Genomic DNA, 72,089 nt, shown 5'->3' on the forward strand with positions numbered 1-72,089 from the left:
TGATTTGGTCCAATTTTGCAACAATTATTTGCGAGGTCCTTCACAAAAAAACCTCCTTTTGGGCACTCGAAAAATGAAAAATGGTTTTTTCGTACAAAGAAAATGAAAACTTCCTTAGGCAACATTGTTTGCCATTCCAATATGCACCCTTGTGCACAATATGAGATCATTTGAACAAACTATGCCATGAATGTGGCCATAAGATTGATCATTTGGCTTGAAAGCCATTGATCTCCATACATGATAGCTCGTTTCTGAGAACACTTTTTTTAAATAATTGCCGTATTACAAGTTTGTTATTTTTCCTGGGAACTTGGCCACATATAATGACACAATGCGAAGTTTTCCCAATTTTTTGATTTTTTTTAAATTTATGCCCGTTTCAAAATGCGGTCAAAACGGCGGGAATGACTGTTCCTAGCTAGTGGTTGAATCTTGGAATTTTTTTGGTGTTTCTCTGATTAAATAGATACTTATGTACCTAGAAATGATTTTTGGAAAAAATAAAGAGCAAACTACAAGGCAGCTACAGTTCAAATTTGACCCACTTCCGACTGAATCAACGGAAATTTGTCTTTTTCACGAGAGGTGGATCAAATCTTTTTACACCCAACCATTTGGTCAATTGTGAATTAAATATGTACTAGTATTTTATAAAATTGATTTGGTACAATTTTGCAACAAATATATGGTAGGTCCTTCACAAAAAATCTCATTTTGGGCACTCAAAAAATGGAAATTTTGTTTTCATGAGAGGTGGATCAAAAGCTTTTGTCATGCAACTATTTGGTCAATTTTATATAAAATGTGGTCTAGTATTTTAGAAAAAAAATGGAGTGGTGCTATTTTGGAACAAACATTTGGTAGGTTCTTCACAAAAAAATCATTTATGCACTCGAAAAATAGAAAATTTTTGTGCAATAAAAATTAAAGCTCTATTTGGCAACATTGTTTGCCATTTCAAGATGCACACTAATGCAAATACGAGATCATTTTGACAAACTATGCCATTGTTATGTTTAAAAAAATCACAGATTTGAGTCCAATTTTTTGAGATTCAAAAGCGAGACAACCGGCCAATGAGACGCGAGGAACCACCTTCACGCGGATCATCAAATTGGACGCAATATGAGCCGTCTATCGTGCATCCATCCAACGGTGGAGCCTCTCCCGAGTAACAAAAACCCTAACCCACCCACCCACCCTCCTCGATCCCCGCCGCCGCCACCCACCCACCCACCCACCCACTCCCGACCCACCCTCTCGGCCTCTCCCCCTCCCCTCGATCCCCTAGATCCGATCGAGGCATGCCCCGCCGCCACCCCCACCCACCCGCCGCCGATCCACCCTCGCGCTCGGTAGCGCCGCCCTCCTCCTTCTCTCTACAGTCCATGGCCGGCACCGCAGCCTCGTCTCCATGGCTGCTCTGCAGCGCCTCCGACGACCGTGCCCGGAGCGCGACGGCAGATCCGTTCCGAGCACTTGACGCCACGCTCCGCCGCGGCTCCTTCACCGTCCGACGCTCCTCCGGGCTCTGCATCTCGCCGACTTCGCCCTTCGTCACGGCCTCTCGTCCACGCTAGAGACAGCCACATCCTCGATGGTTGCTGCTGGACTCTACCCCTCCAAGTTGCCCGGACGCCTCCCCAACTCTCCCTCGTCCCCGACAAGGCCGCGATGGCGGACCAGCACGGGTAGGTGCCCCTCGTCCCCGCTTGTTTTTCCCCACGGGTAGGATGTAGCTGACCCCCTCTCTCACCTCGCCTTGTGGATGCAGATCCGTCGAGGGATACACCATCGCCGGCCGCCGGTCCTTCGTGCCTTCCTATTTCTGAATTTCCTCCGTGCGCTGTGAAGATGGCGGTGCCTTTGCTGAAGAAGGCGATCGTGAAGAAGGGTGTGAAGCACAACAAGAGGGTGTGCAGCGACCGCTACATCGGCCTCAAGGTGAGACCCCTAGCTTGCTCACTCTCGCTCTCATCGTCGCTCACCGGGCTTTGTTCATGTGGGGTTCTGGCAGCTGTCCCGACCTCCTCTGCTAGCTCTCGATGCGTGGATCTGGTTTACATGTCGTGTTAGTTTAGCAGTGCGTCTATGTAATCACCGCTACAAAGTGGGGCCTGGGTGCTGGTATTTAGTGAGCACAGTAGGGGTTGGTTTAGTTTTTGGATGAACCTGTATATATTTTGTGTACACACCACTGATTCGTATGGTGCACTGTGAGGCTGGAAATTTCCTTTTAAGCTGTGGTGTGTTTGTTCTTGAGAGCTAGTTGTGGAAAATCCCCCTTGCTATATGGAATCCACTTAAAAAAATTCGAAATGGTTCGATATCCCACCACACACTAGTTGGGTCTAGTGATATTGATGAACTATAGTGTTTCATTGTTGATTCGTATGGTGCACTGTGATGCTTGAAATTTTGTTTTTAAAGCTGTGGTGTGTTTGTTCATGAGAGTTCACTGTGTATGTTGCGTGCAGCCTTGTGAATCAAGTTATGCATGCCTACTGCATTTAGCATGACATAAAATAAAATTCCTTGAAACCTTATTACTACATCAGTTGCTTGCTCCCAGTGTTTCCGTCTTGCAATTTATCCTGGTGTGCACTACACTCATGTGATATTTCTGGATAACAAAGTCAGATACCCTGGAATATTTGTATGATCGGATCTTGTTGGTTTCATCCATCTAATGATAATCTATGTATTTGGACAACCCATTTAGCTATAATTAGTTGCTGCACCACATGTGATCTTGCAGTTGGTGCTAATTCTAGTTACGTTGTTACAAAGGTTTATTCTTTTAGTCCTTCTTTATGTTTGTTTGCTTAACTAGTACTCGCCAAACTCACCATAAAAGATTCAGTATGTCGATCATCTTACGACCACATATGCTTTTCTGTTTGTTATGAAAGTTTCCTCATTCTGATAATACACTGGATGCTTGGAGAACGGATGTGCCCTGTTTTTTTTCCTTTCTGTAGTTGCTGAAGTTGCAATGTATAGTGTTAACTAATTCTCATGTTCTGCTACCTGATGAGTGCTTTCTTTGTAATATTTCACCTTCGTATGCATATTTGTTTTATATTTTTAATAAATGATGATAGTTTGTGCAAGATGTTCACATGTTATTTTATTTTTTGAATAAATTCTCTTATGCCCTTGACTTAGATTGACCCAAAACAGCAGCATCCTTGATGCGTACTGACCTTCACCTTGTTCTTTCTCTCGCAGACTCGAAGGAGACTATACGCAAGGCACATCCTCTTCGGTTGTGAGAGTGTCCAGGGGTCGTGGGTGCAGCTAATGCCTATGTCTGTGGCCGCACTTGACACTGCCCTCTCTTTAAGGGCACATATCATTTTTTATAACTCTGCTATCTTTTCCCAAGTCTTTATTATCTTGCCTAGCCTTGTACTGATATGTATTGTTTGATGCTAATTACCCAAGTTAATGCATGATGTTAAGGATAACCTGAGAACACTTGCCTAAGTTTATAAGATATGCATGTGACAGTTTAAACCTGCTTTGCTGCTCTTTCAATGCTTTTGCTGTTGTACTGTGCTTCTCTAGTTGTCTGAATGCTTCTGCTGCTAGCCTGCTAGACTGCTACTAGCTTGAATAGGTGTGCACTTGTGCTGGTGGTGGTGCTTCTTGTGTTGTTGCTGCTAATTAAATGCTTATACTCGCGCTGCTGTTGATTAAATTCTTATGTTGTTGTTGCATGCTTATGCTACTGACTCAATGCTTTAGAAATTGATTGAATTGAACCTCTTGTAATCCTTCATGTTATACTCGTATTAATTTTTTTGGTTTCTATTTGATTTTTTAGTCTGTTATATACGGTTCATCTTCAATTTCTTCTGCAACCTGCTTGGAGCTTAGAATACAGAGCCCAACTAGTCTCATATACAACTAAGACCAATGATTCATGCTCAATTCTGTATATGTATGTATGACCAGTAAAGTTGGAAGGCCCAAATCTTAACCTTAATATGCTCAATTTTGTACCATATTCATGCTCATGCATCACCAGTTACTGCTTTTTTTGCTTGATCTATTTTGGCTCATAACCTAAGTATACCAAAACTGATTAAACGATTTCTCCAACTTGCCAAAATTGTCATAATTGTCTCCTGCCTTGTGATGTTAGTCTCTGTGCACTTACTAGTATTGTTAGTTGAATGGATGGTCGTGGTAGTAGAATAGGAATTTTTTTAGGTTAGTGTTATAGTGATGTTCATTTCATTACCTAAACTTTGTACCAATGTACCATGCAGGTATGTATAGATTACTATTGTAGAACAACATCAGGTTAATCTGTTGCATTCAAGTTGTTGGAAGTTTTGTTATGCCATGCTTAGTGTTTACTGAATTGGGGCATTTGGGCATGTATGTATAAATTTTAGCCTCTTGAAAGAATATTATTTACTTCCAGTGTATTTCACTAATAGCTTACCTGGATCAGGATCTAATGTCGTCGAGGCTGCTGCTGCTGTGATAGAAGATCAGAAGAAGCTTGGAGATGCGTGCCATAGTTTTAGTTGATGTTGCCACCAAGTTTTGGTGCTTGTGTATCTATTTTTGATTGTATGTGCACTTGTTGGACGTGCAAACATGTATGTGCTCTTGTGAGTATTTGACTGGATGATTTCTGGATTTAATCAGTTAATTGAGAGATTTATTATTTTGTTGTTCAAATGTGTAAATTGAAATCTGTGAATGAAAAAGACCAAATGTTCTACTTGACAAAATAATATTTGGGCTCTAAAAAGGCTATGGCCCAAACTATAGTGGATCAGAACATTGTGTGTTTTCGAAAAACCAGAGAAATAGGCTTAATGAAATGGTTTGCAAAAGGCCATGGCCCAGAAAATAAAAATGCTAAATTGTTGGGCTAGGCCCATGTAGCTAGAGAAAATTAACAAAAAAAATAAATATTAAAAAGGCCGAATTGTTGGGCTAGGCCCATGTAGAAAACCGAATTGGACCAGGCTGAATCTTGTGCCACGTCAGATTGCCACGCTGGATGCCTACATGGCCTGGGGAGGTTGCTAGTGACCAAAATGCCACAGTAGACGTATTTTGGTCATAAACGTCAACGACCATTCCAGAAGAAAGGTCGCTATAGTCAGTTTATGACGGCCAGCTTTTGACCTTATGTTTTTGGTCACAAAAAGGTCACAAATGGAAATTTGTGACCATTCAGTAACCAATATGTTGGAAATATGCCCTAGAGGCAATAATAAAAGCATTATTATTATATTTCCTTGTTCATGATAATTGTCTTTATTCATGCTATAATTGTGTTATCCGGAAATCGTAATACATGTGTGAATAACAGACACCAACATGTCCCTAGTAAGCCTCTAGTTGACTAGCTCGTTGATCAACAGATAGTCATGGTTTCCTGACTATGGACATTGGATGTCATTGATAACGAGATCACATCATTAGGAGAATGATGTGATGGACTAGACCCAATCCTAAACATAGCACAAGATCGTATAGTTCGTTTGCTAGAGTTTTCCAATGTCAAAGTATCTTTTCCTTAGACATGAGATCGTGTAACTCCCGGATACCGTAGGAGTGCTTTGGGTGTGCCAAACGTCACAACGTAACTGGGTGACTATAAAGGTATACTACGGGTATCTCCGAAAGTGTCTGTTGGGTTGACATGGATCAAGACTGGGATTTGTCACTCCGTATGACGGAGAGGTATCACTGGGCCCACTCGGTAATGCATCATCATTATGAGCTCAAAGTGACCAAGTGTCTGGTCATAGGATCATGCATTACGGTACGAGTAAAGTGTCTTGCCGGCAACGAGATTGAACGAGGTATTGGGATACCGATGATCGAATCTTGGGCAAGTAACATACCGATTGACGAAGGGAATTGTATATGGGGTTGCTTGAATCCTCAACATCGTGGTTCATCCGATGAGATCATCGAGGAGCATGTGGGAGCCAACATGGGTATCCAGATCCCGCTGTTGGTTATTGACCGGAGAGCATCTCGGTCATGTCTACATGTCTCCCGAACCCGTAGGGTCTACACACTTAAGGTTCGGTGACGCTAGGGTTGTAGGGATATGTATATGCAGTAACCCGAATGTTGTTCGAAGTCCCGGAATAGATCCCGGACGTCACGAGGAGTTCCGGAATGGTCCGGAGGTAAAGATTTATATATGGGAAATCCTGTTTCGGCCATCGGGACAAGTTTCGGGGTCATCGGTATTGTACCGGGACCACCGGAAGGGTCCTGGGGGTCCACCGGGTGGGGCCACCTGTCCTGGGGGGCCACATGGGCTGTAGGGGGTGCGCCTTGGCCTACATGGGCCAAGGGCACCAGCCCCAAGAGGCCCATGCGCCTAGGGTTTCAAGGAGGAAGAGTCCTAGGAGGGGAAGGCACCTCCTAGGTGCCTTGGGGAGGAAGGATTCCTCCCCCTTGGCCGCACCCCCCTAGGAGATTGGATCTCCTAGGGCCGGCGCCCCCCCTGGCCCTCCTATATATAGTGGGGGAAGGAGGGCTTTTCATCCACGCCTTTGGTTGCCTCCTTCTCCCTCTCCAACACCTCCTCCTCCTCCATAGCGCTTGGCGAAGCCCTGACGGAGTACTGCAGCTCCATCATCACCACGCCGTCGTGCTGCTGCTGGAGCCATCTTCCTCAACCTCTCCTTTCCCCTTGCTGGATCAAGAAGAAGGAGACGTTACGCTGACCGTACGTGTGTTGAACGCGGAGGTGCCGTCCGTTCGGTGCTAGGATCTCCGGTGATTTGGATCACGTCGTGTTCGACTACCTCATCCCCGTTCTTTGAACGCTTCCACTCGCGATCTACAAAGGTATGTAGATGCATCCGATCAGTCGTTGCTAGATGAACTCATAGATGGATCTTGGTGAAACCGTAGGAAAATTTTTGTTTTCTGCAACATTCCCCAACAGTGGCATCATGAGCTAGGTCTATGCGTAGTTCTTCTTGCGCGAGTAGAACACAATTTGTTGTGGGCGTAGATGTTGTCAACTTTCTTGCCGCTACTAGTCTTATCTTGCTTCAACGGTATTGTGGGATGAAGCGGCCCGGACCAACCTTACACGTACGCTTACGTGAGACCGGTTCCACCGACTAACATGCACAAGTTGCATAAGGTGGCTGGCGGGTGTCTGTCTCTCCTACTTTAGTGGGAGCGGATTCGATGAAAAGGGTCCTTATGAAGGGTAAATAGAAGTTGACAAATCACGTTGTGGCTTTCACGTAGGTAAGAAAACGTTCTTGCTAGAACCCTACTTCAGCCACGTAAAACTTGCAACAACAATTAGAGGACGTCTAACTTGTTTTTGCAGCAAGTGCTTTGTGATATGATATGGCCAAAGTTGTGATGAATGATGAATGATCTATATGTGATTTATGAGATGTTCATGCTATTTTAATAAGAATCACAACTTGCATGTCGATGAGTATGACAACCGGCAGGAGCCATAGGAGTTGTCTTTATTTTTTATATGACCTGCGTGTCATTGAGAAACGCCATGTAAATTACTTTACTTTATTGCTAAACGCGTTAGCCATAGTAGTAGAAGTAATAGTTGGCGAGCAACTTCATGGAGACACGATGATGGGGATCATGATGATGGAGATCATGGTGTCAAGCCAGTGACAAGATGATCATGGAGCCCCAAGATGGAGACCAAAGGAGCTATGTGATATTGGCCATATCATGTCACTATTATTATTTTATTGCATTTGATGTTTATCATGTTTTGCATCTTCTTTACTTAGAACGACGGTAGTAAATAAGATGATCCCTCATAATAATTTCAAGAAAGTGTTCCCCTAACTGTGCACCGTTGCGACAGTTTGTTGTTTCAATGCACCACGTGATGATCGGGTGTTTGATTCAAAACGTTCACATACAATGGGTGTAAGACAGATTTACACATGCAAACACTTAGGTTGACTTGACGAGCCTAGCATGTGTATAGACATGGCCTCGAAACACAGAAGACCGAAAGGTCGAGCATGAGTCGTATAGAAGATACGATCAACATGAAGATGTTCACCGACGTTGACTAGTCCGTCTCACGTGATGATCGGACACGGCCTAGTTGACTCGGATCATGTTATACTTAGATGACTAGAAGAGGGATGTCTATCTAAGTGGGAGTTCATTGAATAATTTGATTAGATGAACTTAATTATCATGAACTTAGTCTAAAATCTTTACAATATGTCTTGTAGATCAAATGGCCAACGTAGTCCTCAACTTCAACGCATTCCTAGAGAAAACCAAGCTGAAAGACGATGGCAGCAACTATACGGACTGGGTCCGGAAAGAAAGATTATGTCCTACTAGCACCGCTGGGTGACGCACCTGTTCTCCCTGCAGAACAAGACGTTATGAACGCTTGGCAGGCACGTACCGATGACTACTCCCTCGTTCAGTGCGGCATGCTTTACAGCCTAGAGCCGGGGCTCCAAAAGCGTTTTGAGAGACATGGAGCATATGAGATGTTCGAAGAGCTGAAAATGGTTTTCCAAGCTCATGCCCGGGTCGAGAGATATGAAGTCTCCGACAAATTCTTCAGCTGTAAGATGGAGGAAAATAGTTCTGTCAGTGAGCACATACTCACTATGTCTGGGTTACATAACCGCTTGACTCAGCTGGGAGTTAATCTCCTGGATGATGCGGTCATTGACAGAATACTCCAGTCGCTTCCACCGAGCTACAAGAGCTTTGTGATGAACTTCAATATGCCGGGGATGGAAAAGACCATTCCTGAAGTATTTGCTATGCTGAAATCAGTAGAGGTAGAAGTCAAGAAGGAACATCAAGTGTTGATGGTCAATAAAACCACTAAGTTCAAGAAGGGCAAAGGTAAAAAGAACTTCAAGAAGGACGGCAAGGGAGTTGCCGCGCCCAGCAAGCAAGCTGCCGGGAAGAAGCCAAAGAATGGACCCAAGCCCGAGACTGAGTGCTTTTATTGCAAGGGAAGTGGTCACTGGAAGCGGAATTGCCCCAAATACTTAGCGGACAAGAAGGCCGGCAAAACAAAAGGTATATATGATATACATGTAATTGATGTGTACCTTACTAGTACCTGTAGTAGCTCCTGGGTATTTGATACCGGTGCAGTTGCTCACATTTGTAACTCAAAGCAGGGGCTGCGGAATAAGCGGAGACTGGCAAAGGACGAGGTGACGATGCGCGTCGGGAATGGTTCCAAGGTCAATGTGATCGCCGTCGGCACGCTACCTCTATATTTACCTTCGGGATTAGTTTTAAACCTTAATAATTGTTATTTAGTGCCAGCTTTGAGCATGAACATTGTATCGGGATCTCGTTTAATTCGAGATGGCTACTCATTTAAATCCGAGAATAATGGTTGTTCTATTTATATGAGAGATATGTTTTATGGTCATGCTCCTATGGTGAATGGTTTATTCTTAATGAATCTCGAGCGTAATGCTACACATATTCATAGTGTGAGTACCAAAAGATGTAAAGTTGATAATGATAGTCCCACATACTTGTGGCACTGCCGCCTTGGTCACATAGGTGTCAAACGCATGAAGAAGCTCCATGCAGATGGACTTTTAGAGTCTCTTGATTATGAATCATTTGACACGTGCGAACCATGCCTCATGGGTAAAATGACCAAGACTCCGTTCTCAGAAACAATGGAGCGAGCAACCAACTTATTGGAAATCATACATACTGATGTGTGCGGTCCAATGAGTGTTGAGGCTCGCGGTGGCTATCGTTATGTTCTCACCCTCACTGATGATTTGAGTAGATATGGGTATATCTACTTAATGAAACACAAGTCTGAAACCTTTGAAAAGTTCAAGGAATTTCAGAGTGAGGTTGAGAATCAACGTGACAGGAAAATCAAGTTTCTATGATCAGATCGTGGAGGAGAATACTTGAGTCACGAATTTGGCACACACTTAAGAAAATGTGGAAAAGTTTCACAACTCACGCCGCCTGGAACACCTCAGCGTAATGGTGTGTCCAAACGTCGTAATCGCACTCTATTAGATATGGTACGATCTATGACGTCTCTTACCGATTTACCGCTATCTTTTTGGGGCTATGCTTTAGAGACTGCCGCATTCACTTTAAATAGGGCTTCGTCGAAATCCGTTGAGACGACACCGTTTGAATTATGGTTTGGGAAGAAACCTAAGCTATCGTTTCTAAAAGTTTGGGGATGCGATGCTTATGTCAAGAAACTTCAACCTGAAAATCTCGAACCCAAGTCAGAAAAATGCGTCTTCATAGGATACCCTAAAGAAACTGTTGGGTATACATTCTACCTCAGATCCGAAGGCAAGATCTTTGTTGCCAAGAATGGATTCTTTCTAGAGAAAGAGTTTCTCTCGAAAGAAGTAAGTGGGAGGAAAGTAGAACTTGATGAAGTGTTACCTCTTGAACCGGAAAATGGCACAACTCAAGAAAACGTTCCTGAGGTGCCTGCACCAACTAGAGAGGAAGTTATTAATGATGATCAAGATACTTCTAATCAAGCTCCTACTGAAATTCGAAGGTCCACAAGGACACGTTCCGCACCAGAGTGGTACGGCAACCCTGTCTTGGAAATCATGTTGTTAGACAACGGTGAATCTTCGAACTATGAAGAAGCGATTGCGGGCCCGGATTGCGACAAATGGCTAGAAGCCATGAAATCCGAGATAGGATCCATGTATGAAAACGAAGTATGGACTTTGACTGACTTTCCCGTTGAGCGGCGAGCCATAGAAAATAAATGGATCTTTAAGAAGAAGACAGACGCGGATGGTAATGTGACCATCTATAAAGCTCGGCTTGTCGCTAAGGGTTATCGACAAGTTCAAGGGGTTGACTACGATGAGACTTTCTCACCGGTAGCGAAGCTGAAGTCCGTTCGAATCATGTTAGCAATTTCCACATTTTATGATTATGAAATATGGCAGATGGACGTCAAAACTGCATTCCTTAATGGTTTCCTTAAGGAAGAATTGTATATGATGCAGCCGGAAGGTTTTGTCGATCCTAAGAATGCTGACAAGGTGTCCAAGCTCCAACGCTCGATTTATGGGCTGGTGCAAGCATCTCGGAGTTGGAACATTCACTTTGATGAGATGATCAAAGCGTTTGGGTTTACGCAGACTTATGGAGAAGCCTGCGTTTACAAGAAAGTGAGTGGGAGCTCTGTATCATTTCTCATATTATATGTAGATGACATACTTTTGATGGGAAATGATATAGAACTCTTGGACAGCATTAAGGCCTACTTGAATAAAAGTTTTTCAATGAAGGACCTTGGAGAAGCTGCTTATATATTAGGCATCAAGATCTACAGAGATAGATCAAGATGCCTCATAGGTCTTTCACAAAGCACATACCTTGATAAGATATTGAAGAAGTTCAATATGGATCAGTCTAAGAAGGGGTTCTTGCCTGTGTTGCAAGGTGTGAAATTGAGCTCAGCTCAATGTCCGACCACGGCATAAGATATAAAAGAGATGAGTGTCATCCCCTATGCCTCAGCCATAGGTCCTATTATGTATGCCATGCTGTGTACCAGACCTGATGTAAACCTTGCCGTAAGTTTGGTAGGAAGGTACCAAAGTAATCCTGGCAAGGAACACTGGACAGCGGTCAAGAATATCCTGAAGTACCTGAAAAGGACTAAGGAAATGTTTCTCGTTTATGGAGGTGACGAAGAGCTCGTCGTAAAGGGTTACGTCAACGCTAGCTTCGATACAGATCTGGATGACTCTAAGTCACAAACCAGATACGTGTATATTTTGAATGGTGGGGCAGTAAGCTGGTGCAGTTGCAAGTAGAGCGTCGTGGCGGGATCTACATGTGAAGCGGAGTACATGGCAGCCTCGGAGGCAGCACATGAAGCAATTTGGGTGAAGGAGTTCATCACCGACCTAGGAGTCATACCCAATGCGTCGGGGCCGATCAAGCTCTTCTGTGAAAACACTGGAGCTATTGCACTTGCCAAGGAGCCCAGGTTTCACAAGAATACAAGGCACATCAAGCGTCGCTTCAACTCCATTCGTGAAAATGTTCAAGATGGAGACATAGAGATTTGTAAAGTTCATACGGACCTGAATGTAGCAGATCCGTTGACTAAACCTCTCCCTAGAGCAAAACACGATCAACACCAGAATTCCATGGGTGTTTGATTCATCACAATGTAACTAGATTATTGACTCTAGTGCAAGTGGGAGACTGTTGGAAATATGCCCTAGAGGCAATAATAAAAGCATTATTATTATATTTCCTTGTTCATGATAATTGTCTTTATTCATGCTATAATTGTGTTATCCGGAAATCGTAATACATGTGTGAATAATAGACACCAACATGTCCCTAGTAAGCCTCTAGTTGACTAGCTCGTTGATCAACAGATAGTCATGATTTCCTGACTATGGACATTGGATGTCATTGATAACGAGATCACATCATTAGGAGAATGATGTGATGGACAAGACCCAATCCTAAACATAGCACAAGATCGTATAGTTCGTTTGCTACAGTTTTCCAATGTCAAAGTATCTTTTCCTTAGACATGAGATCGTGTAACTCCCGGATACCGTAGGAGTGCTTTGGGTGTGCCAAACGTCACAACGTAACTGGGTGACTATAAAGGTATACTACGGGTATCTCCGAAAGTGTCTGTTGGGTTGACATGGATCAAGACTGGGATTTGTCACTCCGTATGACGGAGAGGTATCACTGGGCCCACTCGGTAATGCATCATCATTATGAGCTCAAAGTGACCAAGTGTCTGGTCACAGGATCATGCATTACGGTACGAGTAAAGTGACTTGCCGGCAACGAGATTGAACAAGGTATTGGGATACCGACAATCGAATCTCGGGCAAGTAACATACCGATTGACGAAGGGAATTGTATACGGGGTTGCTTGAATCCTCGACATCGTGGTTCATCCGATGAGATCATCGAGGAGCATGTGGGAGCCAACATGGGTATCCAGATCCCGCTGTTGGTTATTGACCGGAGAGCATCTCGGTCATGTCTACATGTCTCCCGAACCCGTAGGGTCTACACACTTAAGGTTCGGTGACGCTAGGGTTGTAGGGATATGTATATGCAGTAACCCGAATGTTGTTCGGAGTCCCGGATGAGATCCCGGACGTCACGACGAGTTCCGGAATGGTCCGGAGGTAAAGATTTATATATGGGAAATCCTGTTTCGGCCATCGGGACAAGTTTTGGGGTCATCGGTATTGTACCGGGACCACCAGAAGGGTCCCGGGGGTCCACCGGGTGGGGCCACCTGTCCCGGGGGGGGGGCACATGGGCTGTAGGGGGTGCGCCTTGGCCTACATGGGCCAAGGGCACCAGCCCCAAGAGGCCCATGCGCCTAGAGTTTCAAGGAGGAAGAGTCCTAGGAGGGGAAGGCACCTCCTAGGTGCCTTGGGAGGAAGGATTCCTCCCCCTTGGCCGCACCCCCCTAGGAGATTGGATCTTCTAGGGCCGGCGCCCCCCCCCCCTTGGCCCTCCTATATATAGTGGGGGCAGGAGGGCTTTTCATCCACGCCTTTGGTTGCCTCCTTCTCCCTCTCCAACACCTCCTCCTCCTCCATAGCGCTTGGCGAAGCCCTGACGGAGTACTGCAGCCCCATCATCACCACGCCGTCGTGCTGCTGCTGGAGCCATCTTCCTCAACCTCTCCTTTCCCCTTGCTGGATCAAGAAGAAGGAGACGTTACGCTGACCGTACGTGTGTTGAATGCGGAGGTGCCGTCCGTTCGGTGCTAGGATCTCCGGTGATTTGGATCACGTCGTGTTCGACTACCTCATCCCCGTTCTTTGAACGCTTCTGCTCGCGATCTACAAAGGTATGTAGATGCATCCGATCACTCGTTGCTAGATGAACTCATAGATGGATCTTGGTGAAACCATAGGAAAATTTTTGTTTTCTGCAACGTTCCCCAACACAATAGTGGTGGTCACAAGTTGACATATTTCTTGTAGTGACGCTCCAAGCAAAACACATATCATGTTGGTGAATAAAAATATAGCTCCAAGTAAATTACCGATGGAAGTGGACGAAAGAGGGGATGCCTTCCGGGGCATCCCCAAGCTTTGAATTTTTGGTGTCCTTGGATTATCTTGGGGGTGCCATGGGCATCCCCAAGCTTAGGCTCTTGCCACTCCTTGTTCCATAATCCATCACAAGAATTCACCCAAAACTTGAAAACTTAACAACACAAAACTCAATAGAAATCTCGTGAGCTCCGTTAGAGAAAGAAAACAAAAGACCACTTCAAGGTACTGTAATGAACTCATTCTTTATTTATATTGGTGTTAAACCTACTATATTCCAACTTCTCTATGGATTATAAACTATTTTACTAACCATAGATTCATCAAAATAAGAAAACAACACACGAAAAAACAGAATCTGTCAAAAACAGAACAGTCTGTAGTAATCTGTAACTAACGCAAGATATGGAACCCCAAAAATTCTAAAATAAATTTCTGGACGTGAGGAATTTATCTATTAATCATCTTCAGAAAGAATTAACTAAATAGCACTCTCCAAATAAAAATGACAGAAGTTCTCATGAGCGCTAAATTTTATGTTTTCTACAGCAAGTTCAACAAGACTTTCCCCAAGTCTTCCCAATGGTTCTACTTGGCACAAACACTAATTAAAACACAAAACCACATCCAAACAGAAGTTAGATGGGTTATTTATTCCCTAACAGAAGAAAAAACACAAAAAACTAAAAATAAAATTGGGTTGCCTCCCAACAAGCGCTATCGTTTAACGCCCCTAGCTAGGCATAAAAGTGAGGATAGATGTAGGTATTGCCATCTTTGGTAGGCAATCCATAAGTGTCTAAAATGATAGTTTCATATGGCAATTTTATTTCCTTTCTTGGAAAGTGTTCCATGCCCTTTTTTAATGGAAATTGAAATCTAATATTCCCTTCCTTCATATCAATAATCGCACCAACCGTTCTAAGGAAAGGTCTACCAAGAATAATAGGGCAAGCAGGATTGCAATCTATATCAAGAACAATGAAATCTACGGGCACATAATTCCTATTTGCAACAATAAGAACATCATTATGGCCTGTTTGCAATTTTTTAGAATCCTCAAATTCCAAAAGGAAAAAAAGATATGGTCAAATTTAAGTTTTCTTTAAAAAAATTTGTTAAATCTGGTCAAACTACTTATTCAAGAAGTATTAATGTTACTACATAATTATTCAAGAATATTAGTGTTACTAAATAATTATTTCAATTTTTTGAATTTTGGTCAAATCTGGTCAAACTATGGTCAAACTGTGGTCAAACTTATTCAAGAAATATTAGTGTTACTAAATAATTACTGTTGTTTAGACTAATAGTTTCAAACTCAAACAGTGAATTGTGTGACTTCATGCTCAAGCTAAACTCCCGAGGGATAATAGGATTGGCATCTTACTATTGTCAGGAAAACAACAAGTGCAGACTTGGAAACGAAGCAGAATAGAACCCGAAAGTTAAGCGTGCTTGGGCTGGAGTAGTGAGAGGGATGGGTGATCGGTCGGGAAGTTAGATGATTTGGAATGAGTGATCCACACTTGAGCAGTTAAGAGAGGTGATTAGAGACTAAATCACCAAATAATTCAGAAAAATTAAAAATTGAAAAAACAAAAATCAAAAAAAATTTCCAAAATTTTCAAAAAAAAATTCAAAAAAAAACCTTTAGTACCGGTTGGTAACACCAACCGGTACTAAAGGTCCCCCATACCAGGGCACGAGCTCACGCCACGTGGTGGCACTTTAGCGCCGGTTCGTGCCAAACCAGTACTAAAGGGGGGGGCTTTAGTGCCCACCAATTAGTGTCGGTTATGGAACCGGCACTAAAGGCCCTTACGAACCGGTTTTAAATCTTTGTTTTCTACTAGTGTAGCATGACTTTGATGTTACTACCTCCATATCTCAAAACAATTATCAAGCATCCAACTTTTCTTAGTATTCAACACACTCAAAAGAAAGTTTCACAAATCTTGAATACCAAGCTTGTTATTATTCAGCAAATTACCATGCTATTAAGACTCTAAAAATAATTTAAGTGAAGCTTGAGAGATCAATAGTTTCTTTAAAACAAATCCACCACCATGCTCTAAAAGATCTAAGTGAAGCACATAGAGCAAAATTACTTAGCTCAAAAAGATATAAGTGAAGCACATAGAGTATTCTATCAAATTCTAATTCATGTATGGCTCTCTCAAAATGTGTGTACAGCAAGGATGATTGTGGCACACTAACAACCAAAGACACAAATAATACAAGACGCTCCAAGCAAAACACATATCATGTTGGTGAATAAAAATATAGCTCCAAGTAAATTACCGATGGAAGTGGACGAAAGAGGGGATGCCTTCCGGGGCATCCCCAAGCTTTGAATTTTTGGTGTCCTTGGATTATCTTGGGGGTGCCATGGGCATCCCCAAGCTTAGGCTCTTGCCACTCCTTGTTCCATAATCCATCACAAGAATTCACCCAAAACTTGAAAACTTAACAACACAAAACTCAATAGAAATCTCGTGAGCTCCGTTAGAGAAAGAAAACAAAAGACCACTTCAAGGTACTGTAATGAACTCATTCTTTATTTATATTGGTGTTAAACCTACTTTATTCCAACTTCTCTATGGATTATAAACTATTTTACTAACCATAGATTCATCAAAATAAGCAAACAACACACGAAAAACAGAATCTGTCAAAAACAAAACAGTCTGTAGTAATCTGTAACTAACGCAAGATATGGAACCCCAAAAATTCTAAAATAAATTTCTGGACGTGAGGAATTTATCTACTAATCATCTTAAATAAGAATTAACTAAATAGCACTCTCCAAATAAAAATGACAGAAGTTCTCGTGAGCGCTAAAGTTTATGTTTTCTACAGCAAGTTCAGCAAGACATTCCCCAAGTCTTTCCAATGGTTTTACTTGGCACAAACACTAAATTAAACATAAAACCACATCCAAACAGAAGTTAGATGGGTTATTTATTCCCTAACAGAAGAAAAACACAAAAAACTAAAAATAAAATTGGGTTGCCTCCCAACAAGCGCTATCGTTTAACGCCCCTAGCTAGGCATAAAAGTGAGGATAGATGTAGGTATTGCCATCTTTGGTAGGCAATCCATAAGGGTGTGTTTGTTTGATGTCACGGACTGGAATGGCATGGGTCCGACCCATTCCTAGGCCTCGTTTTCGCGTTCAGTTGGACTTATGGATCAGAACCCACTCGTTCCCGCGGACCGAATATTCGGCCCAGATGCGGAACGTGGTGAGACCTCGAAAATGGCCGGACCACGCGGAACCGCTCACCCCTCGCTCTCTCACAGCCCTCACAGCCCTATCGCCTCGCTCTCCCTCCAGGTGCGCCGCCTCTCCCTCCTCTCTCCCCGTCCATGGATCTAGGCGCGCTGGCCGATTCCTTCCTTCCCCGCCGGCCGACTCCCTCCTTTCCTCGGTGCCCACTAACTCCTCTCATTCCTCTCATGATTTGCTGCAGAACAGAGGGAGCTCGATCTGGATCTGCAGTTGCGGCGGCTTGCAGAGGAATAGCAGCGGGGCGGCAGCTTCTGGCAGGCTGACAGCGGCAGCAGAGGCCCAGCACACCATCCCAATCTCTAGGTACAAACATCAATCCCTTCCCCTTGTATATTCTACTGTTGGTCTTGGATATGCCCAAACGAGAGTGATACAGAGATATGGAGTGGTTCTTGTGATGATTCATGGTTGTATTTGTTTCACTTTCGTTAATTTATGTTGGTAAAATTAGTACTCTGTTTTCCTAATTTGTACGAAAATACATGCTGTCCAGTATATTTTTGCAATATATATTGTTGATGTATGCGTCATTCGTAACTATATTTTTGATACTATGCATCACTTGTAGATGGCCAAGAAGATGAACAAAAGAAAAAAGATGGTTAGGGGAGCTGCTGTTTTTGTTGCACTAGCTGCAATGGCAGTCATTATTCGGGCTATAATAAGGAAAAGAAGACCACGCATTACCTATGGGCCAATGCATGAAAGAGATCGAATCAGATTTGATTATCTAAACCAAAAAATATGGCAAAGTGATGTGTTGTGCAAAAACATGTTAAGGTTTGAAAGAGCTGCATTTTTTAATTTGTGTAGCATAATAAGGGATCGCAAGTTGCTAGAAGACAGTCCACATCTTAGTGTGGAGCAACAATTGGCGATGTTTTTGCATACAATTGGGCATAACCTTCGGAATAGGGTTGTGTCAGCCAATTTTTGTAGATCATACGGCACAACCAGCATCTATTTTAGAAAGGTTCTTCATGCCATAGGCGAGCTTCGTAATGATTATATACGGCCACCATCATTGGAGACCCCCACAAAAATTGCAGGAAATCATCGGTTTGACCCATATTTTAAGGTAATTTCTAAAACTATTCGTTAGGTATGTAGGCTATATGATATGGTATTTACTACTTGTCACTATATAGGATTGTATTGGAGCTATCGATGGTACACATGTGCGAGGAGGTGTTACCAAAGATGTGGAGCATTCTTTTCGTGGTAGGAAGGCCTTTACAACCCAAAATGTGATGGCAGCGGTAGATTTTGATCTCCGCTTCACGTATGTATTGGCTGGTTGGGAAGGGTCAGCACACGATGCAACCGTTTTAGCTGATGCGTTAACACGTGAGAGAGGATTACAAGTACCACCAGGTAAGAAGTTGGCTTAGATAGAAATTGTCATATGTTCTTTGCCGCAAGAAACCATTGTCACAATTATTTGTTTCACCTTTTTAGGGAAGTTCTACCTAGTTGATGCCGGTTATGGAGCCAAGCCCGGGTTCTTACCACCTTTTCGTGGTGTGAGGTACCATTTGAATGAGTGGGGCAACAATCCAGTCCAAAATGATAAGGAGCTATTCAACCTTAGGCACTCTTCACTACGGGTGACGGTAGAGAGGGCTTTTGGATCTCTCAAGAGGCGTTTCAAAATTTTAGATGATGCCAAACCATTCTTTACTTTCCCAACACAAGTTGACATTGTTATAGCTTGTTGTGTTCTTCACAATTATGCACTATCACAAGGGATTGATGAATTTATTATACCTGAAGTGACATGGACCACCCAACCAATTAGAACATCAAGGCAACAAGCAAGTGACACTAGGGCCGTGGTAGACCGTAGGCTACAAATGGCAGCCCAAATGTGGGAAGATAGACAACTCATGTATGCTAATCTATGAGTGTGGCACACTCCATGTATTTGTATCATTTACTATATTTGAACCATGTATTTTGTGATGTTTGGACAACTACATTTGAATTTATTTGATGGCTGGACAGATTGTATCATTTACTCTATTTGAACCATGTATTTGTGATGTTTGGACAACTACATTTGAATTTATTTCATGGCGGGACAGATTATATCATTTACTCTATTTGCACCATGTATTTGTGATGTTTCGACAACTACATTTGAATTTATTTCATGGCGGGACAGATTATATCATTTACTCTATTTGCACCATGTATTTGTGATGTTTCGACAACTACATTTGAATTTATTTCATGGCGGGACAGATTATATCATTTACTCTATTTGCACCATGTATTTGTGATGTTTCGACAACTACATTTGAATTTATTTCATGGCGGGACAGATTATATCATTTACTCTATTTGCACCATGTATTTGTGATGTTTCGACAACTACATTTGAATTTATTTCATGGCGGGACAGATTATATCATTTACTCTATTTGCACCATGTATTTGTGATGTTTCGACAACTACATTTGAATTTATTTCATGGCTGGACAGATTATATCATTTACTCTATTTGCACCATGTATTTGAAATGCTATAATCCATGTTTTCTCATTCTCTTGTTGGCTGGACAGAAATGGAGAGTGTTGAAGTCACCGCTGCAAGTGGGAGCTCCGGGAGAGCTGGGATCATCGTATGGACCAATTCGATGACGAAAACCATGCTTGGTTTTTTGGCTGGTCTTGTTGCTGATGGGAAGAGAACTTCAAGTGGATTCAGGGATGTGCATCATAGACAATGTGCTGCTGTTTTGAACGAGCAATTCAAGCTTTTTGTCACCGGAGATCAAGTCAAAAACCATCTCAAGAAGTGGAGGAAGATATGGGGAAGGGTAGCCAACTTGAAGAATTTAAGTGGAGCTCTACGGGATGAAGACACTTGCACAATTAGGCTCAGCGAGGAGCACTATGCAGGGCATTGTATGGTATGCTTCTCACCCCACAAATCTGATGCCATTTATGTTAGCATTATGCTAATCAATTTGCACAATGTTTGTAGACCCACAAAGATGATGCCCCCTTCTTGAATACACCAATTGAACACTATCATGCCATGGCTTCCATTTATGGGACAATGGGGGCCAAGGGGCAGAATGCTAGGTCTGGCAACGATCTTCTTTCTATTGATCTCGAAGACGAGGAGAATGGTGAGGTGAACACGTCACCAAATGTTGGTGAGTCTTGTGACCCCAAAGCACCACCCAAAAAGAAGGCTAAGATAAAGCACGTTGTTGAGGATCCACTAGTTATCACTCTCAAAGATGGGTTCAAACTTGTCGCTGAAGCGCTTGTGAAGTCTAGTGGAGATGATGATGACATACCCGATGACCTTTGGGATGTAATATCAACACTGCCAGATTTTCAAGAAGAGCACCTAGCCCACTAGTATGCTCATCTTGTGGACAACCCCAAGACTGCAAGAGCCTTCATGAAACTTACCCAAATCAACAAGTCTATTTGGGTGAGTAGGTATGTCAAGAAGAACTTCTAAATTCGATATGGTTGTATGGTTGCCAATTATGTGAACTTGACATGTATGGCTGTAGTGCACTTTGATTGCTTTTGGAGATTTGGTATGTGAACATGACATGTGTGGTTGTCAAGTATGTGAACTTGACATGTATGGCTCTATTGCACTCTGATTGCTTTTGGGAAACCTATGTTATATGTGTTGTTGAAACCTGTGCTATATGTGTTGTTATGTTGTCTTTCTTGAATATATATATATTGTTATGTTGTCTTTTTTGAAAATACAAATGAAATGCTGCCGAAATTTTGAATTTATGTCATTACATTTTTCATTCCGTTCTTCCAACCAAACAGCGGAATGGAACCAACCCGTTCCGCTCTTTTGCTCCTACTAAACACAGGAATGGAACGGACCCATTCCTCTGGAATGGAACCATTCCATTCCATGACAGTTGGTTCCCCAACCAAACACACCCTAAGTGTCTCTCATGATAGTTTCATATGGAAATTTTATTTTCTTTCTTGGAAAGTGTTCCATGCCCTTTTTTAATGGAAATTGAAATCTAATATTCCCTTCCTTCATATCAATAATCGCACCAACCGTTCTAAGGAAAGGTCTACCAAGAATAATAGGGCAAGAAGGATTGCAATCTATATCAAGAACAATGAAATCTACGGGCACATAATTCCTATTTGCAACAATAAGAACATCATTAATCCTTCCCATAGGTTTCTTAATAGTAGAATCCGCAAGATGCAAGTTTAGAGAGCAATCATCAAAATCGCGGAAATCTAGCAAATCACACAAAGTTTTGGGGATAGTGGAGACACTAGCACCCAAATCACACAAAGAATAAAACTCATGATCTTTAATTTTAATTTTAATAGTTGGTTCCCACTCATCATAGAGTTTTCTAGGGATATAAACTTTCAACTCAAGTTTTTCTTCATAAGATTGCATCAAGGCATCAACAATATGTTCGGTGAAGGCTTTCTTTTGACTATAAGCATGTGGAGAATTTAGCACGGATTGCAACAAGGAAATACAATCAATTAAATATCAACTTTCATAATTAAATTCCTTGACATCCAATATAGTGGGTTTAGCAACATCTAGATTTTTATTTCTTTCAATCCCACTTTCATCAATTTCATCATAAAGATCTAAATACTCTGAATTTTTAGAACGCCTTCTAGGTAAAGGAAGATCATATTCAGTTTCATCAAGATTCATATTGCAAAACAAAGATTTGATAGGAGACACATCAATAACTTTTAGATCTTCATGTTGATTTTCATAGGAATTGGAAGAACACGCTTTAATAAAGGCATCTTTGGAAGCACGCATCCTAGCAGTTCTTTCCTTGCACTCATCAATGGAAATTCTCATGGCTTTGAGAGACTCATTGATATCATGCTTAGGAGGAATAGATCTAAGCTTTAAAGAATCAACCTCAAGAGAAATTCTATCAACGTTCCTAGCCAAATCATCAACTTTGAGCAATTTCTCTTCAAGCAAAGCATTAAAATTCTTTTGTGAATTCATAAACTCTTTAACACTATTCTCAAATTCAGAGGACATCTTATTATAATTTCCATAAGAGTTGTTGTAGGAATTCCCATAATTATTAGAAGGATTACTAGGATGTGGCCTAGGATTAAAATTCCCTCTATAAGCGTTGTTACCAAAATTATTCCTACCAACAAAATTCACATCCATAGATTCATTGTTATTCTCAATCAAAGTAGACAAAGGCATATCATTAGGACCAGAAAAAACACTCTTAGTAGCAAATAATTTCATAAGTTCATCCATCTTTCCACTCAAAACATTGATTTCTTCTATCGCATGCACTTTTTATTAGAAGATCTTTCAGTATGCCATTGAGAATAATTAACCATAATATTATCTAGGAGTTTAGTAGCATCTCCCAAAGTGATTTCCATAAAAGTGCCTCCCGCGACCGAATATAAAAGATTTCTAGAAGCAAAATTCTATCCGGCATAAAAAATTTGTATAATCATCCACAAATTCAAACCATGAGTAGGGCAATTACGTATCATTAATTTCATTCTCTCCCAAGCTTGTGAAACATGTTCACGATCAAGTTGCTTAAAGTTCATAATATTGTTTCTAAGAGAGATGATCTTAGCGGGAGGGAAATACTTAGAGATAAAAGCATCTTTGCACTTGTTCCAAGAATCAATACTATTTTTAGGCAAAGATGAAAACCAAGCTTTAGCACGATCTCTAAGCGAAAAAAGAAATAGCTTCAATTTAACGACATCATTATCGACATATTTTTTCTTTTGCATATCACATAAATCAATGAAGCTATTCAGATGAGTAGCGGCATCTTCACTAGGAAGGTCGGCGAATTGATCTTTCATAACAAGATTCAACAAAGCAGTATTGATTTCACAAGATTCAGTATTGGCAAGAGGAGCAATCGGAGTGCTAAGGAAATCATTATTATTCATATTGGTGAAGTCACACAATTTGGTAGTATCTTGAGCCATCGCGACAAACAAGCAATCCAACACACGGGCAAACAAAAAGGCAAGCGAGAAAAAGGCAAACGGAAAAGAGAGGCGGAGAAGGAGAAGGAGGAAAGAGAGGGCGAATAAAACGGCAAGGGTGAAGTGGAGGAGAGGAAAACGAGAGGCAAATGGCAACTAATGTAATGCGAGAGATAGGGATTGTGATGGGTACTTGGTATGTTGACTTTTTGCGTAGACTCCCCGGCAACGGCGCCAGAAATTCTTCTTGCTACCTCTTGAGCTTGCGTTGGATTTCCCCGAAGAGGAAAGGATGATGCAGCAGAGTAGCGTAAGTATTTCCCTCAGTTTTTGAGAACCAAGGCATCAATCCAGTAGGAGGCCACGCTCAAGTCCCTCGTACCTGCACAAAACGATAGCTACTCGCAACCAATGCGATTAGGGGTTGTCAATACCTTCACGGTCACTTACGAGAGTGAGATCTGATAGATATAATATTTTTGGTATTTTTGGTATAGAGATGCAAAGTGAAAAGTAAAAGGCAAAGTAAAAAGTAAAGCAAGATTAAAGTGATGGAGATTGATATGATGAGAATAGACCCGGGGGCCATAGGTTTCCCTAGTGGCTTCTCTCAAGAGCATAAGTATTCTACGGTGGGTGAACAAATTACTGTTGAGCAATTGACAGAATTGAGCATAGTTATGAGAATATCTAGGCATGATCATGTATATAGGCATCACGTCCGTGACAAGTAGACCGAAACGATTCTGCATCTACTACTATTACTCCACTCATCGACCACTATCCGGCATGCATCTAGAGTATTAAGTTAAAAACAGAGTAACACTTTAAGCAAGATGACATGATGTAGAGAGATAAATTCATGCAATATGAAATAAACCCCATCTTGTTATCCTCGATGGCAACGATGCAATACGTGCCTTGCTGCCCCTTCTGTCACTGGGAAAGGACACCGCAAGATCGAACCCAAAGCTAAGCACTTCTCCCATGGCAAGAAAAACCAATCTAGTAGGCCAAACCAAACTGATAATTCGAAGAGACTTGCAAAGATAACTAATCATACATAAAAGAATTCAGAGAAGATTCAAAAATTATTCATAGATAGACTTGATCATAAACCCACAATTCATCGTCTCAACAAACACACCGCATAAAAGAAGAAGATTACATCGAATAGATCTCCACAAGAGAGGGGGAGAACTTTGTATTGAGATCCAAAAAGAGAGAAGAAGCCATCTAGCTAATAACTATGGACCCGAAGGTCTGAGGAAAATTACTCACACTTCATCGGAGAGGCTATGATGATGTAGAAGCCCTCCGTGATGACGGCCCTCTCCACCGGAGCTCCGGAACAGGCCCCAAGATGGGATCTCGTGGATACAGAAAGTTGCGGCGGTGGAATTAGGTTTTTGGCTCCCCTCCTCTGTTCGTTTGGGGGTACGTAGGTATATATAGGAGGAAGAACTATGTCGGTGGAGCTTTGGTGGGCCCATGAGGGTGGGGGCGCGCCTGGGGGTATAGGGCGTGCCCCCCTACCTCGTGCCCACCTCGAAGCTTCCTTGGCGTAGGGTCCAAGTCTCCTGGGTCATATTCGGGAAGAAAATCACGTTCCAGAAAGGTTTATTCCGTTTGGACTCCGTTTGATATTCCGTTTCATCGAAACACTGAAATAGGCAAAAAAACAGCAATTCTGGGCTGGGCCTCCGGTTAATAGGGTAGTCCCAAAAATAATATAAAAATGGAAAATAAAGCCCAATATAGTCCAAAACAGTAGATAATATAGCATGGAGCAATCAAAAATTATAGATACGTTGGAGACGTATCACTGATATCAAAAATGGACGCAAAACAACTACCGCCCGAGTTATATTTCTTTTTTGGATCAGAAGAAGTTGCAGGAGAAGAGCTACAAGAAGATCCGTGATGAACAAGCGAAGAACATTGATGAACTCGCAACCCTAATACAGATCTAGATGCGTGAAAAAGAAGGAACTTACGAGATGCAGATCTACTGCGAAGAGTTGCCGCGTCTCTCTGGACAAACTCAGGGTGGTGCAGCGGCCGGCGTTGAGGGCAACGGTGAGTGCTACGGCGGCGGCGGAGCTCGAGAAGCAGGGAGGCGGTGACAGGAAGAAGAAGAGAGAAAGAAGAATGAGGAAGGCCGGGGCAAGCCTATTTATAAGGACAAGATGCGGACAAACGGGCGCGAAAATCAAGGGAGAACCAAATAATGGTTATCCAGCTATATAGACGCCTCGATTCTCAGGAAGCATTAAAGATAAAAGGTCCATTGGAAGATGACGTCATGAAAGTTTTTTGTGTTTTCAAAAGATGACGTCACGGAGGGTTATAGAGTTTTTCAGACAGAAGAAGATGGATTTCATCTAAGTATTGAAGATTGACAAAGAACAAAAGTTCAAAGTCAACCTGGGGCCTAATGTTGGGGATTACTACCAGTATGATAGTTTATTAAACATATAGAAGGCCCAAAGGCCTGGGGCCGGCTTAAGGCCCGATATTGTAAACCGCCGTATGTAAGGAAAGACTTGTAAAGAAAGACATGTAAAGGAAGTCACCGAGCCGGACACGATTATAAGCCGGCCGGGACCCTGTAGGCCACCAGGCGTCAACCCATGTATATAAGGGGATGACCCGGTGGCGGCTTAGGGGAAGAAAACAACCAGATCGATAATCAAGCCGGCGAGTTGATCCCCTTGAAGATCGAAACCTCAGCAATACCAATCCCAAATAGACGTAGGCTTGTACCTTTATCGTAAGGGGCCGAACTAGTATAAAAACTCTCTCGTGTCCTTTGTCCCGATTAACCCCTTTAAGCTTCCTAGTGCGATGGCCCTACGACTAAGTCCTTGCCCTAGGACATCTGCCGTGTCAACTCCACGACAACTTCGATAGTTTTTCATTCGGTTTATTTTTCTTATTTATTGCTAGTAAATTTTCATTCCGAAAAGTAGCATATCAATAAATTTAAAGATTCTTAAATAACATTATTCCATTTTTTCTTAAATCTTTGAGTTCCTTTTCACAGTTTTTCCCAGTTTTCATGAACTTTTTCTTTAGCGTTATTTTATTTTCCTTCTATTCTATTTCTATGTTTCCATAACACTACTAATTCAGATAAATATGAGTTCTATTGCAGAAATGAAGGAGGGTCTGAAAAAGCAGCTACTAGGACGAACATATCTTTTGCGCTGCATAAAAAAGCTGACATATTCGAAGTCGCTCATAACCTCTTCCGGTCTTGAGGTCATACCTGCACAAGAGCTACCACATATATGTGATATATGCAGTCAGCGTGAACAAACCTAAGCTTAGCTGTGTGGCACCCGTCGACACCGTCGTAGCCAAAAAGAAAAAGGCGCGGCTGCGGATGGTCTTGACGGGCTCGAGCAACTTCTGCTTGGCGTGAACCTTGGAAACTTGCATTGCATGGCTCCATGGAGACGACACGATGGTCATCAGTTCTCCAGCGGACTCCAGGAGAAAACAATGATGAATAAAGAGCTTCACGTCGAACATTTCGGCGATCAGTTCGAGCGAGTGAACAATAGAGTCAGAAAAGTAAAAAATATATTCTATCTTGGGCCAACATTTTACATCATGGGCTTTTACACAATCATCATCTCTTTCTCCCGAGCGTCATATGTGCTAGCCCGTCTATAAATAAATTCTTCTCAAACCCGAACACAGCATCTATCGATTAAAAAAAGTCTATAAATAAACTCTTCTCAAACCCCAACACAGCATCTAACAAAAGATGAGCCTATGGGAAAAAAAACACCTGCTAGGTGCAAATATTCACATGTGAACCCGATAGATCCACTAACGAAGCATCAACTGAAGTAGCTGGTTTTGAAAGAGAGGCCTCCATGTGTTGGTGTGATGACTTGGTAAGCGTTTACCAATATAGTGCATGTGTTCTCTTCCATTTTTCTTTATAGATACTCAGCAGGTTAACCATTTAGGAATCACATTCAATCTATTGATGAGCGTACTATGTATGTCAGGGAAAGGATCAAAGTGAGTGAGATACCTGCTAAAGAAACAAAACCTCATCGACCTGTCCCCTTTTGTCATCTGCTGCAAGTGAAACAGCCACACGCTTTGTGATGCAAATGCAACAGGACGAGGGGTATTCGGAATTTACTAGGCATCCAGCTAAGTAGTGACGAGGAGCTGGTTGGAGTCTTCAGTTTGTGTGGTGCGCAATTTGGGCAAAGGAAGCCAAGATGTTCGACTTTGGTGGCTACAGCCATTTTCTGGACTATATGGTCCCGAAAAGCTTTATTCCACCTGTAATGGCTGCCAAAAAATGTGCAGACAACGTTCAAGTTATAAGCGAATAGAACTCATGGGGCAGTTTGTTTTGTTGTTTCTTTCCTCTTTCTTTTTCTTTTGTCTCCTACCTCGCCTCCGTCTTTGTAGTTCTACTCTTCCGATTGTGCATGTAAAAAATGTGTTGGACAAGTTTCTCCATGCATGTCGTCCGTTTCTAATAAAAAGGAATGTGCGTCCCCTCGTGAAGTTGGTGAAAGAATACTATGTATGTTCTAGCAACATAGCTTACCATTATGTGCTCTAGTATGATATAAGTAGAAGATTTGCCCATCACCTCTGCTATACGCCGTTTTTATATCATCAAAACAAAATTCTAGTATTGTAAAACCTTCAGTTATACATATTTTTTATCAATGAAGATTCAGAACATAAATTCAATTAATGCATTGCCAATGAAGGCACATCAAAGAAGTACATGCAGATAAAAAAGCTGTAATTTCTTATTTTGTTCAAAACCTTACACATGACCTTCAATAAAACTATTTATTCCAATTCATTTGCTACTGTGCCAGCAAATTATTCATAACAGCTTTCTCTCAAAAAAAAGGTGCCCGCTGAGGGATCCCCTTTCGGCGGTGACGAATAACCCTTGCTGGAGATGGATTATCCTTGCAATAATCTGCATCGCTGCAACTCCCTTCATTGTTACCAGAATTTCCACTTGTGTTACTGGAATCTGTATCATCATCCTTCCTTGTATAGTCAATAATATCTCCAATCGGAACACTTGTCCTCATATCCTCTTTGATTCCTTTAAGCTGCCAAAAAAATAGTCAAAAATATGATAACCTTAAATGAACTAATAACACGGGGTAAGTTTCAATAGTTACACAATAGTTTAGTAGCTTACGTTGCAACCCAGAGAGCAGAAGCGGAATGGGTCGAGAAGAGCACGATTGCAAATCTCACAATTGTATGATGATGATGATGCCTTGATCGCAGAAACACCACAACCACGATGTTGTGGGCGCTCATTAAGAAATACAACTGTTGCACTATTGATGACATACGTTTGTACATCACTAATATCAAGTATATCTTTTAACTCGGCAACCCTGACCACATCATGGTATGATGACCGCCTTATCTACAAGATTCCATAAGTTAATTCATGTTGGTCATGACACAAAGGTAGATCAATCCACTTTTTCATGAAAGATAATACATGGTTGATATTTTTATATGATGGGTTGTATTAGATTTGGTAATTTTTGACACATGTTCTATAAATACGATGTAGGTGTTAATACCAACCATATTTATATAACAAGATCCCCAAGTTCATAGATAATATAAAATGATGTAAAATTCTCTTGCATAATCTCTATTACCAAATCATAACGTTGTTCACCATACCTGGATTACTCGATGGGTGGAATGATGGCGCGAACGACAATAATAGCAGAAGCCGCCCTTCGATTCCTTGCAGTCTATGCAGAATAGGTTACACTCATTACGTGTAGAGGAGAGATGGTTGGTGCAAATTGTGAAGAACTGTGTTGCAAGCAATAGCTCTAGCCATGTAGGCACCATCCCCCCCTTCATGGCGAAAACAAAGACGCTTTGCACTTGTACTACTATGTGTTGTGTTTAGTAAGGGACGGTATGCGCGGTACCTTTATAGTGTGATCTAGGCAGTAAAACAGCTGGCGCACATAGTTTGTTACGGAATTTGTGGGGCTGAAACTGACATGTAGTCCAGAAAGACAGGCCCGCATACTTTTGTAATTATTAGGTGCTTAGGTTAGGTACAACCAAGCATTTGGCATTTCTCCTTTTCAGTGGATGGTTATCCATTCTTCTTAGTACATCTAGGAATACATTTCACGTGAACAAAATATTTTCTTTAGTGACACAAATGCCAAAAAGGTTGTCACCAAACATAATGGGAAAGGATGAGTACTTACTTAGGCCATGAAAAAACAATAAGAATGTGTGCATTAAGATTAATGGCTTAGCTGGACTGCCAAGCTAACACATAATTAGTTCTGTCACTCAAATATTCTATGATATGATATATAAACACTGGAAATTATATGGCCCACATCAATACTAAGACAATTGTGAAAATAAATTGCAAATCAAACAAAAGATTTGATCTACAAACATATATTTTTATTATGAGAATCGTCTTTAGATGTGCTCCTTTTGTCTTTTCCTGTGTGTACTTTGAAATATCTTCCTTTTTTGCAGGTCAAATAGGTGTTTATTCCATTATAACGGGATTACACAATCCAGAGGCAAGAGATCCCCGATACACCGGGGTCCTCTGTTCATCCACAAAGCAGTGCAACACTCGGAGAGGCTATATCTTGCTAGGATATCTGGGATCCTATTTGAGCTCTATGAATTTTCTGGGGAATAAACGAACTACCAACCAGATTTCCGCTGCCCGCCAAACATTTTTCCATCCAGCCCTAAACATTTTTCCACACCCTATCCTTGAGATAGCTAAAAGCACCATTGATTGATCCTCCGACATCAGAGGGCAAGCCAAGATAACGTTCAGCCAAGGTTTCATTAGGGATGTGAAGAATACCCTTAATCGAAGCTCTAGTTTCCCTAGAACATCTCCTACCAAAGCAAACTGAATATTTTTCTAAATGGACTCTTTGGCCAGAAGCATTGCAATTAGTGTCCAGAATCAGATTCAGCCTTGTGACATTCTGCCCTGTAGCTTTACTGAACAAAATGCAATCATTAGGACAAAATGCAATCATCAGCGAACCATAAGTGGTATACCTTGGGAGCTATCGCTGCTACCTGGACACCCTCGATCTGTTCCTCACTCACCTCATGTTTCAGCAGACAGGAAGGACCTTCACCAGCCAGAAGAAAAAGGTAAGGGGAGATGGGGTCACCCTGCCTAATTCCCCTGGTCGGGGTTGTTAAATATATTGTGTCAGGTTGGTTGGGTGCGCCTGCCTAGTTAGGCTTCTGTAATCTCTTTCTCAACCTCCCTGTAATCTCTCCTGGTTGATCTCCAACAGCCTAAGCTTGTAACCCAAGACATCTATCAATATATATACCGTGGGTGCCTGTGTATGGGCATTGAGGCGCTTCGATACAATATCACATGGTAATCAGAGCCTCCCTCTTCCGCCACGTCTAGGATCCAGCACCCACCTTTCTCCCGTCGCAAAACTCTAGCACCCACCTTCCTCCCATCGCAAAACCCTAGCTCCCACCTTCCTCTCCGCCAAACCGATCCATGTCTACCTCCAACCAAGTTCCATCCATTGGTCTTACCAGCACCACACCCAAGCCCCTCACAAGGACCAACTACATCCTATGGAGAGCCCAAGCTCGCTGCCAGATCATGGGTGCCGGGCTATATGGGTACATAGATCAAACTACACCTGAGCCAAACAAAACCATAGTTACCAAGAACTCAGGAGGAAAGGAGCAAATCCCTCCTAACCCTACCTATAACCCATGGCTGATTCAAGATCAGCAGATTGTAGCCTTTCTCCTTCCAATCTCTCGAAGGAGGTTCCCATCCAAGTTGCCTCACTAGAAACCTCGCACGCCATATGGTCAGCCCTAGCGAACATGTTCGCTTCCCAATCTCGTTCTCGTGTGAACAACTGCCGCATCTCTCGCTCTCTCCAATGCACAGAAAGGCTCCCTGAGCGCCTCCGCATACTTTGGGCTGATGAGAGCGCTCTCGGATGAGCTAGCTGCCGCCGGGAGTCCCATAATGGAATGAGATCTTCTTTCTTTCATCATTGCACGGCTGGATTACCAACCCTTGATCTCGGCGCTGGACGTCCGCACCCCTCTCGGTGGATGATATCTTTGGCATGGTCGCGAATTTCGATCAGCTTATTGAGATGTTCCACGGGACAGGAGCAGGTGCTTTCAAATCCTCGGCTAATGCTGCATCCCGAGGCCGTGGTAGCAACAACTCCAGCCGTTATCGCAACTCCAACAGGAGTGGTGGTGGTGGATCTCGCGGTGGTGGCGGCGGCCACTACCAGAATGGCGGTGGCAACAACAGCGGCGGCGGAAGCGGACACTACAACAACTCCAACGCCGGTGGCGGCGGTGGCGGCTATGAAAACTACAACAGTGGCGGCGGTGGCGGCAACGAAAACTACAATAGTGGCGGCGGTGGTGGCGGCGGCCACTACGAGAACGCTGGCGGCGGCGGTGGCAGCGGCCACTACCAGAACACCGGCGGCGGCGATGGCGGCGGCCACTACCAGAACGGCGGCGGCAAAAACAGGGGCGTCCCTTCCAAGGGTATTAGGAGTATGAAAATAAGTGTAAAATTTGCAAGAAAAATAACCATATCGCCAACGATTGTGATTGGCGCTATGACGAGAACAACTCCAGAAAAAAAAGTTGCAGCTGCCGCAGACACGTCATACAGAGTTGACACAAACTGGTACGTCGTCTCCGGAGACACCAACCACATCACCAACGAGCTTGAGAAGGTGACGATGAGCGAGAAATATCATGGCCATGATCAAGTTCACAATGCCAATGGTGAAGGTATGAGGATTGATCATATTGGTCATGCAATTGTCAAAACCCTTAGTCGTAATATACACCTTAAAAATATCTTGCATGTTCCTGAAACATCCAAAAATCTCCTTTTCGTTCATCGTATTGCCATTGACAATAAAGTGTTTCTAGAATTTCACCCATATTCTCTACAGAGGTAGATGCGTGCATGGGTTCTATCCATCTTTTGGTGTCATCAAACTCTCTTTAGAGCGGTGGCATGCAAGATTAGGACATCCATCTTTTGTTATTGTTCAAGAAGTGCTTAGAAATAATCAGCTCCCATGTGTTGGTGAGCGTAGTCTTGAAACCATATGTGATTCTTGTCAGAAAGCAAAATCTCATCAATTGTTGTATCCATTATCTACTAGTGTTTCTACTAGGCCTTTGCAACTTGTTTTTTCTGATGTTTGGGGTTCTGCCCCTATGTCTGTTGGACGTCATACTTACTATGTTCGCTTCATAGATGATTTTAGTAAGTATACTTGGATTTATCTTCTTAAAAAAGGTTTTGACATTTTCCTAGTTTTCCAACATTTGCAAGCACTGGTTGAACGTCAATTCGATAGCAATTTTTTTGCGGTCCAATCTGATTGGGGCGGTGAGTATGAGAAACTAGATTTGTTTTGTCAAACCTTGGGTATTTCTCATCATGTGTCATGTCCCCATGCGCATCAGCAAAATGGCTCCGCTGAGCGCAAACATAGGCACATAATTGAAGTAGGTCTAGCCCTCTTTGCTGGTGCTTCCATGCCTCTCAAGTTTTGGGATGAGGCCTTTCTTACCGCGGTCCATCTCATTAACATGCTTCCTAGTCGTGTTCTTCAAAATGATACACCCATGCATAGACTACTCAATACTCGACCAGATTACCACTCTCTTCGCGTGTATAGATGTGCTTGTTGGCCCAACTTGCGTCCCTACAACAACCGCAAACTCATGTTCCGTTCCAAACAGTGCGTTTTTCTTAGCTATAGTGCTAAACACAAGGGCGTTAAATTCTTAGATGTTCCTACTAGTCGAGTATATATTTCTCGTGATGTCGTCTTTGATGAAATCGTTTTCCCTTTCGCTCATTTACATCCTAATGCCGATGCCTTGTTTCGAAAAGAAATCCTCCTTTTATCCTCTCATTTAACAGGTTTTAAGCATGGGGATGGCAATTGTAGTGATTATATGACTAATGCTTCTAACCATGAAAAGGAGGATTGTGGTGATGCAGGGTCAGATCAGGAAGCAGCAGATTTTTTGAGGAAAAACAGTGAAGAAAATAGTATAAACGGCCTAAATTTCATGTGTCCGCTTTGTGCCAACCCTGCAGCCAGATCTCCCTCGGGATCGGCAGCTGCAGATCTGACATCATCAGCCCTGGGATCAGTGCCTCGGTTGCAGGCGTGCGCTGACGACCTCAGCACGGAAGCGCCGCTCTTTCCATCTGTGCCCGACACGCCGGGGCGTGGACCCACCTCGCCACATGCACACGCCGCCTTGCAGCGACAAGCCAACCGACCGGTTTGGTACAACCCCGCTTGTCTACGCCAGGCGCGCGAGCCACCAATCCCGCGCGGGCGCCGATCCTCAGGTGTATGTGGAGGCGCGTGGGCTGGGCCCAGCAGATAGAGTGCCCGGATCTTCTGTGCCGCCCGCCTTCACGTCATGCCTTTGTCCTGGCCACAGAAAATCTCGCACCTGCCACCAGCAGCGAATCTGCTCCGGGATTGCTAGAAACTCCTATAGCGGACCAGTCTTCAGGATCGTCTGTGACAATTTCTGATGCGGTGGTGCAGCAAGTTGGAAAAGTCCTCCACATGGAGAAGGCAAGGGCCTCTCGCCATGGCTACAAAAATGTCCTCCACATGGATGGGCATTTTTTCGGTGAGGGAGAACAAGAAAGAGGAGAGGTATAATTTCATGTTGAATGCGCGAAAGGAGATGATGGATGGGGACCGGAAGAGGATGGAGAAGAAGTTGAAAATTGAGAGGGAGAAGATCAAGTTGGAGAAGCACGAGGTTGCGATCAAATGGGAGCTCGAGAAGACCAAGACATTTGGAGAGATTGAGCTCGAGACTAAGAAGTTGCAAATCGCACGGAACGTGGAGGATGCGAAAATAATATTGGCGGACCAAATCATCTTGAATGAGCATGCAAAGAAGTGGCTTGTGGAGAAAAAGAAGATCAATGGCCGTAGTGAGTACGAGGTGGAGAGGGCGGCTACGCCAGCAGCGACGCATGCGGCAAGGATGCAGGCAGGCGAAGTAGGCGGCCTGGATGGTAGGAGTTCCCCGGGGGGGGGGGGGGGGGGGGGGGGGGGGGGGGGGGGGGGGGGGGGGGGGGGGGGGGGGGGGGGGGGGGGGGGGGGGGATCCGGCTTGCCTGCTCCCTCTCTATGCTCCCATCCGTGCTCACACTTCATCCTACGGCTATTCTTTTCCCTTTTTCTTTTCTAATCTAATCATCTCCCCTGATTTTCAGGGGGTGGGGCTGAGCCTTATTTTCTTACAATCAAATGAAGCAAATGAAGCCACGTATGCGGGAGCAAGTAAGTCGGTGATAGCGTTTCAAGGTCCGTATGATAGCGTCGCAACTCGCAACACCGTCAGCGATCCGTTCTTCAGTCGTGCCCTCGCCTTCCTCCTTCCGGATCCACCCCACATACCATGTCCATTCCAGCGTCGCAGATATCTGGCACGGCAGATCAGATCGGGATCTGGCGCAGCGACCACCGACCATGAGCGAGGAGTCGCCGTGCACCCTCCTGCTGCCGTTCTTGGACAAGAGCCCCCACCGGGCGGCCGAGGAGCTCAAGGCTGGCCTCCATGGGAGCGACGTCGGCGCAAAGGTCGACGCTCTGAAGCGCGCGGTCATGCTCCACCTCAACGGCGACACGGTCCCCGACCTCCTTGTCACCGTCGTCCGCTGCGTCCTCCCCTCCAAGGAACACATCATCCAGAGGCTCCTCCTCGTGTACCTCGAGGTTGTGGACAAGCGGGACTAAGCCTCCGGCAAGGTCATCCCGGAGATGATCCTCCTCTCCCACCACCTCCGCAACAACCTCCACCACCCCAACGAATACATCCGCGGCGTCACGCTGCGGTTCCTCTGCCGGCTCCGCGAGCCGGAGCTGCTCCAGCCGATTGTGCCCGCCATCATCACCAATCTCGAGCACCCGCACCCTTTGGTCCGCCGACACGCGCTCTCCGCAATCTCTGTGATCTTCCGCCTGCCTTGTGGCGAGCAGCTCATTCCAAACGCGCCTTACCTTGTGGATCGTGCTCTCGCCATGGAGCAGGACCCAAGTGCACGGAGGAACGCGTTCCTCATGCTCTGCGACTGCTCGCCGGATCATGCGAACGCTTACTTGCTCAGCAACGCTGCCCGCGACGCCGAGTAGCCCAATGCCCTCCAGATGGCCGCCCTCGATTTCGTTCGCAAAGCCTACTCTCCTCGCTTCAGAACCACGTACATTGAGATCATCATGTCCCTCATCTCCACTGGCACAACTGATGCTGTTGTAGTATATGACTGCGCACGCACGCTCTTGTCTGTCTCCCGTGCACCGACCTTGATCCGCGCTGCTGTGGAAGCCTACTTCCGGCTGCTCAACTCACAAAGTGACAAGAAGGTGAGGCTTGTTATCTTGGACAGCCTGCACGAGCTGTGCACCTCACACCATTATATGATGGTCTCTTTTGTCATGGACATCCTGCACTTGCTTGCCAGAGCTGATGCTGATCAGCTGGATGACAGAGGCAAGGCTCTGAATTTGGTGCTTGGTTTGATCACCGCGCAGATTGTGGAGAAGGTCGTTTTATACCTCAAGAAGGAGGTTTTTGAGACAATGGATAGTATGCACGAGATGGCCTATGAATACTACCTGATGCTGGTGCAGGCGATACATGCCTGTGCCGTAGAGTACCCAAGTGTGGCTGGATTGGTGATGCACGTCCTCCTGGATTTCCTTGTGTATGGTGGTGACATTCCTTCAGCCTCGGATGTCATTATGTTTGTGTGTGACGTCATCGGGACCGACCCTTTGCTGCGTGTGTCCGTGATAGTGAGGCTGGTTGACTTGTTAAGTTTTATCCAGGATTCCTTCATCTGTTCATGTGCTCTCTGGATCCTTGGGGAGTACTCGTTTTCGCTATCTGAGGTCCGGAGAGCCATCTCTACCATTATGCGCACACTTGGAGATCAGCCCTTCAATGATGTCTCTGAGAACAGCGATGAATCTATTTTTGATTGCACTCCTACTAGTGGGTTGTTGGATTGCACGCATAGTCTCAGATTTCTCATTATGTCAGGTGATTTTCACTTGGCCGCCGTTGTTGCGTGTACGTTGACCAAGCTTGTGCTGAGGCTGGAGGAGGTTGAAGCAAACAAGGCATCAGCAGAGTCTTTGCTGATCATGGTGTCCATGCTGCAGCTGGGGAAGTCCTCTTACCTTCCCCACCCTATTGACAATGACTCATATGACAGAATTGTTTTCTGCGTTAGGTTGCTTTGTAGCACTGATTATGATCATGCAAGGAAGGTTTGGTTGCTGTCATGCCGCCAGAGCTTCACAAAGATGCTTGCTGAGAAGCAATCCAGGAAGAAGAATGACAAGATGAAGGTCGAGGCACAGAATGCCCATGCACATACTGATGATTCCATTGATTTCTACCACCTGGGCAGCAGGAGCGGAATGGGCCAACTTATTGAGTTGGAAGATGAGTTCCAAGATGATTTAAAGGCTGTAACTGGTGAATTCAAGGATGCAGATGATGCAAATAAATTGAACCGCCCTATTCAATTGACAGGGTTCAGTGATCCTTTGTATGCTGAAGGATTTGTTACCGTTAATCAGTACTATGATACTGTACTTGATATTACAGTGATAAACCGGACAAAAGAAACAATGCACAACTTGTGTTTGGAGTTTGCAACAGCATTTAAAAATGCAGTACTTGAGCGCTCTCCGAAGTACACCGTGGCTCCTAACGCAAGCAAGCAAATCCAGGCCAACATCAAGGTCTCTTCATCAAATGTTGGAATTATAATGACCCGCATCATTTATGAGACTTCTGATGAAATGGGGCCTTCAGAGGTGATCCTAAAAGATATGAGCATTAGCATTGCGGATTACATGACACCTGCCACATGCACTGATGTAGCTTTCCGGAAGATGTGGGCGGAGTGTCCGTGGAAAGCTAAGGTGAAGGTCAATACCGTGCTTCATGATGAGAAGGCATTTGTGAACTTTATAATCAAGTCAACAAACATGAACTGCCTAACACCATTGTCTGCGCTTGATGGGGACTGTGGGTTTGTTGCTGCCAATCTCTACGCCAAGAGTGTGTTTGGCGAGGATGCTTTGGTGAACATCAGCATAGAGAAGCAGTCCAACTCTAAGCTCAGTGGCTACATCGCTATACGTGGCTATGTCCAAGGACTGGTTCTTAATTTGATGCATACACTTATCCTTAAACAGCAGGCTACAGTTAACGCAGCCATGAGCGTGTGAGATGGGCCACAAGTATTATCGCTACCTGTATGAACGTGGCTATGTCTATGTCCATGTATTTTTCTTTTTTTATTAAACACATATGTTCAGTGTTTCGATAACAAAATAGATGTCAAACACGGAAATATTTATGAGAACTCAGTATTTTATTCATCACCGTACATATTTCAAGTACATGGATGTTAATTATATGCTCTCGTAGGAGTTTGCCTGTCTATTTGTAGAGTTCATCATGTAGAATACAACAGTGCAAAATAGATTGAAGTTTGACACTTTGATATAAGAAAAATAATCGCTAGAAGAGAGAAACATTAGCGCACAAAGGTAGCACGTAATCTTGACTTCCCAGGGGCTTAAGAGAAACATGATGCAGGGAGGCCGCCTTCCAACGCTGCCCGCATACATTTCAACAATAATTCAAACTAACTGGACAAAATTCTTTCAAACACTTCATAATTTATTCAAGTTCAGTTATAATTTACATAAAAAGGTCGACATTTCAACCGCTTAACAAAAAACTTGCAAAACCACCTAAACCCTATACCGTACGACCACCTCATAAGCATGGCCGCCGTGCCTTGCCGCACCGCTATCGGTGTCCTCATCGTCGTCGTGGCGCCGAAGGGCCACGACAGCCTTGTCCGGTGGCTGCCTGCCGCTCGCGCAGAAACCGCTCGGTACCTCCTGCTGTGCGGTGCCGAGTGACGCCGGGTCCACTACCGACTTTGCCTTCGGAGCCCTGGCGGCGGCCTTGCCGCGATCGGCGTTGGCGGAGCGCTAAGCGACCACTTCTCGCCATCAAGACAATGGTGGCGCCTGGCAGCCGTCTCCGTGATTGATAGAGTAGAAGTGGTTCAATGGATCATAAAAAATACATGAATGAAAATTGCCCATGCGCATATCTACGTAAGTTCAACAATGGAGAAATTAATACCAAACTCAAATAGAAACGGGGATGCATGCAAAAAAATTGGGGGGGGGGGGGGGGGGGGGTATTTGTTTTCTAACCCATTTTGTATCTCTTTAACAGATCCACGAATATAAACATGGGATATCTTTAGACGTATAGGGACATAATAAAATGACCTTAATTGCTAAATACAAAGTAGCACTCAGGCATTAACACAAATTACAGTATAAGACATATTAGTTACGTAATAGTATACTCTCTCGACCTTCGCTATAGGACGCACCCATTGGAAAATTGACATGGCAACATAGAAAAAACAAATTAAGGCACAAAAACAGTAGCTTCCAACACAAGCTCGGTCGTACGACGAACCATGATCCCATACACTTCACTCATATCAAGCTTCTCCGGGTTCCCACCATCGGGAAGCTTCCAGTCAAAGTGATAGAGAAGGCTCGCAAGAGCCATTTCGATGTTTGACACTCCAAACATCATACCGGGGCACATTCTCCGTCCAGCCCCACCTGGGAGGAACCTGAAGTCCATACCACCATAATCAACCTTTTCACTGTCAAACCTCTTGGGGATGAACTCGCTCGCGTCAGTCCAGCTCTTCTCATCCCTACCGATAGCTGACACATTCACGAACACAGTGGTGCCCCGTGGAATATCATAGCCCATGACCATTGTTTGCTCAGTGCAAAGCCTCAGCATGAGCAATGGCACCGGTGGATGCAACCTGAAGGTCTCCTTGATGACCATCTGTAGGTAGTGGAGCCGGCCATCATTGTCGGCCTCATTCACCTCGGTCTTGTCGTGGAGGACTCGGCGAACTTCAGATTGTGCGGCGGCCATTATGTGTGGGCTCCTCATCAACTCAGACATTGCCCAGATTGTTGTAGTGGCTGTAGTCTCTGATCCTGCAATGAAAAGATCCTGCTGACACACACGGAAATATGTGAGACTGAAATATCATGTAGAAAGCAAAATGTTGTAGCTAGGAGGGTTCAAAATTTCAGTAAAAGTTATGTTAATTATGGTGGGTATTGGAATATTTGTAACATTCAAATTTTGCACCATATTAACCTAATATTAAGCCAAATTTTACATTAGGAAAAATTCATCTGAATTAATTACATTTTCATCGCAAACCAAAATATTTTCCGAAATTCCTATAAGATCCCAAAATAATCTGGTGCCATTTTTTTGTTATATCATCTCTTGCCAAAAAATTCCACTACTGGAATTTTAATGGAAAACATAACTGGCGACCGTTCAATGGGAGAGAAATGCATTTCGAATGATTTTCCTGGCAGTTTTAGTTCTATTGGGAGTGACATTTTCTTTAGAACAACATGGAATTTTCTGGGAGGATAGCAGTTTTGAGCCTTCACTCCAGAAAGTGCCATGCTCTTATGAAGAAACTGCCACCCCGACCAACTAAAACTCCATCAAAATGTTTGCAAATGCCACCCCTCCCAGTGGACGGTCGCCAGATAACGGGGTCCAATTTTAAACAATTGTCTTGGGTAGTTAGTGGTGACTGGTGACTCACAAAGAGGACGCCGCTGATGTTTTCATGGGTGAGGGCGACCACGCCAATCCCGTCGTCCCTCTGGAACTGGAGCAGAGTGGTGAGTATGCCCCCCCTCTTCTCACGTCTGGCATCATTGTCCTCCTCGCCCTCCATAGCCGTTCTGTGATTGTTGATCATCGCGTCCATGATGGAGTGGATCCTCCGGTGCAGCTCCCACGTCGCCCTGAGAGGCTGGCCACCGATCGCCCGGGTGAGACGCGACGCCTCGAACAGGTCGATGAGGTTAAATCCGGACATGAGGTCCAACACCATGTCCAGTGTTGGGGAACGTAGTAATTTCAAAAAAAAATCTACGCACACGCAAGATCATGGTGATGCACAGCAACGAGAGGGGAGAGTGTTGTCTACGTACCCACGCAGACCGACTACGGAAGCGATCACACAACGTAGAGGAAGTAGTCGTACGTTTTCCCGATCCGACCGATCCAACCACCGTTACTCCGGCACCTCCGAGTTCTTAGCACACGTACAGCTCGATGACGATCCCCGGGCTCCGATCCAGCAAAGCGTCGGGGAAGAGTTCCGTCAGCACGAAGGCGTGGTGACGATCTTGATGTTCTACCGTCGCAGGGCTTCGCCTAAGTACCGCTACAATATGATCAAGGTGGAATATGGTGGCAGGGGGCACCGCACACGGCTAAGGAACGATCTCAAGGATCAACTTGTGTGTCTAGAGGTGCCCCCTGCCTCCGTATATAAAGGAGCCAAGGGGGAGGGGTGCGGCCAGCCCTATGGAGGCGCAGGAGGAGTCCTACTCCTACCGGGAGTAGGAGTCCCCCCCCCCAATCCTAGTTGGAATAGGAATCCTCGAGTGGGGAGAGAGAGAAGGGGGCCGACCACCTCTCCTAGTCCTAATAGGACTAGGGGAGGGGGGAGGCGCATAGCCCACCTTGGGCTGCCCCTTTCACCTTTCCACTAAAACCCACTAAGGCCCATTTGGTTTCCGGGGGTTCCGGTAACCTCCCGGTACTCCGGTAAAATCCCTATTTCACCCGGAACACTTCCGATATCCAAACATAGGCTTCCAATATATCAATCTTTATGTCTCGACCATTTCGAGACTCCTCGTAATGTCCGTGATCACATCCGGGACTTCGAACAACCTTCGGTACATCAAAATGCATAAACTCATAATAACTGTCATCGTAACGTTAAGCGTGCGGACCCTACGGTTCGAGAACAATGTAGACATGACTGAGACACATCTCCGGTCAATAACCAATAGCGGGACCTGGATGCCCATATTGGTTCCTACATATTCTACGAAGATCTTTATCGGTCAGACCGCATAACAACATATGTTGTTCCCTTTGTCATCGGTATGTTACTTGCCGGAGATTCGATCGTCGGTAACCAATACCTAGTTAAATCTCGTTACTGGCAAGTCTCTTTACTCGTTCCGTAATACATCATCCCGCAACTAACTCATTAGTTGCAATGCTTGCAAGGCTTATGTGATGTGCATTACCGAGAGGGCCCAGAGATACCTCTCCGACAATCGGAGTGACAAATCCTAATCTCGAAATACGCCAACCCAACATCTACCATTGGAGACACCTGTAGAGCTCCTTTATAATCACCCATTAACGTTGTGATGTTTGGTAGCACACAAAGTGTTCCTCCGGCAAACGGGAGTTGCATAATCTCATAGTCATAGGAACATGTATAAGTCATGAAGAAAGCAATAGCAACATACTAAACGATCGGGTGCTAAGCTAATGGAATGGGTCATGTCAATCAGATCATTCAACTAATGATGTGACCTCGTTAATCAAATAACAACTCTTTGTTCATGGTTAGGAAACATAACCATCTTTGATTAACGAGCTAGTCAAGTAGAGGCATACTAGTGACACTCTGTTTGTCTATGTATTCACACATGTATTATGTTTCCGATTAATACAATTCTAGTATGAATAATAAACATTTATCATGATATAAGGAAATAAATAATAACTTTATTATTGCCTCTAGGGCATATTTCCTTCAGTCTCCCACTTGCACTAGAGTCAATAATCTAGATTACACTGTAATGATTCTAACACCCATGGAGTCTTGGTGCTGATCATGTTTTGCTCGTGGAAGAGGCTTAGTCAACGGGTATGCAACATTCAGATCCGTATGTATCTTGCAAATCTCTATGTCTCCCACCTGGACTAGATCCAGGATGGAATTGAAGCGTCTCTTGATGTGCTTGGTCCTTTTGTGAAATCTGGATTCCTTTGCCAAGGCAATTGCACCAGTATTATCACAAAAGATTTTCATTGGACCCGATGCACTAGGTATGACACCTAGATCGGATATGAACTCCTTCATCCAGACTCCTTCGTTCGCTGCTTCCGAAGCAGCTATGTACTCCGCTTCACATGTAGATCCCGCTACGACGCTTTGTTTAGAACTGCACCAACTGACAGCTCCACCGTTTGATGTAAACACATATCCGGTTTGCGATTTAGAATCGTCCGGATCAGTGTCAAAGCTTGCATCAACGTAACCTCTTACGGTGAGCTCCTTGTCACCTCCATATACGAGAAACATATCCTTAGTCCTTTTCAGGTATTTCAGAATGTTCTTGACCGCTGTCCAGTGATCCACTCCTGGATTACTTTGGTACCTCCCTGCTAAACTTATAGCAAGGCACACATCAGGTCTGGTACACAGCATTGCATACATGATAGAGCCTATGGCTGAAGCATAGGGAACATCTTTCATTTTCTCTCTATCTTCTGCAGTGGTCGGGCATTGAGTCTGACTCAACTTCACACCTTGTAACACAGGCAAGAACCCTTTCTTTGCTTGATCCATTTTGAACTTCTTCAAAATCTTGTCAAGGTATGTGCTTTGTGAAAGTCCAATTAAGCGTCTTGATCTATCTCTATAGATCTTTATGCCTAATATGTAAGCAGCTTCACCGAGGTCTTTCATTGAAAAACTCTTATTCAAGTATCCCTTTATGCTATCCAGAAATTCTATATCATTTCCAATCAGTAATATGTCATCCACATATAATATCAGAAATGCTACAGAGCTCCCACTCACTTTCTTGTAAATACAGGCTTCTCCGAAAGTCTGTATAAAACCAAATGCTTTGATCACACTATCAAAGCGTTTATTCCAACTCCGAGAGGCTTGCACCAGTCCATAAATGGATCGCTGGAGCTTGCACACTTTGTTAGCTCTCTTTGGATCGACAAAACCTTCCGGTTGCATCATATACAACCCCTCTTCCAGAAATCCATTCAGGAATGCAGTTTTGACATCCATTTGCCAAATTTCATAATCATAAAATGCGGCAATTGCTAACATGATTCGGACAGACTTAAGCATCGCTACGGGTGAGAAGGTCTCATTGTAGTCAACCCCTTGAACTTGTCGAAAACCTTTCACGACAAGTCGAGCTTTGTAGACAGTAACATTACCGTCAGCGTCAGTCTTCTTCTTGAAGATCCATTTATTCTCAATCGCTTGCCGATCATCGGGCAAGTCAACCAAAGTCCATACTTTGTTCTCATACATGGATCCCATCTCAGATTTCATGGCTTCAAGCCATTTTGCAGAATCTGGGCTCACCATCGCTTCTTCATAGTTCGTAGGTTCATCATGATCTAGTAGCATGATTTCCAGAACAGGATTACCGTACCACTCTGGTGCGGATCTCGCTCTGGTTGATCTACGAGGTTCAGTAGTATCTTGTCCTGAAGTTTCATGATCATCATCATTAGCTTCCTCACTAATTGGTATAGGCGTCGCAGAAACAGTTTTCTGTGATGTACTACTTTCCAATAAGGGAGCAGGTACAGTTACCTCGTCAAGTTCTACTTTCCTCCCACTCACTTCTTTCGAGAGAAACTCCTTCTCTAAAAAGGATCCATTCTTAGCAACGAATGTCTTGCCTTCGGATCTGTGATAGAAGGTGTACCCAACAGTCTCCTTTGGGTATCCTATGAAGACACATTTCTCCGATTTGGGTTCGAGCTTATCAGGTTGAAGCTTTTTCACATAAGCATCGCAGCCCCAAACTTTAAGAAACGACAACTTTGGTTTCTTGCCAAACCATAGTTCATAAGGCGTCGTCTCAACGGATTTTGATGGTGCCCTATTTAATGTGAATGCGGCCGTCTCTAAAGCATAACCCCAAAATGATAGCGGTAAATCAGTAAGAGACATCATAGATCGCACCATATCTAGTAAAGTACGATTACGACGTTCGGACACACCATTACGCTGTGGTGTTCCGGGTGGCGTGAGTTGCGAAACTATTCCACAATTTTTCAAATGTACACCAAACTCGTAACTCAAATATTCTCCTCCACGATCAGATCGTAGAAACTTTATTTTCTTGTTACGATGATTTTCAACTTCACTCTGAAATTCTTTGAACTTTTCAAATGTTTCAGACTTGTGTTTCATTAAGTAGATATACCCATATCTGCTTAAGTCATCTGTGAAGGTGAGAAAATAACGATATCCGCCACGAGCCTCAATATTCATCGGACCACACACATCGGTATGTATGATTTCCAACAAATCTGTTGCTCTCTCCACAGTACGGAGAACGGTGTTTTAGTCATCTTGCCCATGAGGCACGGTTCGCAAGTACCAAGTGATTCATAATCAAGTGGTTCCAAAAGTCCATCAGTATGGAGTTTCTTCATGCGCTTTACACCGATATGACCTAAACGACAGTGCCACAAATAAGTTGCACTTTCATTATCAACTCTGCATCTTTTGGCTTCAACATTATGAATATGTGTATCACTACTATCGAGATTCATCAAAAATAGACCACTCTTCAAAGGTGCATGACCATAAAAGATATTACTCATATAAATAGAACAACCATTATTCTCTGATTTAAATGAATAACCGTCTCGCATTAAACAAGATCCAGATATAATGTTCATGCTCAACGCTGGCACCAAATAACAATTATTTAGGTCTAATATTAATCTCGAAGGTAGATGTAGAGGTAGCGTGCCGACCGCGATCACATCGACTTTGGAACCGTTTCCCACGCGCATCGTCACCTCGTCCTTTGCTAGTGTCCGCTTATTCCGTAGTCCCTGTTTCGAGTTGCAAATATTAGCAACAGAACCAGTATCAAATACCCAGGTGCTACTGCGAGCTCTAGTAAGGTACACATCAATAACATGTATATCACATATACCTTTGTTCACCTTGCCATCCTTCTTATCCGCCAAATACTTGGGGCAGTTCCACTTCCAGTGACCAGTCTGCTTGCAGTAGAAGCACTCAGTTTCAGGCTTAGGTCCAGACTTGGGTTTCTTCTCTTGAGCAGCAACTTGCTTGCCGTTCTTCTTGAAGTTTCCCTTCTTCTTCCCTTTGCCCTTTTTCTTGAAACTAGTGGTCTTGTTAACCATCAACACTTGATGCTCCTTCTTGATTTCTACCTCCGCAGCTTTCAGCATTGCGAAGAGCTCGGGAATAGTCTTGTTCATCCCTTGCATATTATAGTTCATCACGAAGCTCTTGTAGCTTGGTGGCAGTGATTGGAGAATTCTGTCAATGACGCAATCATCTAGAAGATTAACTCCCAATTGAATCAAGTGATTATTATACCCAGACATTTTGAGTATATGCTCACTGACAGAACTGTTCTCCTCCATCTTGCAGCTATAGAACTTATTGGAGACTTCATATCTCTCAATCCGGGCATTTGCTTGAAATATTAACTTCAACTCCTGGAACATCTCATATGCTCCATGACGTTCAAAACATCGTTGAAGTCCCGATTCTAAGCCGTAAAGCATGGCACACTGAACTATCGAGTAGTCATCAGCTTTGCTCTGCCAGACGTTCATAACATCTGGTGTTGCTCCAGCAGCAGGCCTGGCACCCAGCGGTGCTTCCAGGACGTAATTCTTCTGTGCAGCAATGAGGATAATCCTCAAGTTACGGACCCAGTCCGTGTAATTGCTACCATCATCTTTCAACTTTGCTTTCTCAAGGAACGCATTAAAATTCAACGGAACAACAGCACGAGCCATCTATCTACAATCAACATAAACAAGCAAGATACTATCAGGTACTAAGTTCATGATAAGTTTAAGTTCAATTAATCAAATTATTTAAGAACTCCCACTTAGATAGACATCCCTCTAATCCTCTAAATGATCACGTGATCCAAATCAACTAAACCATAATCGATCATCACGTGAGATGGAGTAGTTTTCAATGGTGAACATCGTTATGTTGATCATATCTACTATATGATTCACGCTCGACCTTTCGGTCTCCGTGTTCCGAGGCCATATCTGCATATGCTAGGCTCGTCAAGTTTAACCTGAGTATTCTGCGTGTGCAAAACTGGCTTGCACCCGTTGTAGATGGACGTAGAGCTTATCACACCCGATCATCACGTGGTGTCTGGGCACGACGAACTTTGGCAACGGTGCATACTCAGGGAGAACACTTCTTGATAATTTAGTGAGAGATCATCTTATAATGCTACCGTCAATCAAAGGAAGATAAGATGCATAAAAAGATAAACATCACATGCAATCAATATAAGTGATATGATATGGCCATCATCATCTTGTGCCTGTGACCTCCATCTCCGAAGCACCGTCATGATCACCATCGTCACCGGCGCGACACCTTGATCTCCATCGTAGCATCGTTGTCGTCTCGCCAATCTTATGCTTCCACGACTATCGCTACCGCTTAGTGATAAAGTAAAGCATTACATCGCGATTGCATTGCATACAATAAAGCGACAACCATATGGCTCCTGCCAGTTGCCGATAACTCGGTTACAAAACATGATCATCTCATACAATAAAATGCAGCATCATGCCATGACCATATCACATCACAACATGCCCTGCAAAAACAAGTTAGACGTCCTCTACTTTGTTGTTGCAAGTTTTACGTGGCTGCTACGGGCTTAAGCAAGAACCAATCTCACCTACGCATCAAAACCACAACGATAGTTTGTCAAATAGACTCCGTTTTAACCTTCGCAAGGACCGGGCGTAGCCACACTTGGTTCAACTAAAGTTGGAGAGACAGTCGCCCGCAAGCCACCTGTGTGCAAAGCACGTCGGGGGAACCGGTCTCGCGTAAGCGTACACGTAAGGTTGGTCCGGGTCGTCTCGTCCAACAATACCGCCGAACCAAAGTATGACATGCTGGTAGGCAGTATGACTTATATCGCCCACAACTCACTTGTGTTCTACTCGTGCATATAACATCAAACCATAAAACCTAGGCTCGGATGCCACTGTTGGGGAACATAGTAATTTCAAAAAATTTCCTACGCACACGCAAGCTCATGGTGATGCACAGCAACGAGAGGGGAGAGTGTTGTCTACGTACCCACGCAGACCGACTGCGGAAGCGATCACACAACGTAGAGGAAGCAGTCGTACGTTTTCCCGATCCGACCGATCCAAGCACCGTTACTCCGGCACCTCCGATTTCTTAGCGCACGTACAGCTCGATGACGATCCCCGGGCTCCGATCCAGCAAAGCGTCGGGGAAGAGTTCCGTCAGCACGACGGCGTGGTGACGATCTTGATGTTCTACCATCGCAGGGCTTCGCCTAAGCACCGCTACAATATGATCGAGGTGGAATATGGTGGCAGGGGCACCGCACACGGCTAAGGAACGATCTCAAGGATCAACTTGTGTGTCTAGAGGTGCCCCCTGCCTCCGTATATAAAGGAGCCAAGGGGGAGGGGTGCGGCCAGCCCTATGGAGGCGCAGGAGGAGTCCTACTCCTACCGGGAGTAGGACTCCCCCCCCCCCCCAATCCTAGTTGGAATAGGAATCCTCGAGTGGGGAGAGAGAGAAGGGGGCCGGCCACCTCTCCTAGTCCTAATAGGACTAGGGGAGGGGGAGGCGCATAGCCCACCTTGGGCTGCCCCTTTCACCTTTCCACTAAAGCCCACTAAGGCCCATTTGGTTCCCGGGGGGTTCCGGTAACCTCCCGGTACTCCGGTAAAATCCCGATTTCACCCGGAACACTTCCGATATCCAAACATAGGCTTCCAATATATCAATCTTTATGTCTCGACCATTTCAAGACTCCTCACCATGTCCGTGATCACATCCGGGACTCCGAACAACCTTCGGTACATCAAAATGCATAAACTCATAATAACTGTCATCGTAACGTTAAGCGTGCGGACCCTACGGTTCGGGAACAATGTAGACATGACTGAGACACATTTCCGGTCAATAACCAATAGCGGGACCTGGATGCCCATATTGGTTCCTACATATTCTACGAAGATCTTTATCGGTCAGACCGCATAACAACATACGTTGTTCCCTTTGTCATCGGTATGTTACTTGCCCGAGATTCGATCGTCGGTATCCAATACCTAGTTCAATCTCATTACTGGCAAGTCTCTTTACTCGTTCCGTAATACATCATCCCGCAACTAACTCATTAGTTGCAATGCTTGCAAGGCTTATGTGATGTGCATTACCGAGAGGGCCCAGAGATACCTCTCTGACAATCGGAGTGACAAATCCTAATCTCGAAATACGCCAACCCAACATCTACCATTGGAGACACCTGTAGAGCTCCTTTATAATCACCCATTAACGTTGGGACGTTTGGTAGCACACAAAGTGTTCCTCCGGCAAACGGGAGTTGCATAATCTCATAGTCATAGGAACATGTATAAGTCATGAAGAAAGCAATAACAACATACTAAACGATCGGGTGCTAAGCTAATGGAATGGGTCATATCAATCAGATCATTCAACTAATGATGTGACCTCGTTAATCAAATAACAACTCTTTGTTCATGGTTAGGAAACATAATCATCTTTGATTAACGAGCTAGTCAAGACATACTAGTGACACTCTGTTTGTCTATGTATTCACACATGTATTATGTTTCCGATTAATACAATTCTAGTATGAATAATAAACATTTATCATGATATAAGGAAATAAATAATAACTTTATTATTGCCTCTAGGGCATATTTCCTTCATCCAGCTCCTCCAGGTACGCGTCCCGCTGCGCGCACCTATCACCCACGGACGCCCTCATGACTATGCCGTTCATCATCGTCACTCGGCTGCTACGTCACACGGCTTGCGCGCAAGTACTCTTGTGCACCTACGTCACTCGGCTTGTGCGCAACCCCACAAGGTTGTTAAGATGATTTAGTAGATGTGTCAGTATCGGTTTCATCTGCGAGAAATCTTGAGAAAAACACGATCGCCTGCCAGTGGGAGGCTTTGCGTGTTCAGCCAATCTACACGGAGTGAATCTGGAACTCTTAGTGCATTTCTTTTTCACTCTCGCCCCGGCGAAAGCACACAATGCAGATCCATGCGTGGGAGCTACTACCTCCGTCCTGGTTTATTAGTCCCGTTCGTATTTTGTGCTAAACTTTGATCATAGATCTAACTTTAAAAACATCAGTTGCATGTCATAAAAAATATATCGTTGGATTATCGTTGGATTCGTATTTGAATATAGTATCTAAGGATATTATTTTTTATGACATGCATTAATATTTTGTTAGTTAAATTTAAGATGATATTTTGACACAAAATATAATGAGGACCAATAAACCAAGACGGAGGTAGTAGTTCAATAGGCTTCTGGGTGAAATCGCCTACTTTACTTTTTATACGTCTCTTTTGAGCAGTCCTTGGCTTCTTTGTTTGATGATGACGATAGCTCTTCTCTAGCCCGTAAAAATATAGATATGGTCCATGACGGAACGGACAACGAAACTTTACGATATCTTTAAACGACAAAATGAAATGAAAAAGAAAAAAACATATAAAAAATTGAAAAAAGGATAGAAAAATTGGAAAAGAAAGAAAAGCCGGTTAGGGAAGGTTGTAGAACCTTCCCAAAACCGGATATGAATTATCTGGGCCGGCCCACTTATACACAATGGGGTGTGCGGGGGGTTATAGCTGGCAAAACGGGTCGGGCCAACTAGGCCAGCCCGCGAGCACGCCGGCATGGCCCGCCATAGGCCAGGCACGGCACGGGCTTAAAGGGCCGTGTCCGGCATGTGGCACATCTTGAGCCGTGCCTGGCTTGGAGGCTGGGCATGCGAGCCGGCATGGCATGACCCGTTTGAATTCTCAAAATAGAATAATTTTTGACGTGCCTAAAATAGCACAACCAATGGATTCTCAAAATAATAATAATAAAAGCCCATCCAAAGGGGACGTGACCCAGCCCAATCGACCACTCATTGCGGAGCTTGGTTGCCCTTGCTCCGGCCGCCGCCCTCCCTCCCTCCTTTCTCCCCCAAATTCGCCCCTCCATTACCGCCCTTGGCCCTTGGCGTCCTCCTCCCCCTTGTCCCACTCCATCCCCCGGCACAGTTTCTTCCTCAGTAGAGCGAGGGGGATCTGTCCGTCGCCACCACAACACCTGTTTCTTGCCGCAAAGCCGCCACCCCGCGCCGTTCTAGATCACTGACCTGGAGAGCGGGGAGGTGGGCAGCGAGAGGCCATCGATCCACTATGGCGGAATGGGCGTCGCTTCAGCCGGACCTGATCCGTCGCGTCGGCGACTGCCTGCTGGCCACCAGCGGCGTCGATTCGTACATGGACCTCAGGGCCGTCTGCCCCAGCTGGCGGTCCGCCGTCGCCAAGCCATCTCCACTGGCCGCAGTGGCCGACCTCCGCTTCCGCCCGCGGCAGTGGGTCGTGCTCGAGGAGGGACCCCTCTTCCTCAACGTCTCCACCGGGCGCATCCGCCGCCTTGGCCTACCTCTGCTCCGCGACTACATCTTCGTCGGTGCATCCGATGGTCTCCTCATCCTCGGGGACAGGGAGCGCCCGCATGCCGCTCGTGTCCTCAACCCGTTGACGGGCGACATGCTCTGCTTTGCGGCGCCGATACCTCGGGAACCTAATGTGCTGGCTGCAGTCACCGGCTGTGAACCAACGCTCATCTTCTTTTTCCAGTATCGTGCTGGCATGTACCATAGGATATACGACGACATCCCGGCGTATTATAATCTAGAGCAAGACGGCCATGCTGTTTGCAGTGCTGATCCAACAAGCCAGTTGTGTGCGATGCAGTTCCAAGATGCACTATGCGAAGATGATGGTCTCTTCTACCTTAAAAGCATGATCACCTATGCAGGCCATGTTTACTTTCTCAACTCTGCAGCAACTTTATTCAAGATTGTCTGGAGCGGCAGCCACTGGTATGCCAAACGGATAGTAGAAACTCATTTGCAGGATGGCTGTATTTATCTCGTGGAATCTACTGGTAAACTGCTGCTGGTTCAGGATGAACCGGAAACTTTAAGCGTTTTCAGCGTTGATGTCGAGCGGAAGGTACTTGAACCAATCGAAAGTATCGGCAGCTGGGCACTCTTCCTTTGTTTCAACAAGTGCTTGTCAGTTGATGCAGATAAGCTTCCATCGATTGAGGGCAACTGCATATACAAGTACTCTCGTAGATTCAGGGGTGATACCATGTATGTCCGGTATGACCTCAGCAACAGCAAGAAAGAATGCATCACCGGTCTCAAGGTGCGTGATCCTCAAAGTATACTAATTCCTTTTATGAAAAGTGAGACCATTCATGAAGGTCCTTTGAGCCTTGCTCAGATTCTCCTGACTGCCTATCCAAAAGTGGCTCTGCTGAGGGATCTCTAGTACTTGTTGAATTTCAAATGTTGTGCTGCTATGGTGCTACCTTGCCCTTAAAAAGTGACGAACACTAGTTGTTATGGACATGCATGTTCGAACAGACTATTTACTAGAGTGTTTGCATTGCACATTGTATGAAGACTAGTTGCATTCCTCTCTGTTTTATCTTTTCATCCAGTGTTGTAGCTCCAGAGTCACGCGCCTTCCTGATGCCCTCTGTCGTTGGTGCTTAATGACATGTTGTTCTTTTGTTGCATAGTTGTAAGTGTAGTTGTTTATACTTTGGTTCCACCACTCGGACGGTTGATCTACGACAAATATCATACATTAGGTTAGGTATTACCAGCACAAATGCATGTGCGTTGCAACGGGAGAAGATTTCATCACACTCCCCTATTTTAATGAGTATGTGTTGGAAATATGAGCAAATTACTACGAGATTTAATCTGAATAAACAGAAGATAAATCATGACTACAGCAACAGAGATTAAACTAATCATGTGAACTAGCATAGCTGATAAACAGATCACATCTAGGGAACATACTAGAAACATGAATTCTACCACGATCTTGAACAGGAAGGATAGAATCACATACGGTGCAGCGGGAGCAACACCGCCGGCGTTGACGTTGTCACCCATGTCGTCGAGGACGAGGTTGCCGAGGTCGGGAAAGAAGTCGTCGTTCGCGAAGTCGTCGCTGCCAGCAGTCGCGCGAGTGTGCTCCCCAAAAACCTGATCGCCCCTCTCCCGTACAGGATCACGAGAGGCGGGGTTCCGGAGGCCTGCTGTCCCTTCTCGCGGTGCACGCCGGAAGGAGGGATGGAGAAGACTTTCTTGGCGGCGCAATGATCTGGAACGGTGGTGAGAAACCATACGAGCGACGGCGGCTAGGGTAGACATCTGCTTGACTATATAGTGCGGGCCGGGTAGGTCGTGGGAATAAACCCCACGTCCGAGTCGTCACGATCCAAAAGAATCGGAAACGGTTCAGTAATTAACGTGTCCGTTAATTATTATTAATGACTCATTAATTTTCCCGAGCAGCAAAAATATAGACAACGTGCATAGCTCTGTCCTCGGCTCGGCTCAATCCCGCAACCCGCGGCGCGTCGTGACGAGCGAGGAGGAGGAGCGCGCGTGTAGGTCTTCTCTTCTCATGCTCATACAAGTGGTAGAAGAGCTCACCTTATAAAGAGGTGCAACTCTCTCTCAACTTCCGGGGTGGGACTAAACTTTAGCCTCACTCACTCCACTCACATGTGTGCATGAATGGGCCAAGAGAATTTCAGAATTTTAGTTAGGCTTTGGGCCAAAGGCCTACTAGCAAAATTCCAACAATCCCCTACAAAGTCTCATTGGCACATCTCATCATTTAGTTCCAAAACATTGTTTTATATATCGGTGCTTAGTGGAGACTGTGAAGTTGAACTTCCACTTAGAAATTTATGCTACACTAGATCACAACTTGAATAGTGGACTATGCCTTGAACTACAAGTTTTCTGTGAAACTAGTTTCACACAAATTCTTGACCGATACTGGGCTGCCGCAAGGCTTCCCCGCGGGTGGAGCGTATACGTCATACTCCAGGGCCTTTCATGAATTTATTAGAGAACACCCAATTCTCACAGACTGCGACGTTAACAGTCAAATTCATATAGGTGTGTTCCTCAGAAGATGTTCTGCAGGACAACATCTTTGCTTACCCGAATAAGCCACTTGGAATACATTAAGATAAGTATCAACCTGCCATGCAGATCAGAAGAGTATTGCATCTTCACGGAGTGGGATAATTAATATAGGGATACTCTCCTCCCAGCTGACCAACAGCTTGTCTCCCACTTCTACTTCACGGGATCTCCGATCACATAGAGTGGGTTACCACTATGGACAACTCATGCGGTAGGTCTCAAACCCATCTCCATCGATGCATTATCTATCACATTATGTGATAGACCCTTTGTGAAGGGATCTACGAAGTTTTTCGACGTTTGGATATAATCCAACGTAATAACTCCGGAGTTCCTCAATTTTCTGACAGATTTTAGTCTCCTCTTCACATGCCTTGAGGACTTCATATTGTCCTTAGAACTGTTTATCTTGACGATCACAGTTTGATTATCACAGTTCATCAGGATAGGGGGTATTGGTTTTTCAACCATAGGTAAGTCCATCAAGAGTTCACGAAGTCACTCTGCTTCAACAGTGGCAGTGTCTAATGCTGTGAGTTCTGCTTCCATAGTTGACCTCGTTAAGATGGTATGCTTGCAAGACATCCAGGAAACAGCGCCACCACCAACTGTAAAAACATAACCACTTGTGGCCTTAATCTCATCAGCATCAGATATCCAGTTTGAGTCACTATAACCCTCCAGTACCCTTGGATACCCGGTGTAGTGAATCCCATAGCTCGCGGTGCCTTTCAAATAGCACATAACTCTCTCAAGCGCATGCCAATGATCATCTCCCAGTTTTGACACAAACCGACTCAGCTTGCTCACAGTAAAAGAGATGTCAGGCCTCGTGGCACTCGCCAAATACATAAGCGAGCCAATAATCTGAGAATACCTCAGTTGATCTCTAGCAATCCGTCGATTCTTTCGAAGCAACACACTAGCATCATATGGAGTTGGAGAAGGCGTGCAGTCGCTATACCCAAAATGACTCAAGACCTTTTCCACATAATGAGACTGAAGCAATGTGATCCCACCATTCTCATCTCTCAACAGCTTGATGTTTAAGATAACATCAGCTACTCCTAGATCCTTCATCTCAAAACAGCGAGATAAGAAATCCTTAACCTCCTTGATTAAATCAAGTTTGGTTCCAAAGATCAATATGTCGTCGACATACAGAGAAAGAATAACTCCCTCGCCCCCACCATAGCGATAGTACACGCACTTGTCACCATCGTTTACTACAAAGCCGACAGTAGTTAATGTTCTTTTGAACTTCTCATGCCACTCCTTAGGAGCTTGTTTAAGGCCATATAAAGACTTTAATAACTTGCACACCTTTCCTTCCTGACCAGGTACTACAAAACCATCTGGCTGATCCATGTAAATTTCCTCCTTCAACTCTCCATTGAGGAAAGCCGTCTTAATGTCCATTTGATGAACGAGAAGACCATGTGAGGCAGCCAGTGATAGTAGCACCCGAATTGTGGTCAGTCTAGCCACGGGTGAGTAAGTATCAAAGAAGTCTTCACCTTGTTTCTGGGTATAACCCTTGGCCACAAGCCGTGCCTTGTACTTTTCAATCGTACCATCAGGTCTAAGCTTCTTCTTGAACACCCACTTATATCCTACAGGTTTGCACCCATAAGGACGGTCAGTGATCTCCCAGGTACCGTTAGCTAAGATGGAATCCATCTCGCTACGTACAGCTTCCTTCTAGTAGTCAGCATCAGGAGATGCATAGGCTTCTGAAATAGTCCTGGGTGTGTCATCCACAAGGTACACAATGAAATCTGTTGGAAATATGCCCTAGAGGCAATAATAAATTAGTTATTATTATATTTCCTTGTTCATGATAATCGTTTATTATCCATGCTAGAATTGTATTGATAGGAAACTCAGATACATGTGTGGATACATAGACAACACCATGTCCCTGGTAAGCCTCTAGTTGACTAGCTCGTTGATCAATAGATGGTTACGGTTTCCTGACCATGGACATTGGATGTCATTGATAATGGGATCACATCGCTAGAAGAATGATGTGATGGACAAGACCCAATTCTAAGCATAGCACAAGATCGCGTAGTTCGCATGCTAAAGCTTTTCTAATGTCAAGTATCATTTCCTTAGACCATGAGATTGTGCAACTCCCGGATACCGTAGGAATACTTTGGGTGTGCCAAACGTCACAACGTAACTGGGTGGCTATAAAGGTACACTACAGGTATCTCCGAAAGTGTCTGTTGGGTTGGCACGAATCGAGACTGGGATTTGTCACTCCGTGTAAACGGAGAGGTATCTCTAGGCCCACTCGGTAGGACATCATCATAATGTGCACAATGTGACCAAGGAGTTGATCACGGGATGATGTGTTACGGAACGAGTAAAGAGACTTGCCGGTAACGAGATTGAACAAGGTATCGGGATACCGACGATCGAATCTCGGGCAAGTATCGTACCACTAGACAAAGGGAACTGTATACGGGATTGATTGAATCCTCGACATCGTGGTTCATCCGATGAGATCATCATGGAACATGCGGGAGCCAACATGGGTATCCAGATCCCGCTGTTGGTTATTGGCCGGAGAGTTATCTCGGCCATGTCTGCATGACTCCCGAACACGTAGGGTCTACACACTTAAGGTTCGATGACGCTAGGGTTATAGGGAATAGATATACGTGGTTACCAAATGTTGTTCGGAGTCCCAGATGAGATCCCGGACGTCACGAGGAGTTTCGGAATGGTCCAGAGGTAAAGATTTATATATGGGAAGTCCTGTTTTGGTCACCGGAAAAGTTTCGGGTTTTATCGGTAACGTACCGGGACCACCGGGAGGGTCCCGGGGGTCCACCAAGTGGGGCCACCAGCCCCGGAGGGCTGCATGGGCCAAGTGTGGGAGGGGACCAGCCCCAGGTGGGCTGGTGCGCCCCCCCACCAACGCCCAAGGCGCAAGGGAGAGTGGAAGGGGGCAAACCCTAGGCTCAGATGGGCCTAAGGCCCACCTAGTGGTGCGCCCCCTCTCTCCCCCCTTGGCTGCCCCCCTTAGATAGGATCTAGGGCTGGCCGCCACCCCTAGGGGTGGAAACCTAGGTGGGGGTGCAGCCCCTCACCTCCCCCTATATATACTTGAGGTTTTGGGCTGCCAGAGACACGATTCAATCTCCTTCTTGGCGCAGCCCTACCCCTCTCCCTCCTCGTCTCTTGCGGTGCTTAGCGAAGCCCTACTGGAGTACCACGCTCCTCCACCACCACCACGCCGTCGTGCTGCTGCTAGATGGAGTCTTCCCCAACCTCTCCTTCTCCCCTTGCTGGATCAAGGCGTTGGAGACGTCACCGGGCTGTACGTGTGTTGAACGCGGAGGTGCCGTCCGTTTGGCACTAGGATCTCTGGTGATTTGGATCACGACGAGTACGACTCCTTCAACCCCGTTCTCTTGAACCCTTCCGCTTAGCGATCTACAAGGGTATGCAGATGCACTCTCCTTCCCCTCGTTGCTGGTTTCTCCATAGATAGATCTTGGTGACACGTAGGAAATTTTTGAATTTCTGCTACGTTCCCCAACAGTGGCATCATGAGCTAGGTCTATGCGTAGTTACTATGCACGAGTAGAACACAAAGTAGTTGTGGGCGTCGATTTTGTCAATTTACTTGCCGTTACTAGTCTTATCTTGATTCGGCGGCATTGTGGGATGAAGCGGCCCGGACCAACCTTACACGTACGCTTACGTGAGACCGGTTCCACCGACTGACATGCACTAGTTGCATAAGGTGGCTGGCAGGTGTCTGTCTCTCCCACTTTAGTCGGATCGGATTCGATGAACAGGGTCCTTATGAAGGGTAAATAGAAATTGGCAATTCATGTTGTGGTTTTGGCGTAGGTAAGAAACGTTCTTGCTAGCTAGCTATAGCAGCCACGTAAAAACTTGCAACAACAATTAGAGGACGTCTAACTTGTTTTTGCAGCAAGTGTTTTGTGATGTGATATGGCCAAAGGATGTGATGAATGATATATGTGATGTATGAGATGATCATGTTCTTTTAATAGGAATCACGACTTGCATGTCGATGAGTATGACAACCGGCAGGAGCCATAGGAGTTGTCTTAATTTATTTATGACCTGCGTGTCAATATAAACGTCATGTAATTACTTTACTTTATTGCTAACCGTTAGCTATAGTAGTAGAAGTAATACTTGGCGAGACAACTTCATGAAGACACGATGATGGAGATCATGGTGTCATGCCGGTGACGATGATGAACATGGAGCCCCGAAGATGGAGATCAAAAGGAGCAAAATGATATTGGCCATATCATGTCACTTTTTGATTGTATGTGATGTTTATCATGTTTTTGCATCTTATTTGCTTAGAACGACGGTAGTAAATAAGATGATCCCTCATTAAAATTTCAAGAAAGTGTTCCCCCTAACTGTGCACCGTTGCGGAAGTTCGTCGTTTCGAAGCACCACGTGATGATCGGGTGTGATAGATTCTTACGTTCGAATACAATGGGTGTTGACGAGCCTAGAATGTACAGACATGGCCTCAGAACACAAGAGACCGAAAGGTCGAGCATGAGTCGTATGGTAGATACGACCAACATAAAGATGTTCACCGATGATGACTAGTCCGTCTCACGTGATGATCGGACACGGCCTAGTTGACTCGGATCATGTAATCACTTAGATGACTAGAGGGATGTCTATCTGAGTGGGAGTTCATAAGATGAACTTGTTTATCCTGAACATAGTCAAAAGGATTTTGCAAATTATGTCATAGCTCGCGCTTTAGTTCTACTGTTTAGATATGTTCCTGGAGAAAATTTAGTTGAAAGTTGATAGTAGCAATTATGCACACTAGGTCCGTAAACTGAGGATTGTCCTCGTTGCTTCATAGAAGGCTTATGTCCTTAATGCACCGCTCAGTGTGCTGAACCTCGAACGTCGTCTGTGGATGTTGCGAACATCTGACATACACATTTTGATAACTATGTGATAGTTCAGTTAAACGGTTTAGAGTTGAGGCACCGAAGACGTTTTGAAACGTCGTGAAACATATGAGATGTTTCGAGGGCTGAAATTGGGATTTCAGGCTCGTGCCCACGTCAAGAGGTATAAGACCTCCGACGATTTTCTTAGCCTGCAAACTAAGGGAGAAAAGCTCAATTGTTGAGCTTGTGCTCAGATTGTCTGAGTACAACAATCATTTGAATCGAGTGGGAGTTAATCTTCCAGATGAGATAGTGATGTTTCTCCGAAGTCATTACCACCAAGCTGCTAGAGCTTCGTGATGAACTATGATATATCAGGGACATATATGATGATCCTTGAGATATTCGCGATGTTTGACACCACAAAGGTAGAAATCAAGAAGGAGCATCAATTGTTGATGGTTGGTGAAAACACTAGTTTCAAGAAGGGTAAGGGCAAGAAGGGATACTTCATGAAACGGCAAAACAGCTGCTGCTCTAGTGAAGAAACCCAAGGTTGAACCCAAACCCGAGACTAAGTGCTTCTTAATAAGGGGAACAACCACTGCAGCAGAATTACCCTAGATACTTGGTAGATGAGAAGGCTGGCAAGGTCGATAGAAGTATATTGGATATACATAGTGTTAATGTGTACTTTACTAGTACTGCTAGTAGCACCATGGTATTAGATACCGGTTCGGCTGCTAAGTGTTAGTAAACTCGAAATAAAAGGCTGCAGAGTAAACGGAGACTAGCTAAAGGTGAGCTGGCGATATGTGTTGGAAGTTTTTCCCAAGCTTGATGTGATCAAGCATCGCACGCTCCCTCTATCATCGAGATTGGTGTTTGCGTTGAGCATAGACATGATTGGATTATGTCAATCACAATACGGTTATTCATTTAAGGAGAATAATGGTTACTCTGAATAATACCTTCAATGGTCTTGCACCTAAAATGAATGGTTTATTGAATCTCGATCGTAGTGATACACATGTTCATGCCAAAAGATATAAGATAGTAATGATAGTATCACCTACTTGTGGAACTGCCACGTAAGTCATATCGGTATAAAGCGCATGAAGAAACTCCATGTTGATGGATCTTTGGGCTCACTCGTTTTGAAAAGTTTGAGACATGCGAACCATGTCTATTGGTGTATATGCATGAAGAAACTCCATGCAAATGGACCGTTTGGACTCACTTGATTTTGAATCACTTGAGACATGCAAATCATACCACATGGGCAAGATGACTGAAAGTCTCGTTTCAGTGAAATGGAACTAGGAAGCAACTTGTTGGAAGTAATACATTTTGATGTGTATAGTCCAATGAGTGCTGAGGCGTGTAGTGGATATCGTTATGTTCTTACTTCACAGATGATTTGAGTAGATGTTTAGTATATTTACTTGATGAATCACGAGTCTGAATTATTGAAAGGTTCAAGTAATTTCAGGGTGAAGTTGAAAGTTCATCGTGACAAGAGGATAAAATATCTATGATATGATCATAGAGATGAATATCTGAATTACGAGTTTGGCACAGAATTAAGACATTGTGGAAATTGTTTCACAACTAATATAGCCTGAAACACCATAGTATGATGGTGTGTCCGAACATCATAACTGCACCCTATTGGATATGATGCATACCATGATGTCTCTTATTAAATTACCACGATAGTTTATGGGTTAGGCATTAGAGACAACCACATTCACTTTAAATAGGGCACCACGTAATTCCGATGAGATGACACCATATGAACTATGGTTTAGAGAAACCTAAGCTGTCATTTCTTAAAAGTTTGGGGCTGCGACGCTTATGTGAAAAAGTTTCAGGCTGATAAAGCTCGAACCCAAAGCGGATAAATGCATCTTCATAGGACACCCAAAACAGTTGGGTATACCTCCTGTCTCAGACCCGAAAGCAATAAGGGATTGTTTCTAGAATCGGGTCCTTTCTCGAGGAAAAGTTTCTCTCGAAAGAATTGAGTGGGAGGATGGTGGAGACTTGATGAGGTTATTGAACTGTCTCTTCAACTAGTGTGTGGCAGGGCACAAGGAGTTGTTCCTGTGGCACCTACACCAATTGAAGTGGAAGCTTATGATAGTGATCATGAAACTTCAGATCAAGTCACTACCAAACCTCGTAGGACGACAAGGATGCGTACTACTTCAGAGTGGTACGTAATCCTGTCCTGGAAGTCATGTTGCTAGACAACAATGAACCTACGAGCTATGGAGAAGCGATGGTGGGCCCGGATTCCGATAAATGGCTCGAGGCCATAAATTCCGAGAGAGGATCCATGTATGAAAACAAAGTGTAGACTTTGGCAGAACGACTCGATGGTCGTAAGGCTGTTGAGTACAGATGGATTTTAAAAGGAAGACAGACAATGATGGTAAATGTCACCATTAAGAAAGCTCGACTTGTCGTTAAGATGTTTCCCGACAAGTTCAAGGAGTTGACTACGGTAAGACTTCCTCACTCGTAGCGATGCTAAGAGTCTGTTGGAATTATATTAGCGATTACTGCATTATTTATGAAATCTTGCAGATAGGATATGAAAACATTGTTTCCTCGACGATTTTCTTGAGGAAAGGTTGTATGTGATACAACCGGAAGGTTTTGTCAATCCTGAAAGATGCTAATAAGTATGCAAAGCTCCAGCAATCCTTCTAAGGACTGGAGTAACCATCTCGGAGTTGGAATGTATGCTTTGATGAGATGATCAAAGATTTTGGGTGTATACAAAGTTTATGAGAAACTTGTATTTCCAAAGAAGTGAGTGGGAGCACTATAGAATTTCTAATGAATATATGTTGTTGACATATTGTTGATCAGAAATGACGTAGAATTTCTGGAAAGCGTATAGGGTTATTTGAAAAGTGTTTTTCAATGGAAAACCTGGATTAAGCCACTTGAACATTGAGCATCAAGATCTATAAGGATAGATCAAAACGCTTAATGGTACTTTCAAATGAGCACATACCTTGACATGATCCTGAAGGTGTTCAAGATGGATCAGTCAAAGAAGGAGTTCTTGCCTGAGTTGTAAGGTATGAAGTTAAGACTTAAAGCTCGACCACGGCAGAATAGAGAGAAAGGACGAAGGTCGTCCCCTATGCTTAGACATAGGCTCCATAGTATGCTATGCTGTGTACCGCACCTGATGTGTGCCTTGCCACATGTCTGGCAAGAGGGTACAAAAGTGATCAAGGAGTTGATCACCAGACAGCGGTCAAAGTTATCCTTAGTAACTAGTGGACTAAGGAATTTTCTCGATTATGGAGGTGATAAAAGAGTTCGTCGTAAAGGGTTACACCGATGCAAACTTTGACACTAATCCAGATTATTCTGAGTAGTAAACTGGATTCGTATAGTAGAACAATTATTTGGAATAGCTCCAAATAGAACGTGGTAGCAGCATCTGGGAGATGACATAGAGATTTGTAAAGCACACACGGATCTGAAAAATTCAGACCCGTTGACTATAACATCTCTCACAAGCATAACATGATCAAACCCAAAACTCATCGAGTGTTAATCACATGGTAATGTGAACTAGATTATTGACTCTAGTAAACTCTTTGGGTGTTAGTCACATGGGGATGTGACCTTGAGTGTTAATCACATAGCGATGTGAACTGGATTATTGACTCTAGTGCAAGTGGGAGATTGTTGGAAATATGCCCTATAGGCAATAATAAATTAGTTATTATTATATTTCCTTGTTCATGATAATCGTTTATTATCCATGCTAGAATTGTATTGATAGGAAACTCAGATACATGTGTGGATACATAGACAACACCATGTCCCTGGTAAGCCTCTAGTTGACTAGCTCATTCATCAATAGATGGTTACGGTTTCCTGACCATGGACATTGGATGTCATTGATAACGGGATCACATCGTTAGAAGAATGATGTGATGGACAAGACCCAATCCTAAGCATAGCACAAGATCGTGTAGTTCGCATGCTAAAGCTTTTCTAATGTCAAGTATCATTTCCTTAGACCATGAGATTGTGCAACTCCCGGATACCGTAGGAATACTTTGGGTGTGCCAAACGTCACAACGTAACTGGGTGGCTATAAAGGTACACTACAGGTATCTCCGAAAGTGTCTGTTGGGCTGGCATGAATCGAGACTGGGATTTGTCACTCCGTGTAAACGGAGAGGTATCTCTGGGCCCACTCGGTAGGACATCATCATAATGTGCACAATGTGACCAAGGAGTTGATCATGGGATGATGTGTTATGGAACGAGTAAAGAGACTTGCCGGTAACGAGATTGAACAAGGTATCGGGATACCGACAATCGAATCTCGGGCAAGTATCGCACCACTAGACAAAGGGAACTGTATACGGGATTGATTGAATCCTCGACATCGTGGTTCATCCGATGAGATCATCGTGGAACATGTGGGAGCCAACATGGGTATCCAAATCCCGCTGTTGGTTATTGGCCGGAGAGGTCTGCATGACTCCCGAACCCGTAGGGTCTACACAGTTAAGGTTCGATGACGCTAGTGAAGGAAATATGCCCTAGAGGCAATAATAAAGTTATTATTTATTTCCTTATATCATGATAAATGTTTATTATTCATGCTAGAATTGTATTAACTGGAAACATAATACATGTGTGAATACATAGACAAACAGAGTGTCACTAGTATGCCTCTACTTGACTAGCTCGTTAATCAAAGATGGTTATGTTTCCTAACCATGGACAAAGAGTTGTTATTTGATTAACGGGATCACATCATTAGTTGAATGATCTGATTGACATGACCCATTCCATTAGCTTAGCACCCGATCGTTTAGTATGTTGCTATTGCTTTCTTCATGACTTATACATGTTCCTATGACTATGAGATTATGTAACTCCCGTGTGCCGGAGGAACACTTTGTGTGCTACCAAACGTCACAACGTAACTGGGTGATTATAAAGGTGCTCTACAGGTGTCTCCAAAGGTACATGTTGGGTTGACGTATTTCGAGATTAGGATTTGTCACTCCGATCGTCGGAGAGGTATCTCTGGGCCCTCTCGGTAATGCACATCACTTAAGCCTTGCAAGCAATGCAACTAATGAGTTAGTTGCGGGATGATGTATTACGGAACGAGTAAAGAGACTTGCCAGTAATGAGATTGAACTAGGTATTGGATACCGACGATCGAATCTCGGGCAAGTAACATACCGATGACAAAGGGAACAACGTATGTTGTTATGCGGTCTGACCGATAAAGATCTTCGTAGAATATGTAGGAGCCAATATGGGCATCCAGGTCCCGCTATTGGTTATTGACCGGAGACGTGTCTCGGTCATGTCTACATTGTTCTCGAACCCGTAGGGTCCGCACGCTTAAGGTTTCGATGACAATTATATTATGAGTTTATACGTTTTGATGTACCGAAGGTTGTTCGGAGTCCCGGATGTGATCACGGACATGATGAGGAGTCTTGAAATGGTCGAGACATAAAGATTGATATACTGGAAGCCTATGTTTGGATATCGAAAGTGTTCCGGGTGAAATCGGGATTTTACCGGAGTACCGGGAGGTTACCGGAACCCCCCGGAAGCTATATGGGCCTTAGTGGGCCTTAGTGGAAAAGAGAAGAGGTGGCCTGAGATGGGCCGCGCGCCCATCCCCTCCCTTGGTCCGAATAGGACAAGGAGAGGGGCCGGCCCCCCTTTCTCCTTTCCCCCCTCCGCGAATCCTATTCCAACTAGGATTGGGGGGGAATCCTACTCCCGGAGGGAGTAGGACTCCTCCTGGCGAGCCTCTCCTATGCCGGCCGCACACCCCCCTTGAGCCTTTATATACGGAGGCAGGGGCTCCCCAGAGGAACACAAGTTGATCCACGTGATCATATTCTTAGCTGTGTGCGGCGCCCCCTGCCACCATAGTCCTCGATAATATTGTAGCGGTGGTTAGGCGAAGCCCTGCGACAGTAGTACATCAAGATCGTCACCACGCCGTCGTGCTGACGGAACTCTTCCCTGACACTTTGCTGGATCGGAGTCCGGGGATCGTCATCGAGCTGAACGTGTGCTAGAACTTGGAGGTGCCGTAGTTTCGGTGCTTGATCGGTCGGGCCGTGGAGACGTACGACTACATTAACCAAACGCTTCCGTTGTCGATCTACAAGGGTACGTAGATCACACTCTCCCCTCTCGTTGCCATGCATCACCATGATCTTGCGTGTGCGTAGGAAATTTTTTGAAATTACTATGTTCCCTAACAGTGGCATCCGTCCCAGGTTTTATGTGTTGATGTTATATGCACGAGTAGAACACAAGTGAGTTGTGGGCGATATAAGTCATACTGCTTACCAGCATGTCATACTTTGGTTCGGCGGTATTGTTGGACGAAGCGGCCCGGACCGACATTACGCGTACGCTTACGCGAGACCGGTTCTCCCGACATGCTTTGCACATAGGTGGCTTGCGGGTGACAGTTTCTCCAACTTTAGTTGAACCGAGTGTGGCTACGCCCGGTCCTTGCGAAGGTTAAAACATCACCAACTTGACAAACTATCGTTGTGGTTTTGATGCGTAGGTAAGATTGGTTCTTGCTTAAGCCCGTAGCAGCCACGTAAAAACTTGCAACAACAAAGTAGAGGACGTCTAACTTGTTTTTGCAGGGCATGTTGTGATATGATATGGTCAAGACGTGATGAGATATAAGTTGTTGTATGAATCATGTTTTGTTGAAGTTATCGGCAACTGGCAAAATCCTTATGGTTGTCTCTCTATTGCATAAGATGCAATTGCCCAATAATTGCTTTACTTTATCGCTATGCGATAGCAATAGTTGCAAGAGCAATTGTTGGCGAGACGACCATGTGACGACACATTGATATAGATCAAGATGATGGAGATCATGGTGTCATGCCGGTGACGATAGAGATCATGACAGTACTTTGGAGATGGAAATCAAAGGCGCAAGATGATGATGGCCATATCATGTCACATATTTTGATTGCATATGATGTTTATCTTTTATACATCTTATTTTGCTTAGTTTGACGGTAGCATTTTAAGATGATCTCTCACTAATTATCAAGAAGTGTTCTCCCTGAGTATGCACCGTTGCGAAAGTTCTTCGTGCTAAGACACCAGGTGATGATCGGGTGTGATAGGCTCTACGTTCAAATACAACGGGTGCAAAACAGTTGCACACGCGGAATACTCAGGTTATACTTGACGAGCCAAGCATATACAGATATGGCCTCGGAACACGGAGACCGAAAGGTCGAGCGTGAATCATATAGTAGATATGATCAGCATAGTGATGTTCACCAATGAAACTACTCCATCTCACGTGATGATCGGACATGGTTTAGTTGATTTGGATCACGTGATCACTTAGACGATTAGAGGGATGTCTATCTAAGTGGGAGTTCTTAATTAATATGATTAATTGAACTTAAATTTATCATGAACTTAGTCTTGGTAGTATTTTGCAAATTATGTTGTAGATCAATAGCTCGCGTTGTTGCTTCCCTGTGTTTATTTTGATATGTTCCTATACAAAATTATGTTGAAAGATGTTAGTAGCAATGATGCGGATTGGATCCATGATCTGAGGTTTATCCTCATTGCTGCACAGAGGAATTATGTCCTTGATGCACTGCTAGGTGACAGACCTGTTGCAGGAGCAGATGCAGACGTTATGAACGTTTGGCTAGCTCAATATGATGACTACTTGATAGTTTAGTGCACCATGCTTAATGGCTTAGAATCGGGACTTCAAAGACGTTTTGAACATCATGGACCATATGAGATGTTCCAGGAGTTGAAGTTAATATTTCAAGCAAATACCCGAGTTGAGAGATATGAAAGTCTCCAACAAGTTCTATAGCTAAAAGATGGAGGAGAATCGCCCAACTAGTGAGCATGTGTTCAGATTGTCTGGGTACTACAATCGCTTGAATCAAGTGGGAGTTAATCTTCCAGATAAGATAGTGATTGACAGAATTCTCAAGTCACCATCACCAAGTTAGTAGAACTTCGTGATGAACTATAATATGCAAGGGATAACGGAAACAACTCCCAAGCTCTTCGTGATGCTGAAATCAACGAAGGTAGAAATCAAGAAAAACATTCAAGTGTTGATGGTTGACAAGACCACTAGTTTCAAGAAAAGGGCAAAGGGAAGAAGGGGAACTTCAAGAAGAACGGCAAGCAAGTTGCTGCTCAAGTGAAGAAGCCCAAGTCTGATCCTAAGCCTGAGACTAAGTGCTTCTACTGCAAAGGGACTGGTCACTAGAAGTGGAGCTGCCCCAAGTATTTGGCGGATAAAAAGGATGGCAAGGTAAACAAAGGTATATTGGATATACATGTTATTGATGTGTACTTTACTAGTGTTTATAGCAACCCCTCGGCATTTGATACTGGTTCAGTTGCTAAGAGTAGTAACTCGAAACGGGAGTTGCAGAATAAACAGAAACTAGTAAAGGGTGAGGTGACGATGTGTGTTGGAAGTAGTTCCAAGATTGATATGATCATCATCGCACACTCCCTATACTTTCGGGATTAGTGTTGAAACTAAATAAGTGTTATTTGGTGTTTGCGTTGAGCATGAATATGATTTGATCATGTTTATTGCAATACAATTATTCATTAAAGTCAGAGAATAATTGTTGTTCTGTTTACATGAATAAAACCTTCGATGGTCATACACCCAATGAAACAAGTTCGTTGGATCTCGATCATAGTGATACACATATTCATAATATTGAAACCAAAAGATGCAAAGTTAATAATGATAGTGCAACTTATTTGTGGCACTGCCGTTTAAGTCATATTGGTGTAAAGCGCATGAAGAAACTCCATGCTGATGGGCTTTTGGAATCACTTGATTATGAATCACTTGATGCTTGCGAACCATGCCTTATGGGCAAGATGACTAAAATGCCGTTCTCCGGAACAATGAAGCAAGCAACAGATTTGTTGGAAATCATACATGCTGATGTATGTGGTCCGATGAATATTAAGGCTTGCAGCAGGTATCATTATTTTCTGACCTTCACAGATGATTTGAGCAGATATGGGGATATCTACTTGATGAAACATAAGTCTGAAACATTTGAAAAGTTCAAAGAATTTCAGAGTGAAGTGAAAAATCATCGTGACAAGAAAATAAAAAGTTTCTACGATATGATCGCAGAGGTAAAATATTTGAGTTACGAGTTTGGCCTTCAATTAAAACAATGTGAAATAGTTTCACTACTCACGCCACCTGGAACACCATAGTGTAATGGTGTGTCCGAACGTCGTAACCGTACTTTATTAGATATAGTGCGATCTATGATGTCTCTTACCGATCTACCACTATCATTTTTGGGTTATGCATTAGAGACAGCTGCATTCACGTTAAATAGGGCACCATCTAAATCCGTTGAGACGACACCGTGTGAACTATGGTTTGGCAAGAAACCTAAGCTGTCGTTTCTTAAAGTTTGGAGTTGCGATGCTTATGTGAAAAAGTTTCATCTCGATAAGCTCAAACTCAAGTCGGAGAAATATGCCTTCATAGGATACCCAAAGGAGACAGTTGGGTACACCTTCTATCACGGATCCGAAGGCAAGACATTCATTGCTAAGAATGGATCCTTTCTAGAGAAGGAGTTTCTCTCGAAAGAAGTGAGTGGGAGGAAAGTAGAAAACTTGATAAGGTAATTGTACCTTCTCCCTTATTGGAAAGTAGTACATCACAGAAAACTGTTTCTGCGACACCTACACCAATTAGTGAGGAAGCTAATGATAATGATCATGAAACTTCAGGACAAGATACTACTGAACCTCGTAGATCAACCAGAATGAGATCTGCGCTAGAGTGGTACGGTAATCCTGTTCTAGAAATTACGCTGCTAGATCATGATGAACCTACGAACTATGAAGAAGCGATGGTGAGCCCAGATTCCGCAAAATGGCTTGAAGCCTTGAAATCTGAGATGGGATTCATGTATGAGAACAAAGTATGGACTTTGGTTGACTTGCCCGATGGTCGGCAAGCAATTGAGAATAAATGGATCTTCAAGAAGAAGACTGACGCTGACGGTAGTGTTACTATCTACAAAGCTAGAATTGTCACAAAAGGTTTTCGACAAGTTCAAGGTGTTGACTACGATGAGAGATTCTCACTCGTATCTATGCTTAAGTCTGTCCGAATCATGTTAGCAATTGCCGCATTTTATGAAATCTGGCAAATGGATAAACAAAACTGCATTCCTTAATGGATTTATTAAAGAAGAGTTGTATGTGATGCAACAAGATGGTTTTGTCAATCCTAAAGGTGCTAACAAGATATGCAAGCTCCAGCGATCCATTTATGGACTAGTGCAAGCATCTCGGAGTTGGAATATACGCTTTGATAAGTTGATCAAAGCATATAGTTTTATACAGACTTGCGGTGAAGCCTGTATTTACAAGAAAGTGAGTGGGAGCACTACAACATTTCTGATAAGTATATGTGAATGACATATTGTTGATCGGAAATAATGTAGAATTATTCTGCAAAGCATAAAGGAGTGTTTGAAAGGAGTTTTTCAAAGAAAGACCTTGGTGAAGCTGCTTACATATTGAGTATCAAGATCTATAGAGATAGATCAAGACGCTTGATAAGTTTTTTCAATGAGTACATACCTTGACAAGATTTTGAAGTAGTTCAAAATGGAACAGTCAAAGAAAAAGTTTCTTGCCTGTGTTACAAGGTGTGAAGTTGAGTAAGACTCAAAGCCCGACCACGGCAGAAGATAGAAAGAGAATGAAAGTCATTCCCTATGCCTCAGTCATAGGTTCTATAAAGTATGCCATGCTGTGTACCAGATCTATTGTATACCATACACTGTGTTAAGAGAGGGAGTACAATAGTGATCTAGGACTAGATCAATGGACAGCGGTCAAAATTATCCTTACTGGAATAAGGATATGTTTCTCGATTGCGGAGGTGACAAAAGGTTCGTCGTAAAGGGTTACGTCGATGCAAGTTTTGACACTGATCCAGATGACTCTAAGTCTCAATCTGGATACATATTGAAAGTGTGAGCAATTAGCTAGCGTAGCTCCATGCAGAGCATTGTTGACATAGAAATTTGGAAAATACATGCGGATCTGAATGTGGCAGACCCGTTGACTAAACTTCTCTCACAAGCAAAACATGATCACTTTTTGGGTCTTAATCACATAGCGATGTGAACTAAATTATTGAATCTAGTAAACCCTTTGGGTGTTAGTCACATGGAGATGTGAACTATTGATGTTAAATCACATGGCGATGTGATCTAGATTATTGACTCTAGTGCAAGTGGGAGACTGAAGGAAATATGCCCTAGAGGCAATAATAAAGTTATTATTTATTTCCTTATATCATGATAAATGTTTATTATTCATGCTAGAATTGTATTAACTGGAAACATAATACATGTGTGAATACATAGACAAACAGAGTGTCACTAGTATGCCTCTACTTGACTAGCTCGTTAATCAAAGATGGTTATGTTTCCTAACCATGGACAAAGAGTTGTTATTTGATTAACGGGATCACATCATTAGTTGAATGATCTGATTGACATGACCCATTCCATTAGCTTAGCACCCGATCGTTTAGTATGTCGCTATTGCTTTCTTCATGACTTATACATGTTCCTATGACTATGAGATTATGTAACTCCCGTGTGCCGGAGGAACACTTTGTGTGCTACCAAACGTCACAACGTAACTGGGTGATTATAAAGGTGCTCTACAGGTGTCTCCAAAGGTACATGTTGGGTTGACGTATTTCGAGATTAGGATTTGTCACTCCGATCGTCGGAGAGGTATCTCTGGGCCCTCTCGGTAATGCACATCACTTAAGCCTTGCAAGCACTGCAACTAATGAGTTAGTTGCGAGATGATGTATTACGGAACGAGTAAAGAGACTTGCCGGTAACGAGATTGAACTAGGTATTGGATACCGATGATCGAATCTCGGGCAAGTAACATACCGATGACAAAGGGAACAACGTATGTTGTTATGCGGTCTGACCGATAAAGATCTTCGTAGAATATGTAGGAGCCAATATGGGCATCCAGGTCCCGCTATTGGTTATTGACCGGAGACGTGTCTCGGTCATGTCTACATTGTTCTCGAACCCGTAGGGTCCGCACGCTTAAGGTTTCGATGATAGTTATATTATGAGTTTATACGTTTTGATGTACCGAAGGTTGTTCGGAGTCCCGGATGTGATCACGGACATGACGAGGAGTCTCGAAATGATCGAGACATAAAGATTGATATATTGGAAGCCTATGTTTGGATATCGGAAGTGTTCCGGGTGAAATCGGGATTTTACCGGAGTACCGGGAGGTTACCGGAACCCCACGGGAGCTATATGGGCCTTAGTGGAAAAGAGAAGAGGTGGCCTGAGATGGGCCACGCGCCCTCCCCTCCCTTGGTCCGAATAGGACAAGGAGAGGGGGCCGGCCCCCCTTTCTCCTTTCCCCCCTCCGCGAATCCTATTCCAACTAGGATTGGGGGGGGATCCTACTCCCGGAGGGAGTAGGACTCCTCCTGGCGCGCCTCTCCTAGGCCGGCCGCACCCCCCCCCCTTGAGCCTTTATATACAGAGGCAGGGGCTCCCCAGAGGAACACAAGTTGATCCACGTGATCATATTCTTAGCCGTGTGCGGCGCCCCCTGCCACCATAGTCCTCGATAATATTGTAGCGGTGCTTAGGCGAAGCCCTGCGACAGTAGTACATCAAGATCGTCACCACGCCGTCGTGCTGACGGAACTCTTCCCCGACACTTTGCTGGATCGGAGTCCGGGGATCGTCATCGAGCTGAACGTGTGCTAGAACTCGGAGGTGCCGTAGTTTCGGTGCTTGATCGGTCGGGCCGTGGAGACGTACAACTACATCAACCAAACGCTTCCGTTGTCGATCTACAAGGGTACGTAGATCACACTCTCCCCTCTCGTTGCCATGCATCACCATGATCTTGCGTGTGCGTAGGAAATTTTTTGAAATTACTACGTTCCCCAACAGCTAGGGTTATAGGGAATAGATATACGTGGTTACCGAATGTTGTTCGGAGTCCCGGATGAGATCCTGGACGTCACGAGGAGTTCCGGAATGGTCCGGAGGTAAAGATTTATATATGGGAAGTTCTGTTTTGGTCACCGGAAAAGTTTCGGGTTTTATCGGTAACGTACCGGGACCACCGGGAGGGTCCCGGGGTCTACGAAGTGGGGCCACCAGCCCCGGAGGGCTGCATGGGCCAAGTGTGCGAGGGGACCAGCCCCAGGTGGGCTGGTGCGCCCCCCCCCCACCAACGCCCAAGGCGCAAGGGAGAGTGGAAGGGGGCAAACCCTAGGCTCAGATGGGCCTAAGGCCCACCTAGTGGTGCGCCCCCTCTCTCCCCCCTTGGCCGCCCCCCTAGATGGGATCTAGGGCTGGCCGCCACCCCTAGGGGTGGAAACCTAGGTGGGGGAGCAGCCCCTCCCCTCCCCCTATATATACTTGAGGTTTTGGGCTGCCAGAGACACGATTCAATCTCCTTCTTGGCGCAGCCCTACCCCTCTCCCTCCTCGTCTCTTGCGGTGCTTG

At 44.2% G+C, this 72,089-nt stretch overlaps 2 protein-coding genes and 1 pseudogene across 2 annotated transcripts; 1 reads left to right on the top strand and 2 right to left on the bottom strand.

Moving 5' to 3' along the window:
- Nucleotides 1-28,139: 28,139 nt before the first annotated feature.
- Nucleotides 28,140-29,270, bottom strand: LOC125549373 (protein RGF1 INDUCIBLE TRANSCRIPTION FACTOR 1-like). Its single transcript, XM_048712807.1, has 3 exons — nucleotides 29,058-29,270; nucleotides 28,552-28,788; nucleotides 28,140-28,459 (listed from the first exon to the last, which is right to left on the bottom strand). Exons 1-3 carry the CDS (start codon nucleotides 29,244-29,246, stop codon nucleotides 28,238-28,240), a joined length of 648 nt encoding a protein of 215 aa, XP_048568764.1. The 5' UTR covers nucleotides 29,247-29,270; the 3' UTR covers nucleotides 28,140-28,237.
- Nucleotides 29,271-35,229: 5,959 nt separating this feature from the next.
- LOC125549374 lies at nucleotides 35,230-37,601 on the top strand (annotated as a pseudogene).
- Nucleotides 37,602-38,944: 1,343 nt separating this feature from the next.
- On the bottom strand, nucleotides 38,945-49,269 carry LOC125549375 (desmethyl-deoxy-podophyllotoxin synthase-like). The gene is made up of 3 exons (XM_048712808.1): nucleotides 49,185-49,269; nucleotides 40,179-40,465; nucleotides 38,945-39,559 (listed from the first exon to the last, which is right to left on the bottom strand). The coding sequence occupies exons 1-3, from the start codon at nucleotides 49,267-49,269 to the stop codon at nucleotides 38,945-38,947; spliced, it is 987 nt and encodes a 328-aa protein (XP_048568765.1).
- Nucleotides 49,270-72,089: the final 22,820 nt, after the last annotated feature.

Source organism: Triticum urartu, chromosome 3 (genome assembly GCF_003073215.2).
Source record: "Triticum urartu cultivar G1812 chromosome 3, Tu2.1, whole genome shotgun sequence".
NCBI classification, from domain to species: Eukaryota; Viridiplantae; Streptophyta; class Magnoliopsida; order Poales; family Poaceae; genus Triticum; species Triticum urartu.

What these genes read in the sequence shown, in the direction of transcription:
- LOC125549375 (XM_048712808.1), bottom strand. Translation starts at nt 49,269, where the DNA reads ATGATGAACGGCATAGTCATGAGGGCGTCCGTGGGTGATAGGTGCGCG. An exon ending in GGAGGAGCTGGATGAAGGAA is followed by an intron (nt 40,466 to 49,184) that starts ATATGCCCTAGA and finishes TGGACATGGTGT; the next exon opens with TGGACCTCATGTCCGGATTT. An exon ending in ACATCAGCGGCGTCCTCTTT is followed by an intron (nt 39,560 to 40,178) that starts GTGAGTCACCAG and finishes GTGTGTCAGCAG; the next exon opens with GATCTTTTCATTGCAGGATC.
- LOC125549373 (XM_048712807.1), bottom strand. Translation starts at nt 29,246, where the DNA reads ATGAAGGGGGGGATGGTGCCTACATGGCTAGAGCTATTGCTTGCAACA. An exon ending in CCACCCATCGAGTAATCCAG is followed by an intron (nt 28,789 to 29,057) that starts GTATGGTGAACA and finishes GGAATCTTGTAG; the next exon opens with ATAAGGCGGTCATCATACCA. An exon ending in TCTGCTCTCTGGGTTGCAAC is followed by an intron (nt 28,460 to 28,551) that starts GTAAGCTACTAA and finishes TTTTTTTGGCAG; the next exon opens with CTTAAAGGAATCAAAGAGGA.